We start from the raw sequence: 60948 nt of genomic DNA on the forward strand, positions 1-60948 counted from the left end.
TCTAACGTCAGAGCTAAGCCTATTGGGCCACGCCCACCCACAGCCCCTTCCTCACAAAACCGCCCACCACTTGAACTTCGAACTTTGGTCATCCGCCACTCTTTGCCGGCATACTTTCGTCTGCTCTTCTGTTTTTCTGCTTTTAATGATTTACGCAGACGGTGAATTTAGTGAGTTCCTTCAATACCCTGGGGTTCGGAGCTCTTTGCCGAACTTATTGGCTCTTAAAGTTAATAAAAATACATAGAATAGGAGCTGCGTATGATTGCCCCACTCCATCTATTTAAAGACAACAAACCCTTTTAAAGTTTACATTCCGACGTCCAGGTAGAGGGTATTGCACAAGCTGGAGATTGATTTCCTTTGGCTTCATTTCTTTCCGGTTTTTGTTTGGCTTAGAAGCAAATCTCTTTGGTCAATTGGAGGGCTCGCTTCCTTGGAACATCCCCCGGAACATTCCTGGGCGTGGGCCCTGCTTTGTTCCGTCTCGGAGTCGAGCCCGAGCCCGAACTTGAATTTCATTTTGTGGCTCGCTGATTAATGAATTTGATAAAAAGAGTTCTCCACGGGGCCGAAGGAGACTTCCTAATTAACATGGCTCCTCCCGCCATAATGGACATACGCAGATATATGCATGAATATACATATATATTTAAGTGTATCGGGGACATTTTCATTATGGCTGCGAATGATTTGTGAGCGGCGATAAGCGCACCTTTCTGCAAAGGTTATGGACTTCGCCCGCCCGGCTATTGATTTGAGATGAAGTCGCTTTTTAATTAATTAAGTGGTTAGAGAAGGCAAGTCCTAGCTAGAGTCAGAGTTCAGCCCGGAGTCAAAGGACTCCGGCAAGGAATGGGGATGGGACGGAGCTCCAAATGTGTCTTGTCAGCCAGAAACGAAATGGAAACGGAATCGCCAGCTTAGATAGCTTGGACAAATGCGGGAACAACTCCCAGGCAACTCCTTCTGATCAAGTGGGCCCCAAGGAGTCGTAAACATGGCCAGCACACCGAACGTGTCCTTACACACACACATGCACAGCAGAAGCACACCAACATACGGATCCAGATACAGGCACAGGCACAGGCACAGGCACAGACAGCCAAACAGACACCGTGTACGTGAGGTGTCGCCCATTTTTGAGTTGAGCCAAAAACTTTTTCACGCAGCATAATTTTTGCTCGTCGGTCGCGGGTTTCCCAGCTTTTCCCGCAGGCTGTGGCATGTGCGAAATGTTACACTCTCCTGGGGGCGGAGGGCGGAGGGCGGAAGTCTGGCCAAGGAACCGCAGGACAAAACGCTCTCCACGGACCCGGCCCGATAAAGCTGACTGTGAATAATTCAGGCGGCCGAGACGAGGAGCTTTGATGTGCACTGCGAGTGCATCTGGAGGCGCCAGGACTAGATGGCAAAGTTTTGCGAATTAATTGAATGGGTATGGGGGCTATGGCCCAAAAAGCCATTCAATGAATGTCCCTACATTCATTCTAAAACTCATCTGACGAACGCAAAGAAAAGGCTGTGAATGGCCATTCGGAATGATTGTCAACGATTTGCATATGCTCGGCATCGGAATCCGACACGCACTTACAGTACTCGCATTCGAACATCCATACCCATAATCACACTCGTTCCCAGCTCCCAGTTGGAACGGGACGAGTCGGAATGGACGGCTCTAGTCCTGCATTTTGCACGTGTCTTGGACATAAAATTCGGGCTACAGGCTATTGGATAGAGGATACAGTATACAGGATACAGAGCACAGCAGAACAAAGAATGCCCTCTTACCTTTCCGGGTTTGGGGCTTTGGGAAGCTGATTCAGCGCCCCAGAACGTCTAGATAGATATGGAGCGTCATTTGCAGCAATTGCCAAATGTATCCTTCAGATTCGAATGTATCTTCCGTTCTCGTTTATGGGCCAAGTAATTGTTATGAACTTCATTCCGGTCGTTCGAATGGGAGTGCGTGCCAGAATTACAGAGAGCGCAGTTCCAGCTCCTCAAAGAGGACCCTCGATGACAGAAACGGCCTGTTTTTCGGCAAATTGCTCCGATAATAGTTAACATCTCGTGCCTCCAATTCTAAGCTGTTGCCAGAGAAGTGGAGAGTTCAATTCGGCCATTGCTTCCTGGCTTTAAGTACTTTTTTTCACCATTTGTGCAGCAATTATGCATTATCTCCACTGGTGTTTGGCTGAGTTCCTCCCGGCACCTTCTCCCGCCCTCTCTGGGCGGTAGTCGCAGTCTGGGCGTGGCGTTTTACATGGCAACTTGCTATTTTGTGGTTGACTAATTGCATGTGTGCAAAAGGAGTCCCAGCCCGAAATCAGGGTCTGTCTGGGACGGGCCGAAAGCGGCCAGAGTGGATTTCAGGCATAGTGCCGACACGAGATTTATGCTGCCAGTGATATGCCCAAACAGCAGGCAGGGAGAGCACTGGAAAAAATGCTGGAAGGAGTTTTCTTCGAAAAATCAGCAGCTAAACAACCCCAGTGCCAGGCAGCAGAGAGGAGATCAGGAAAAGTCATCGAAAAGCCTCCTCAAAACCATCAAAAGCTATCGAAGAATTTTCTCTGTATTTTTTCGCTTTGTGGGCTTCGAAAATCCAATGCGCTTCTCAAAAAACCGAGTGCATCATCCCATCCCCTTCTGGCCGGGCTCAGGGATTGCGGCAAGAGGGTGGTAGGAGGCGGGAGCTTGGCACTTCCTGTTCTGGTCCTGGTCCGGGTCCTGGTCCGGTGAGCAGGCATTGCGTATGCGTGATGCTCGGCCCGGGACTATGACTCTACAATATACTTTGCCAGCGCCCGAGTTATGGTTTTTGCGGTTGCATTTTGCAATTTTGCAAATGATAAAGTGATCCTGGTGCAGGGAAGTGGGTGTATGTCAGCGGCAACGGTTCAAGTGGTCACAGCATGGCAACCACCCACCGAAGATGGATGAGCCATTGGCCACAATGCAATGTGGACTAGCCTCCCCTCGCTCGGAGATCGGATGCGAGCTGGCTGGGCCGGGACATGGGATGCTCCCATTCAAATAGTACTTTAAGCCCCATCCCCCCGTTGAAACCCCTCCCGAAAGGAGTTGAGGAAAGCACTATCTTTCGTCGTGATGCATTTCAAGGATTACACAGTTTGGTGTCAATTACAATTAGAAAAAAACAAATAGGTTAGGTATGGGAGTCCTCGTCTACAGACTGCCCTTGATCTTCCGCAGAATGGGGAACTTGTCGCCGCCGGTGCAGCCGCCGCGGAAGTCGTCGAAGCTCAGGTCGACGACGGCGATGCCGCCCAGACCCTCCCGCTTGACGTACTCCGCCTTGATGGCCGCAGTGTCCGGGTCCTCGTAGCCCACCCAGACGCCGTTATCGCCGCTGTCGTCAGCAGAGCGGTAGGCGTAGCTGCCGAAGCGCCGGGTGGGGTCGCCCACCTTGCGGAGCGGGCCGTCAGCGCCCTTAAGGTGCTGGTTAGCGGGGTTGGGCAGCTTGGCGCACACCTCCGGCCAGCTGAGGAGTCCGGGGACCTGGGTCTGGGTGCCGGCTGGGGCCACACCGTCGGCCTCGGCGACGGGCGGCAGTCCTGTCAGTCCAGAGTCTTTGGTGAGCTTCCAGGCGCGTCCGTAGGTAGCCAATCCGACGTTGATCTTGGAGGCGGGGGCCCGGTTCTGGGTCCAGTACTTGACCTGGTAGTTCACGTTTGCCTCGGGGTTCCTCTCATTCAGCTCGTAGATCGGGGCTGGGAAGTCGGCCACCTCGTTGTTCCTCTCCGGGGTCTGGAAGTCGTAGGCGTGCAGGTTCACGTAGTCCAGGTTGTTAATCAGAGCGGGCACGTCGAAGAAGACTGAAACAGAAACCAACAGTATAGTGAGTGGTAGTGGGAGTTTTCCTGGAGAAGGACTTACGCGACGAGTTCACATTGGGCAGGACACTGACTCCCAGAAGGTAGCCGTCGGGACGGAAGGCGTTCTTCAGTTCGCGCACCAGGGCGGTGAACTCCTCCTTGTGCTCCTCGGCCTTCTCGTCAACAATAAAGTTGCCAGTGAAGATCTTCTTGAATCCCTTCCAGAACTTGCCGATGCCGCCGTGCACCTTCTTGGCCTTGTTCTTGGGGAACTGCCAGGCGAGGTCCAGACCGTCGAAGCCGTAAGTCTTCACCAGGGAGTGGGCGCTGTTGATGAAGGGGATCCTGGCATTGCTGCTCTCGAGCAAGGTGAGGTACTTGTTGTTGTCGGGATCCACCACGTCCTTGTCGCCGCCCACGCTAAGCAGGACCTTCAGGGCGGGATACTTGCGCTTCAGGGAGGTCACCTGCCGGAACAGGCTGCTGCCCAGGTCGAGGTCGAGCTTTTCGTTGTTGCTCACCAGCTTGTTGCTGGAGGGGTTGATGCCGGCATAGCCGTAGATGAGGTGAGTGCAGTACTGCAGGGCGGGCTCCAGGTCGGAGAGGATCAGCTTGGAGAGACCTGTTGGCCGTAAGACGCCATTAGATCAGGCCTATAGAAAGTGGCTACTCGAAACCCCATTCAATTAGCGCCTTGAGGTGCCAGTTCTCTAGAATTCTAGAATGAATCACCCACCCAGTCGGCTGTCAGTTTAAATAATCGATCCCCGAAGCCGCGGTGTGTGGGTTTTCCCCTTTCCAGTGCAGTTCGCCAAGTGGTTACACCACTCTGCCTTGATCTTGTGACCCGTTGGAGACCCAATTATCAGCCAGCCAAAAACACAATTTTATGCTTTTAGCATGGGTCTATGAAAAGTGAAAATCATCTAATTGAATTCACTGTCCGCCATTGCCATACCATTTATAGATGTGGCTACGTGTCCCTGCGATAACCCCGGGTCTAACCTATATACAGCTGGTATATGATTTTGTGGGGACTTACCCTCGCGGATGAAGCTGCTGCCGTCGTAGTAGCAGAGCAGGTGATGGGTGTTGGCGGCCGAGATCTGGCCGATGGCCAGAGATCCCAGCAGCAGGGACAGCAGGGCGAAGAACTTCATCGGGCCTGCAAGGGATTCAGAGATAGGCCCAGAATTAGAGACGGCAGAGACAGAGATAAGAAACGGTAGTGCGAACGGGGGGAGTACGAAACTGGGTTACATAATCGTCAAAGTTAGTTTGAGGCTTTGGGTTTGGATGAGGTTAGATTAAAATCAAATTTCTCAAAAACATGTTAAACTGATTCACATGGTAGTTCAGTTATTTTTTTGACCAAGAATCATTTTAAATCTTAAACACACACAGAAAAAAAATTAGTAAAGTACGTGTTTTGAGAAAAGTCTGTTTCGAGCCATAAAGGTGGCTCGAAATTTTCACAGAAACAAAAATACAAAACCAAGTATAGAATGTGTGGACAATAATGAATATTAGTATTGAGGTTCACCACTGACTTGTTGTGCTCGCATTAAGCGAAAAACTGAAACTGAACCGAGGCTGTGAGCCAAACTTAAAGTGAACTCGTTGAGAATACGAGCGGTGCGGAACCTGAGCGAGACTTACTATATGGGCTTGAGAGAGCTTGGAAATGAAAAATGAATTTGGAACGTCGGACTGGGACCCGTGTGGGGAGCGGGATGGGCAGGGGGGCTGGCAAACAAAACCAAAAACAAACATAATCTAAATATGTGTGTTGAAAACAAAACAGTCCAGTCCGGGCCACCGAATCTCGGACTCGAGGGGCCGACTGGGGAAGTGGAAATATTTTAATAACGATCATCAGATAGCGACGCTCACTGAATCGTGAATAGGCTCCAAGCACTCGAAGAAATCAAACACTCAAAGCCAGAACCCTTTCCCTAGACACTTCTCGAAAGCCCGATCCCAATGAGCAATTAATAACAATTTAATGACTCCCAATGATTGTTCCGAATTAGCGAAGTGCTCCTCATCAGGAAATAGGGCCTAGCATAGCTTTTAAGTCGTACTTTAAAATATGAATACATTGTTGTTATCTCCGAAAATCGTCAATTAAGTCGGCCTGCCAGAAATTGCCTCCATTGCCGTAAAACCCGGGCTTTATTTTCGACTTGAGTGTTTGCGATTGTTGTAAAGTGTTTTGCTCCGCGAGCCTGAATGTTTTTGATTTTATTGGTGTTTACGTGTGAGTATGACGGGTGTGATGTCATCACTATCGGGAATTGGCCGGGCAATTATACAATCAGGCCAACGCATCGGGCATTATATAGACGCATATTGCCATTAAGGCGGTCGGCGGAGGTTGGGTTTTTTAATAATTTCGCATCGTTTTTTCGGCTTTGGAGGATAAGTCCCCGCCATAAACACACAGAGCGAAATAAAATCGCAAATTGACAAAGCAAACTGGCCTGGCCTTTGCTCTATTAATTTGTGTAAAAATTGGTTTCAATAAATAAACACTCCGGGTGAGTTTGCATTCGTTTTCGGTCCTCAAATGTTTACTCGGTCGTGGATGGACTGGACTGGTGGATGGGGGGCTTTATCAATTTATGTCAGAGAAGCAGAGCCGGGGAGTCGGAGGTCGAAGCTCGCAGATAGTCGTCTTTGTTAGATTTAATTCGCTGGCGACATCGACGTGTTATCCCCACCTATTTTTCTGTATTTCTCGCTCTGATCCGACGTAGCCAAGGGATTTGGCCTGGGATTTGCACTGGTTTTTGGTTATGGCTTTTTGTGTTTTCGGCTTTCGGCTTTGGGGTTTGGGTTTTGGGTTTTGGGTTGGGCCGGCTAATGGGCTAACAATTCGGATGACTGACTGGCCGAGGGTCACAGCGTGCGGTTTTATTTGCTTGGCACAAAATATTATATTCAATTAAACCCCCGGCGGTGTTTGTTATGATTTGATGAAGTGGCTCGACTGGAAGGCCTTCCTCGGGAAGATTTATCGAACAACTCCGACAGTTTGGATCACAAGAAGACTTCGAGGGCATCAATGCTTCGGCTAGAACCGGCGGCAACTTTCTCTTCCCAGTTATTTGTACATATTTATCATTTAACCCCCAAAGTATGCAACTTTACAAGCTCTGGAATTCGATGCAATATCATACGAGAGGCGTCCAGAACTACAATCCCATATTTTGTTCAATGTTATGTAAAGGAGGCTTAAATCGTTATTTAATATTTGTCCATTCATTAAGCTGGACTACAGGACTGCAGGACGGCAGGACTGCAGAGATCAACCTCAAAAAACGCCCCGTGGAGGCTCATCGGCGGCAGGGCGGGATCAGACAAACAATAATTAAGTAACAAAAATACTGCCTTTTGCAAATAGACACACAAAACAATGCAAAATGATTTAACAATAAAATGAAATCAATGGATGTGGGCGGGTGTGGCGGGGCTTCCATGAATTTTATTTATTTTTATTATTAAACGTGTAATCAGTGAAAAGTAAACAATAAAAATTGTGTATTTCACGCGCTCGCTATTGGAATTTAATTTTTATTTCCGCATGGCCTTTTCTCTGCAAAGTGCAAGTGTGAGGGTCCTGTGTGCGAGAGTCCTGTCTGTGAGAGTCCTGTGTGTGAGTGTGTAATATAAACCAATTAAACACTCGCCCAATGAACAAGCAGCCACCAATCCTGCTTGTTAAGTATGATTTTCAAAATGGTTTCGTTTCGCGTCACAAAAAAGGTGGCAAAAAACGCGTCATAAATAAACTTAATACGTAAATAAAAACTTTATGCGAAAACCGATAATCGAGGTCCAGTGATAAATGAAACATGAGGAATCTGCGACCAGCGAACAGAACAGGCCGCAAAGGAAACCTGATAGCCTGAGCACTCCTGACTTTCAAGGCATTTAAATAAAGCCAACTCAACAAATTCCCTTAATAAATATGACCACATTAATGAAATCAGACGAGCACCCACAGTGTATTTTACAATTACGGCTTCACAACATTCCCTGACACACGATAATCGAACACAACTGAGTTTTCGGATGAGAATTGGCGGAGATATAGCTATGGATATGGGCCATATACGGAAATCCAGCATTATGGAGGGGATCCCCCACAGATAAACGAAAAATTTCAAAAAAAAAATGTTCTTTCGGGGTTTTGATGCAAAATGACTGGAAATCGATCCACAAATCGTTTAAGGCATTCCGCTTATGAATCGGATGAGAATTGGCGGAGATATAGCTATGGATATGGGCCATATACGAAACAAAAATACAAAACCAAGTATAGAATGTGTGGACAATAATGAATATTAGTATTGAGGTTCACCACTGACTTGTTGTGCTCGCATTAAGCGAAAAACTGAAACTGAACCGAGGCTGTGAGCCAAACTTAAAGTGAACTCGTTGAGAATACGAGCGGTGCGGAACCTGAGCGAGACTTACTATATGGGCTTGAGAGAGCTTGGAAATGAAAAATGAATTTGGAACGTCGGACTGGGACCCGTGTGGGGAGCGGGATGGGCAGGGGGGCTGGCAAACAAAACCAAAAACAAACATAATCTAAATATGTGTGTTGAAAACAAAACAGTCCAGTCCGGGCCACCGAATCTCGGACTCGAGGGGCCGACTGGGGAAGTGGAAATATTTTAATAACGATCATCAGATAGCGACGCTCACTGAATCGTGAATAGGCTCCAAGCACTCGAAGAAATCAAACACTCAAAGCCAGAACCCTTTCCCTAGACACTTCTCGAAAGCCCGATCCCAATGAGCAATTAATAACAATTTAATGACTCCCAATGATTGTTCCGAATTAGCGAAGTGCTCCTCATCAGGAAATAGGGCCTAGCATAGCTTTTAAGTCGTACTTTAAAATATGAATACATTGTTGTTATCTCCGAAAATCGTCAATTAAGTCGGCCTGCCAGAAATTGCCTCCATTGCCGTAAAACCCGGGCTTTATTTTCGACTTGAGTGTTTGCGATTGTTGTAAAGTGTTTTGCTCCGCGAGCCTGAATGTTTTTGATTTTATTGGTGTTTACGTGTGAGTATGACGGGTGTGATGTCATCACTATCGGGAATTGGCCGGGCAATTATACAATCAGGCCAACGCATCGGGCATTATATAGACGCATATTGCCATTAAGGCGGTCGGCGGAGGTTGGGTTTTTTAATAATTTCGCATCGTTTTTTCGGCTTTGGAGGATAAGTCCCCGCCATAAACACACAGAGCGAAATAAAATCGCAAATTGACAAAGCAAACTGGCCTGGCCTTTGCTCTATTAATTTGTGTAAAAATTGGTTTCAATAAATAAACACTCCGGGTGAGTTTGCATTCGTTTTCGGTCCTCAAATGTTTACTCGGTCGTGGATGGACTGGACTGGTGGATGGGGGGCTTTATCAATTTATGTCAGAGAAGCAGAGCCGGGGAGTCGGAGGTCGAAGCTCGCAGATAGTCGTCTTTGTTAGATTTAATTCGCTGGCGACATCGACGTGTTATCCCCACCTATTTTTCTGTATTTCTCGCTCTGATCCGACGTAGCCAAGGGATTTGGCCTGGGATTTGCACTGGTTTTTGGTTATGGCTTTTTGTGTTTTCGGCTTTCGGCTTTGGGGTTTGGGTTTTGGGTTTTGGGTTGGGCCGGCTAATGGGCTAACAATTCGGATGACTGACTGGCCGAGGGTCACAGCGTGCGGTTTTATTTGCTTGGCACAAAATATTATATTCAATTAAACCCCCGGCGGTGTTTGTTATGATTTGATGAAGTGGCTCGACTGGAAGGCCTTCCTCGGGAAGATTTATCGAACAACTCCGACAGTTTGGATCACAAGAAGACTTCGAGGGCATCAATGCTTCGGCTAGAACCGGCGGCAACTTTCTCTTCCCAGTTATTTGTACATATTTATCATTTAACCCCCAAAGTATGCAACTTTACAAGCTCTGGAATTCGATGCAATATCATACGAGAGGCGTCCAGAACTACAATCCCATATTTTGTTCAATGTTATGTAAAGGAGGCTTAAATCGTTATTTAATATTTGTCCATTCATTAAGCTGGACTACAGGACTGCAGGACGGCAGGACTGCAGAGATCAACCTCAAAAAACGCCCCGTGGAGGCTCATCGGCGGCAGGGCGGGATCAGACAAACAATAATTAAGTAACAAAAATACTGCCTTTTGCAAATAGACACACAAAACAATGCAAAATGATTTCACAATAAAATGAAATCAATGGATGTGGGCGGGTGTGGCGGGGCTTCCATGAATTTTATTTATTTTTATTATTAAACGTGTAATCAGTGAAAAGTAAACAATAAAAATTGTGTATTTCACGCGCTCGCTATTGGAATTTAATTTTTATTTCCGCATGGCCTTTTCTCTGCAAAGTGCAAGTGTGAGGGTCCTGTGTGCGAGAGTCCTGTCTGTGAGAGTCCTGTGTGTGAGTGTGTAATATAAACCAATTAAACACTCGCCCAATGAACAAGCAGCCACCAATCCTGCTTGTTAAGTATGATTTTCAAAATGGTTTCGTTTCGCGTCACAAAAAAGGTGGCAAAAAACGCGTCATAAATAAACTTAATACGTAAATAAAAACTTTATGCGAAAACCGATAATCGAGGTCCAGTGATAAATGAAACATGAGGAATCTGCGACCAGCGAACAGAACAGGCCGCAAAGGAAACCTGATAGCCTGAGCACTCCTGACTTTCAAGGCATTTAAATAAAGCCAACTCAACAAATTCCCTTAATAAATATGACCACATTAATGAAATCAGACGAGCACCCACAGTGTATTTTACAATTACGGCTTCACAACATTCCCTGACACACGATAATCGAACACAACTGAGTTTTCGGATGAGAATTGGCGGAGATATAGCTATGGATATGGGCCATATACGGAAATCCAGCATTATGGAGGGGATCCCCCACAGATAAACGAAAAATTTCAAAAAAAAAATGTTCTTTCGGGGTTTTGATGCAAAATGACTGGAAATCGATCCACAAATCGTTTAAGGCATTCCGCTTATGAATCGGATGAGAATTGGCGGAGATATAGCTATGGATATGGGCCATATACGGAAATCCAGCATTTTGGAGGGGATCCCCCACAGATAAACGAAAAATTTCGAAAAAAAATTTTCTTTCGGGGTTTTGATGCAAAATGACTGGAAATCGATCCACAAATCGTTTAAGGTATTCCGCTCATGAATCGGATGAGAATTGGCGGAGATATAGCTATGGATATGGGCCATATACGGAAACCCAGCATTTTGGAGGGGATCCCCCACAGATAAACGAAAAATTTCGAAAAAAAATTTTCTTTCGGGGTTTTGATGCAAAATGACTGGAAATCGATCCACAAATCGTTTAAGGTATTCCGCTCATGAATCGGGTGAGAATTGGCGGAGCTATGGTCTTCGGTTGGAGCCATATACCGCGGTTCTCATTTTTGGAAAGCAAAAAATAGTAAAATTTATAAAAAAATGGATTTGAAATTTTACATTCGGGTTTCAATGTAGAGCGATGGAAAATCAACCCAGAATTTTAAGGTATTAAGGTATTCCGCTTAGGATTCGGATGACTATTGGTGGAACTATGACCATAGTTTAAAGCTGTCATGCCATATTTTCGATTTTTAAGAGTCCCCGATTTTTGAAAACATTTTCAATGTTTGGCGAGTCTGAGTTCTGAAAGTACACTTTTAATGCTGCTGTTTTTTTGCGTCGTTAATCGATTAATTAACGTCATGGCCGGGGTCATAATTTCTCTTTTTTTTCTCTAATTAAATGTACAGCATATTTGAAATGTCCGGCTCTGTCATTGAAATTAATCGCTTCGGCCCACACCTCGTCCAGCATACGGCATTGTTGAAACCTTTTTCACAGTATATTTTTTTGCAATACAAGGGGGAACAAAGGTCGCCAGAAATATCGACTTGGAATTCCAGCTGCCTTTGGCTAAGTCATAAATCCAACGAAAGCATAAAAATTGCATATGGAATAAGAATGCGAAAAAAATGGATGGGCAAGGAAAACACACAAAAGTCGCAAATAAAATTACGTGAAACAGTCGCAGGCGAGGATGTCGAAAGCAGTCGGAGTACATGCATATATCTGTACAGATACCGAGTCCAGGATCCAGTATCCAGTATATATCCCGCTTATATATTATATGTATTTTGCATGTCGCCTAACATATATTTGTTTGTATTGCCTGTGCCCGTAAACGTATTTATATGCTGCTTTTTTCTGTGACGTTTTGGGATCATTGCATGGCTGAAAAGCAGGGGCGGCAGGCGGCAGGCGGCAAGCGGGCTGGCAGGACATGGAAGGGGGTCGTGGAAGATGAGCCAGGCATAAAGTCAATGATGCACAAAACTACCAGAAGCTGGAACAGAAGTGGCAACAATGAAAAGGCAGAAACCCTCGCCAGTTGGAAAACCACGAAGCGGAATGGCGTCTAAAGGATTTCCAATTTTAATTTTAAACCTGGTGTGAATACCAGGTACTCGGCTAGGTTTGGGCTCTTTGCTTTTCTCCTCCGACCTGATCTATCGAGTCGAAGGAAAGGGTATATCCCGGCACTCTATAGCCGGCCTTTGTGGACCGAATTCGTTGAAAATTGGAGAAGCATGGAGAGATGTTCTGGCCACGTGCACATTGCGCATACGCCTCGTCGCACAGGGGCGGGCCGGGGGACGGCAGTGAAATTGCTTTACCATACAAGTATATAAATATACACATAAATATCTGAAAAATATTGTTTAATGCAGCATCCCCTGCCATCTCTCCGCCCCGCAGCCTCGTCAGAATAATGGATTAGCCAGAGACCCGAAAAGGGACGCCCCACTGAATGTCAATGTCCCGAAGTCCTTAAGAATATTTTGATCGATGATTGGTGCCTGGCTCACGCACCAAGCAGATTGACTGACTGCCTGCAGCAGAGATTGACTGACTGAGTGACTGACTAACTGACTCACTGACTGACTCAGTCAGTGAGTGTCTGCTAGAGCGGCTAACAGGAGCCAGGAGACCTAACAAATGACGTTGGCAAAACAAAAGATTCCGGCCATATCTCAGGCGCCCTCTGTTAAAGTTTTGTCCAGGAATCGTTGGGAAGTTGGTCTTCCGCCAAAGGAGGGCACGCATAGATAAGCGGCGGGGCAAAAAGTTTTGATTGAAATTAATAATTTCCAATTGGTATTTAAGGTGGCTCTCCCACACTCCCAACTCCTGCCACAACGAACGCCAGAAGTTGTCAATTTTTTCCTAGTCTGTTGACCAGGAATAGAGTCCTTCGAAGCCTCCCTCTCTTGACAGGACAGTGGAAAAAAAATCGGAAAATGAAACAAATAGGCGCAGGGATTAAAATATTCCCAAAGGAAAATATGTCCGTACACTAGTAGGATTAGTCCTGCGAAACAATTTTTAGGTGATTCTGTCAAAGTTTCCTTTAACTTAACAACCGCCATTTCACACATCCTTGGCCACCATTTTCGACTGTCCTGGCAGTCCACAACTGAAGTCAAAGTGTCCTGGCATGCCTCAATTGGTTTTCTGCTTGTGTCCTGGTGTGTCCTTGCGCCGGAATCTTCAGGACGGGCGGGATATACAACAGAAACAAAGCTGGTGGGGTCAGCTGCTAGATGGATGAAAGTTTCCTTTGCTTTTGGCGGGTCCCTGCTCGTGGGTCTGGGGAAGAATCCAGGACATATGGCGTGAGACTCAGTTCAGGCCATCGCAGGATATCGAGCCGTCAATTCTTACTCTCAATTGTCTGTGTGATTATTTTTAGCTATGAAACTTAAATACATTCTGAGGCAAAGTGAAAAGTTTAAGGGTATTTTCCTCGGTGTGGCTTCAGTGTGCCACTCTTGTCGTTGTTTATCGTGACATATTCGGGGGGAGAGGGGGCTGTGGGGGAGTGGAGCCGCCTGCGGATGTACGCCTGTCTTTGGCTGGTTTCCTGTTGCCACTTTGGCCGTTGCAGTTCCATAAGCATCTCCATCTCGATTTCATTTGCCTGCTGCTTAGGGAAGGTGCGGGAAGGGAGGTGGGGGAGTTGTCCTGGAGAGAGGGGCGGCGGGCAGGAGGCACTGGCCATGGTAGGGCATTGAAAATTTCCAATCAAATTCAGCCAGCGTGAAACCAGAAATTCGCCCAAACTCGCTTCACGCTGCAGTTCTCAAGATCCTTGAGGGGCGAGAAAGGGGAGCCACCGCAGGAACACAATTTCCCATCCAGGACCCACAGCAGAACACTTGAAAAAATGCTGCACCGCATTGCCATTTTCATTTCCTCTTGTTCTCCTTGTAATAAACTCTCCAAACTTTTCATTTGGTTCTGCAAGATCCTGAAAATATTTAAGGCCTATAAGGAGTATAGATTTCCTCTTTGGGCCAACGGTGCGTAAGTGCAATCGGGATAGCTGGAGGGAACTCGCTTCTGCGGCATACTCTTTGGTGGATGCATAAGCAAACTTAAACTGAAGCAATAAAATAAATTATAGTTTTAGAGAGAACCATCGCCAAAAAGGAGAAGACCAGCAAGGGACTCCTCCGGCGGGGATGCAATGGAATTGTTTCTCTATTCATGCCCCTTTTTAATTCTATTGCTATTCTGGTTTTTGCCACCCCAAAGTCCTGGCAACGATTTTTCTTCCCCTGCTTCCTTGGCGGAGCCATTACTTTTGCTTTAACTTGCACTTAGCCGCTGACAAAGCAGCTGCAACTGGTTAGGAGTGGCGGGAGGCGAGATCCCAGGGGAGCGACAGGAGCTGGGACACTGCGCATCATTACTCTTGGCATGAGTTGACAACTCCTCCCCAGCTCCACCTCCCCATGCACCTCCAGTGTATTGGCTGCCATTTTTGGCCAGCACCAGAAAAGACAAATATTGCACATGTCACTTCGACGTGAGCGAGTATGATGATATGTCGGCCCAGTGGCAGGAGGCAGGAGGCACTATCAGGCTGCCAAAGGCGATATTGAGAGCTTAAAGCTGGGCCTGACACTCCCAGGCATATTTAAGACAATCTTTTGGGTCAACCCGGACAGATTTGTTTATCAACTGGGGGGCCTGCTAGACTTTCCATTAAAAAGATTTGTTCCTTGGCACAAATCAACCATGATTTACCGATATTGCCGGCTCCTGCTCCGCCACTGCTGCTCTCGCTGGGCTCCTCCCACAGTGACTCCTTCCGATTCCGAATTGACAACTCGGAGACGGCTCGGGCTATGACTTATTCATGTCAACCGCTGACAAACGGCGTGGGCCTGCAGATGAAGCAGCCAGACTGGATTGGTGAAGGTGAAGCCCTCAATCAGGCGCAGATTCACACATATATCTCCGTGGGCTCCACAGGAGATGCCATTTGGCTTTGGCATACTAATGAACTGTCCCACGCACCGAACTGCGGGAGGATCTCCTCTCGCAGTCCCTTGTCCTTGCAGAGTCCCTGATGCTCGTCTCAAGTGCCCATATATCTCGCCGACAACAGTCAGCAGGCAGGAGGCAGCAGGCAGTAGGGCGCTTAAATTACACTAAATCACAGCCAAACAAATTGAATTTTAAGTTGGCCATAGAAAACCCGCAATGCAGCCGCCTTCTGCAAGGGAAATCACTTGAAAAGGAGAAAAATCTGGAAGGCTGGATGGGCTGGGGGTCCTTCAGTCCTGGAAACAAAGAAGAAGCGGTGACCGGTGCGGTGTCGTTGCCAAAATGACGAAGCGTTCCCCTTCCGTAGCTTTCCCCACTCTGTCTCTGTCGCCCTCGACCAGGTGTCTTTCATCTTCATCTTATTGTATTTTTCTCCCAACCACAAAAACCTCCAGGACCTCCCCCAGGAGACATTAGGCTGACAAACAATGCGGCCACCCGGCCACCCAGACCCCCCTTTCAGCATGTTAATGGCCAGATTGATGCTAGCCAGCCAGCACTTGAGATTCCAGCCCAAAAAAGCTGAGGGGGCTGAGTGAGTGGAATTTCAAGAGGGAAAAATCAGTTGGAATCAGAGGGAAATATGCAAAAGCGGAGGGGAAGCTGGGCAGAACACTCGGACCGGAAGCCAAGAAACTCCGCTTTCGACGCCGCTTCAGGTGCTCGAGTGAAATTATGCAACAAATTATGCAAGTCCTTAGCAGGACTCTGGCACACCTGGAATTTGGCAACGGAAATAAAACACACTTCCTCTTATATTACAAACGATTTCAATTTTATTCTATACAATTTTTCAAAAGTTTTTACTTAGCTAGGCTACGGAAAATCTTCTTAGTGGGGAAACACAATTCGCTTAGAAGTAGTAGTGGGGCATGAGTTTAAGGCTTAAGGAAATCGAACCAGTTGCATTATTCGTAATATCGATTCAGTGTATATATGGGCTTGTGTGTTGAGTGCTCTTGTGTCTGTTTGTGTATACCTTGTCGCCAAAAACACAAACGGAGTGATAGGGATACATTTAATTTCGATTAACTGATTTTGTGAAAACGTGATTTTCCTCGCCTCGGCATTTGTCTGTTTCGGTTAAAATATTTAAAAATAATAGTAAATAAAACACCACAGTCATGATTTTTAATGAAAACCAAAGTATACACAAAGAGGTGGAAACCCGTTCCGAACCGGGACCGGAAAAGTTCGAGGAAAAGCGGAGGAAAATTTGCAAAGGCAAAATATTTACAAAAGTGCGAAGAGGAAGCTCGGAAACTCATATTTGAGAGACGTTTGTCGTTTTCTGCTTGTGACGATCATCGTTGTTTTCATGGGTAGGTTCATAAATAAAAATCCTCCATTGAGTTTGTTTTGTTTAATATAATTTTGCTTACAATTTTATGTTTTGTTTAGGTTAAAATTAAACTAATTGTATTTTGTTTAAGAATTGTCTAAAGTATAAAAAAAATGATAGTCCAAAGGGGTTCTTGTTCGATCGATGTGCAAATTGTTCAGTGTCGGTGAGTGTACGAGATGTCGGTGACAGATGTCGATAGAGATAGATATAGCAAGGGTGAGAGAGACAGGGAGAAACGGGAGAAAGTGGGGGGAGAATAGCGTGATCTGCTGCTGCTTTTGACTCCGAGCAAATTGAGAGTGACTTGACTAATTTGGGCGAGGGCGTGACTTGTCGACTGACCCCTGACCTTTCTTAAATCAGCGCCGTTATGAGCTTGGCCTTGAAGTTCACGAACTTCTCGCTGGTGGCGGCCACGCGCTGAAAGAGAGAGGAGGAACAGGTTAGCACAAGGGGCAACATCCAGACATTGGGGTGCCTCGTGGCGACGTCGCACTCCAACGGATGCCTTACCAGTATCAAGTCCTGGACCAGGTTGGCCAGACCGCGGTTGGCCAAGACCACGAGCCGGGTCACGGGCCCGGGAATGCCCTCGGTGTAGCCGTCGGCGTTCCGGGTGGTGTCCCCGTCAGCGTCCGCGTCCCCTCCCAGGCTGGCACTCGCACTGACACCGCCTCCGCCCACCGAGTTGGCCGCCTCATCGCCCTGCTGGGTCTGAACGCTGCCCGAGAAGAGCTGCGAATAGGGACGGGGTGAGCTTGTGGGACAGTGGGGGACCTCTAGTAGGCAGTACTCACCCGCACCACGTCCAGTAGGAAGTTGCCGGAGCCGCCGGCACCCAGGGCATTGCCGCCGGGCGCTCCACCTGCTCCGCCGCTGGAGCCTCCGGCCAGACCCGCTCCACCAAAGCTAAGGAATCTTTTGAACAGATTACTATTTTTTGGGGGCCATTCCGAGTGATTGGATTGTTGTTTTGAGAGTGGAATGTGGTGGTTTGTTGTTTGTAGTTGGTTGAGATTAGTTCGTTGTAGGTTTTGTGGGGGATTGAAAAGGAAAGTGTTGAATAAGTGGATTGCCGAAAGTTCGATTATCAATTTTTCATTTGAGTTGGGGTGGGGCGTTTGAGTTTATGCAAGTAAGGTTTCGTAAGACTTCCCAGTTACTTACCTCTTGTTGCGATCGTCCAGCTCGGCAGTCTCCTCCGCAGAGTCGAGGGTCAGCTCATCGATGGCTGGGGACTTGGACTCCGAGAGCTGCAGGTCGTTGGTGCTGAGGGTGGAGGAGGCCGAGGAGGCCCGGGAGCCGGACAACTCGTTGTTGAAGCTCAGCTGGATGGGCTCATTGGACTTCAGGGGAATGGGGACCTGGGCGACCTCCAGCGAGGAGCCGGAGGATGAAGAGGACGGGGACAGAGAGGCCACGGCGGCGGCGGCTGCTTCCGCCTCCTTCACCTGGCGCGCCACTCGGATCGTCTCCTCCAGTTGCTTGTTGATGGCCGACAGATCGATTTGGGTGTCGCTAGCTCCGTTCTGGGTTTCCAGTTTTCACCGATGTGTTCGTTGGTGAGTTTTGAATCGATTTTGTACCAATTTTGTAAATTTCATGTGGGTTGTTAGGTGTTGGGTGGAGTGTGTGTGGGTGGGGCGAGAAGGTTGGGGGAGTTGGGGAGGATAGTGGAAGGTCGGGTGCAAGGAGCGAGGAGTGGCAGGATAGGAGGGTTCAGAGTTCAGCAAACAGCCCAAGCATAAAAGGCAAAGCGCGGGAGTCGGCGACGTGTTATGTGTTCGGATCAGTGTATTGAGATTCGAGTTGAGTCGCATTCGAATTCATCCAAAAATGTGGGAGGTCCCGACAGAATGTTGGGTTAGGGTGAAAAGGGGTGAGTTATGTACGGTGGAGACATTTAGGGTGGGTTTTATTTTTGAGTTTTGTCGATTGTTGCGTCGATCGATTGGTATTGATTAATTCGATTGGTTTCGATTGGTTTCGATTGATTGATGACGTGCACAAATGCGTTTCGATGTATTTGTGTATACATTTTTGGTCGGTTCGTTTATTTTGATTTTAGGTTTGGGTTTAGGTTTAGGTTTAGGTTTAGGTCAGTTATCGGTGGAGCGTTCGTTGTTTATCGATCAAGTTCGATTCGATTTGATTGATTGGTGGTGAGTTATTTGCATTGCACAAATCGAATCGGGTTTTAATGGAACATGAAAATAAAGAGAAAAATACAAAAATAAGCAAAGAGAAAACAAAGGAGCGAGAGAGCGCACAGGAAGAAGGATAGCTAGGTCTAAGATCCTTATTAGTTCATTATCGGTATTCGGTAAGAACTCTGTAACTAGTCATTGCTTCTTATTTTTGCCTCTTTTTCGGGAAAATGCGAGACTGCGAAATGAGTGCGGAAATGAGTACACCGAATATGCATGAATATTTATTCGAATGCTGCTGAATGGATGAGGTCACAGAGGGAGAGTAGAGAGTTGACATGGGAATGTACAAGTGATTTTTGTGAGTGTAGGTAGGTACTCAATCTGAACCTGCTCGGGAAGAATAGCGGGAAGAGATCTCTATCTCGACCCGAATTTATCTAGAGTTTGAGAATCTGGGGTGGTTCCGCAGTAGTCACAACGGGCGATATATTTGAAAACGTATTATAAAAGTTCTTACATGGCTAGTACAATATATGTGTAAAATACGGTTATCCTCTAAAACACCTACTAACCTAGGTAGGATGATGTGCGCATGAGAAAGTGGAAGGATTTGTACAGGAGGAGTGGCTAATGGGGATTCGGAGCAGAGGAGGAAGAAAGTGGAGAAGGCGGAGAAAGTGAGACAGCGTAGAAAAGAGGGAAAGATAGAGCCGGATAGGGCAGCGGATGGTCGATTTCATAGGGATAGTTCATGTTCTTGGTGTGTGCGTGAGTGTGCTGAAAACCAGTGTGTAACCAGAAAAGTAATTTCAAAACAATCAGTGTGGGTTAACATATCGACTTGATTTAATTTTCCGTAAACTTTGAATTATTTTTGCTTTGGGATTGTGTCGGGGGCCGCTGTTGTTGGTGCATTCTGTGCGAAGAAATTTTGGGGAAAGAGAAACCAATTTTAAAAGCCAATTCGTTCACGGCGTAGCTCGAATATCGGCCCCGAAAAGCCATTTCAATTTGACGATATCACTCGCTTGACGGAAGGACTCAAATTGAGACATCTTTTCGGGCGACACTTCGTTCTGTGGGCTGTGGTATCTCACAGTTGTTGTAGCAAATGAAACGCACATTTCTTATTGACTTGTGCCCTGAGGGACCTAGGTGGACTCGGTGGTCGTGGTGGTCGTGGTGGTGGTGGTAGTGGAGCTCTTCTCCGCCGCGTCGATCTCGTTGTCGTCGTCGGGCTCGAAGGTGGGCAGCTCGATGGTGACGCGGGTGCCGCTGGAGTCGCTGGAGGTGCTGGTGGTGGAGCCGCTCGAGCTCGAGCTCGAGGTCTCGTCGTCGTCGAAGTCGGCGTCGAAGCTGGTCCTGGCCGCGTTAGCGCTGTTGCCCTGAATGGCGGTCCGGAGGACCGTTGGTCCCAGGGTGCGGAGCAGCTTGGAGATTATGCGGTTGGCTTGCTCGTCGATTTGCTACAACAACCACGAATGGGGTGGTGCGAGTTTCGGTTCAGAACGGGCGGTGCAAGGTGTGGATTATTAGTATACTTTTACTCAGTTTTCGGTTAGGTGTTCAATGGGAAGGAGACCTACGAGGTGGGATCGTGAGTGAAGGATGAGTTCTGAAAGGGGAGTTCTACGGTTTGGGGGTGGGGGGTGTAAACCACCTGGGAACCATTTACTGAACCGATGAGGGGGGAGTTTCGATTGGCCCTGATTGTGTTTAAAAATAATGCTAGTGTGTCTCTCTATCTTCTGCAGCATCCATTTGTGACAGTGTCTGTACTGGGATTGTTCTGTTGTGGTGGGTTTGCCTTTTAAATCCTTGGTTCTAGCCTTTTCTGTCCTTTTCCTCGCGTCCTTTTTCACTTTCAATCAAAGACGGGCAATAATTTTGTTATGAGGTTGTTGTCAATGGTCGGGACTTCGGTCGATGCTGAGCTTTCTGTCGCTGTTAGATTGTCTCTGGTTGTGATAAAATAATTGGTAGAATTTAATAAACGATTGATATCAGCAATAATGTTTAACAATAGAGGTTCGTCGATGCTGTTGGTGGGATTCTGGATGGTGGAGTCTCGTGGTGGTTGGGATAGATCGGTGACAGAATCAGTATCAGTAGTGGTGCTGATTGCTGTCGATGGAGTTGTTGCAGATGCGGATGCACTCGTGGTTGATGGCTCCAGGGAGCGCGGAATCAGCTCTAAGAGAGCCTCCACTGGCGAGGAGGTGGTGGTGGTGGGTATGGTGGGGTTGGAGGTGGTGCTAGTGGGATTACTGGAGCTGGTACTTGAGGTGGTAGTTTCTGGAGTTGTTGTCGGTAATGGTGGCGGATTTGCGGAGCTACTGTCACCTTGGTTTGCAGCTTCCGAGGCTTTTGGGGCAAAGGTCGGCAGATCGATCTTGATCCTCGTGCTCTCGTCCACCTCATTGGCCTTCGCGCTGACCGCGCTCCTCGTCGCCGGGGCACTGGGACTGGCACTGCTCGAGGCACTGCCCGAAGACCCGCTGTCGTCGTCATCGTCATCGAAATCGGCGTCGAAGTCGGCATCGAAGCTGGAGGAGGGCGTGGTGGCGCGCCCTCCGGCACCACCAGCCGCAGCCCCACCCCGGTTTCCGGCCAGAACACTGTTCAAGAGGCCCGGTCCGGCCACGCGTATTACCTGGGCTATAATGCGATTGACTATCGAGTCGATTTCCTAGCGAAAGATCAGCGAAATATCAGCAAGTGCTTTTTACTTTGTGTCTGTTTGTTGATTTTTTAATGGATTCTTTGGTGGTTCTGCCGTTTGTAGCTTTTGTGACACCACTCTTTACCTCATGAAATGTTGGATGCGGTTCGTTGTGTAATCTCAATTTGCTACTCGTTAGTTGACTGTTCGTGATGATCTTGGCCAATTCGGAGCGGTATTCTTGTATTTTTTACTGAAAACTTAACGCTGTAATGCTGTAATCGATGACGGAGTCTGTGTTGTGTGTGGTTTTGCAGGTTCGACATATCAGGGGGTTGTTCAGTGGGTGGGTGGGGTATGCTCATTACAGGGAGGTGCTAGGGTGCGTGCTAGTTCTGGGAGTTCGATAGAAGAGACATGGAACATGAGGGACACGGGGTTTTCCGGGACACCGATTTTGGTAGAAGCCAATTTGGTTGGGAAAGAAGCCTTAGGGTAGGGGGATTGTATTTCTCGATTAGCGCTCCTTGGCGAACTCCCCATCTGGCTCAAATCTGGTGAGGTCCTCGGGAAGGCTATCGTAGTCCTTGGAACCGGTGTCCATTGCGGTGCTGGGCCCGCTCTCGTCGGAGTCTGGGGCCGGGTTCCTCGGATGAATACCCCGGTCGAAGGCCGGATTCAGGACCGTGCCGAGGACAACGGGTCCCACGCTTTGCAAAACATTATTCACTATCCGATTGATCTGCGTATTGATCTCCTATGTGCGATATATGCAAGGTTCAATACTCTTTTCTAGAAACGGTTTTTCAGTTGGGGGACCTAGCCTCAAGGAGAGAGACCTAGCTAAGAGGGTCCAGGTGACTGGTTATTGCTCGTGTGGAGATATCAGGGGCTCTGGATGGTTTATGGCAAAAGAACATGTATGGGAAGTTTCTGGTGGGAGACCTACCTTGGTGATGTCGGGGAACAGCTCCCGCAGCAGTCCAATCGTCCTCTTGTTCCGATCGGCAATCATCTGCTCCTGGTCTTTGGCGCCCAGGGTGAGGACGTCGATTTCCTGGAAGAGAAATGGGCAAATTAGTCGCCACGAAATGAATATAATACAAGCTCTGGCTTATTATTAATGCTTAAACAACTGTATACGTCTGTTGCATAATCTGGCCAGGCCAAAGAAAAACATTAAGTAAAACAAAGGTGCCCACAAATTGACAAAACTTTCACTTTAGACAATGAGTAGCCCCTGGCTGCGGCTCGCCCTCCGGCTCTTTCGTCCGACGCCACTGTCATTTCAATGGTAATCAAGTTCCAAGTGTAAATTGTAATTTTGCAGTTGTATTTTTCGTGGCTACTTTTGGTTTCAGCCAAGTGCAGTGGGTGGGTTGGTGGGTTGTTGGGCTGGTGGGCTGGCTGGCTGGCTGGCTGGCAGTTGGTGGTTCAATTTGCTGTCCGCCAAGAGGCCAGAGAGGGCTTAGAAATGACTTGGCAAAAAGTTGTTAACGCTAATGGGCAGTTGCTCCCTACAGCGACGGCCGAAACAACATCGGCCCGCCTTCTAAGCTGCAAAACTATTTCACAATAAATTTTTAAATTGCATTAAAATTGCATTTAGTGGGTGGCTGGGCTGCGAGTGGGCGGGGGCAACAATCAACGGCACGAGTCGCCAACTAGCAGGGAGCAGCAAAAAATGTATAAAGGCCACCAGGTGCCTGGGATTCTGAGAAGCACAATCTAATAATATGGCATAAACACTCTAACAATTGCAAAAGTTTCCGACGTCCTCAGACAAAGGGCAATAGTGCGACAGTATCGGTCGACAGGAGAGATATCCTGCCAGGATATTTACTCGAGTTTCTCTTTCTGTTTCCCTGGGCTCATTAAACGGCAAGGGAGTATGGATTGGAGCCCGCACCTCCTTAAATATTCCTCTGCCGCCTTATGGGTTGTTCTATGGGTATTTGAATGCCCCGGGGGCGGGTGCTTTGCAGTGCTTAATTGACTCAAAAGTCGGTGCGGAAGTTGACTTTTACTCGCGGGCGGAAGTCAGCACAGGCGGCAGCAGTGAAAAGCATAATGATCATCACGACGGCTGCTGATGAGGAGCATAATATAAACTTTTGCTAGTTTGGCCAACAAACTGTTGCCAACTCGGTTGAGCCCTTTACCTCTGGCGCCCCCTCGAGTGTTCATCATATTTTAAGCTGTCTGTCAGTGTCAGTTTAGTGCGACAATTGTTTTGATATGGCGCAGAGAGGGGTGAGTGGAGTGGAGAGGGCCTGGGCCTCGGGCTCGGGCCCGGGCCCGGGCCTGGGCCAGAGACTGCTTATGGCAAAAGTTACGTTTTATGGGATATCTTAATGAAATTTAAATGAGTTCCAGCACAGAAGCTTAGAAGCTGCCTCGTGGAAAACGTCATCAAGGCGATCGCTGTGAATTTTAAACAGCCTTCTCAGAACTCTACATAGTTTTCTGTTTTTGTGCTTAGTGCCAAGGCGGAAGTAGGGGCACCCCGCATGTAGAATCGGCCGATAATCGATTGGCATAAATCATCGGACTGGAGCTCCCACTGGTCACGCATAAATGCATATATTTACATGGCCGTGAACAAGTTCTTGCTGTTTCGAAGCAGAAACGATGGTTCCATCTCATCACAAAAGACCAGAGGTCATTGAGACATTTTAAGCAGCCCGAAAACACGGGGGAGTAACAACAAAAGCCCCTCGAAGTGCAAGTATCGACTTCATTAATGTATTACATCTTTTTGGGCCATGTTTTGACCCAGTTTCGCTTTCGGCCAAGCCACATTGGGAAACAAAAAAACAAGCCCATAGATGTGTGCGAGTTTTGGCTTTGATTGTATCATCTCGGGGAGGTGTTAAAAATCTTGTTTTGTAAATATCGTCTTTTTGGACAACATAATATCGGCTCAAAAATGTCAGCTTGGTATTTAAATGGGTTTGAATACTTTGGAGCCGAGCCAGTTGCCGAGAAACATGCTAATTTGTGGCCACATTAAAGTAAATTGTTTCCCGCCTCCCACACCTTTTAACCTCGCTGTCGTGGCTCGGAAAAAATCATCTTCACCCCTTTTAATTGCCGAATACGGAGTCTTTGGTGCCAATTTGGTGCCCAAAGTGAAAGCCGCGGAGTAGAGTGCGGCCGACCAGTCTTGGTAACAAATGAAGTAACAAATTAGCACAAGGGGCCTGTAGCCAGGGTGCTAATTGGTCGACAGTACGATGATCGAATGGGACTTTGCATTTCGGACTCTGGGGAGTATTTGGGGAAAAAATGGGGAACTGGGGAACCGACTGTCTGCTGGCAATTAAGTAATTAAATAATAGATTCGAGAGGGTTGCTCAACAGAGTCCGGTTATTGGCCGGCCAACACAGCCCCACTGGTTACTGACTACTGCCTAGTGGCTGATGATGAAAAGCGTAAAGCGAAAAGCCAAAATCCCAACAGTTAAGGAAACAGGTAGCCAGTGTGCCAACTTCCTTGGAACTGGTTCAGGCCAAGAGGCTGAGTGGCCGAGCGGCTGAGTGGCTCAGAGACTGAGTCTCGCCCCGACTGCAGATCAGAGATCCAGTCACGCTAGTTCGGCGGGCCCAGAGACCCCAAAACCCGCATTTGACCAATACAGATACCAATGCAAGCTAAAAGCCAAAAGTAAAAGGAAGTTTCCGTCAAGCTGTTGGCCAGGCCAACGGGTTTTGAGCCCCGCCAAGTCGGAGCACTCGAACGTGGTCGAAAGGGCTGTTCGGGTGGAGGTTACCTCCAGCACTCACCTTGCCATTGGCCAGGGGGATCTGCAGGACGTCCAGCTCCTGGTTTCCGGCCGGACTGGGGAGGGGCACTGCGCTGATGGTGACCAGGCACAGGACGCTGGCCAGGACCAGCGCCAGGAGTTGCTCTCTGCTCAGTTGCCTCATGGTGTCTGTGCTCTTTTAGTTCTGAAACGAGATGGATGACGGGTTAGGTTAGTGTTGTGGAGGGTATAATGCACAAAGACATAAATCGGAGCAAGCCACCCATTGGCCTCTCGTGCTTGGTTATTCAAAACACCGTAGTTCAACGCCTAAATATTTTAATCCATAAATTCGGAGACCTTCGGCTGCGGCCATAATTTGTTTGGCTTATTGATTCACTGGCCAGTCGTTTTGGCCAAGGTTCGTCTACGGCTCTAACGATAACTGTCAATGGCAGCCAACGGCTTTGGCCTGCAAGTCGCTAGTCGCTTGTCTTTTGTCGCTCGTCGCTTGTTTCTGGTCAAGTTTAAATGCTGAGTATTTCTTGGGCAACGCGGCGTATGAGTAATTTGTGACCACAAAGCATCAGCCCATTCATCAGGCCCCGAGGGGCGAGACAAAAGAAAACACGGCTATTAGAATTATGCAACTTTTCACTTTTTATATTCGCCGTTGTCGCTGGCTGCGAATACTTTGCCTGAATTTTTAGTGGATGCGTTTTGTTTCGTGCTGCTTCTCGGGCTGTAGCTTCCAAAAGCTCCGCTTTTGTTTAAAGAAATTAAAGGCCGGGTGGGAGGACGGGGCGGAAGCAGTGACGCTGACGCTACAGGTGCGACAGGCGGGGAGGGTGCGAAAAGCAAAACAAGATCCGTGAAGTCGCTCAGCAGCACACCCGAAGGAAAGCTCTAATTGGAGAAACAGCGCACTGAGCAAGAACGGCGGGAGAGTTCGTTTTGGCCTCAACTACGGCTACAGGTTGTGGAGCTCATTATTATCTGCGTCTCTATTTGCCTTTTAATCAGGAAACCAGGCAACTGCCAATTAAAAGCGCTAAGATTCTATTAGACTTTGATGTGTGGGGCGAAGGTGAGTGTCAGAGGGCCCGGAGTGTCATCGTTTGGAAGTCAAGCAGCCGGAGCTCCCAAGCCGCGCGATTAGTCATGGGTGTGGATTCCAAATTCTGGATTCTTTCCTCCTCCCTTTCTTCTGGGAAGAAGGGCTGACTGCCCTTCTTCTGCTGTCTGGGAAGAAAGGGCAACACGCGACAGCGTTGGCCATCGAAGTGGCCTAAGTAGGGCGGCCGAGAGCCGAAGACTCGACAGAGAGAGGTGTGCAGACGGAGAAAGAGATGGGGAAAGAGAAGGTAGAAAGAGAGGGAGCACCGGACTGGCAACAAGCAGTCAGGCTGTTATGTCATCTTCCAGCTTTGCTTTGGCTTTTACTTTCAGGTGAGCTGCCCTCTCGCTCCCCGCCGTTCGCGCCTCCTGCCCGGACCCGATGATCCATTTGCTTCTATCAGTTGTCCCGGGTGATCGGCGATTAATTATCGACAGTGCAAACGTGACTTGACAGATTCGGGGAGTTTCTTTGTGGTTTGCAGACGGAACTGAGACTGAGACTGAGACTGAGACTGAGGCCCGCTCGTTACATTTGTAGTTACACTGCATTATTACAAGCACGGTACGAAATCATAAAACGAAAATCAACTTCTGGCATTGAGTGCATGTCGCAATTAAAAGGAAAAAACAAAAAACAAAAAGCAAAAGCCAAAACAACGGCAGTAATCAAGGCTTGAGTGGGATTTTTGGGACATTTCGAAACGGCAGGCCCAAAAAGCGCGCTCTTAACTGGGCCAAGAGTGCCGTGACAGTCCACTTGTTTCCTCTCCGATCAGATCCCAGAATAGCCGGCTGGAGGACTCCCCACTTCCCAGACTTCTTTCGGACAGCCCTTTCGGACAGCCCAGCACGAACATCACAGATACAGAAACAGAAAAAAAATCAACAAATAATACGCAGATACAGATACAAACGATCTCTCGAAACGCAACTTGCAAATTGGCAATCAAAACGATTTTGTGCAATAATTGGGTAATGCAAGAAAATGAATGTTCAAAGTGGGAAATTGAGCCAATATCGAATAGAGTTCAGCACACGCGTCGTATTTTGGTTTCGTTTTTTAGTTTTTGGTTTTCGGTATTCGGTATTCGGTTTTCGGATTTCGGTTTTCAGTTTTCAGTTTCTTGATCTTTCTTTCACAAAACTTGATGAATATTTTCGATTAGCACAGCAAAAAATATAGCAAAAAAATGATGGCATTTCAGAAAAGAATTCTTCGGGGCGTCAGTTTCTTGGGCCAGATACTGTGGTTCTGGACTTGGCGGCTCGAGTCCTCGCGAGGGGCTCCTGGGAGCCTAATCTTAGTCTTTTCCAGGCACTTGACGGGAATACATACGCGTTAGTTAACAAAGGCGTCAGCTTATTGGTTCGGATTCAGTTTGGGGTTTGGTTTGGAGTTTAGTTGGTTTGGCTGCTAAAAACAACAACAGAGATACACAGCCCAAACAAAACAAAGTGTATTTCGGATGGGATCGAATGGGATCGTGTGGGACTGGAGCTGACTTGGCTGACTTGGCTGCTCTCAGCGGTGTCTGGGCTGTTGGGCCTGCACTTGATTACTAACGTGATTTTATCACACACAAGCCACTAAAGCTCGAGACAAAGCGCGCGTCCGCCGCTGGCTTCGGCGGTCGGCGTTGGCAGCGGCGCTGGCGCTGGTGTTGCCGCTGTCGCTGCTCAACTCCGTCGGCGCCCAGCTCGACACCCGCCCCCTGCCCCGCCCCCGGCTCAGCCTCTCGCCGACTGCGGGCTGCAAGCCAGCTCGAAACGAAATCGAAAGTGAGCCAAGTCGAGCTTGAATCTCGAGTCGTTTCGAGCGGGCCTTTTGAGTGGATTTCGGATTCAGGCTGCTATTTTACGCTACTGGCTTTTCGGCTCCTCGGCTCTGCAGCTCTCTGCCTTTGCCTTTGCCTTTGTTGTATTTCATTTCTTTAGTGTTTTTTGCCAACACGATTACGCGAAAAGTTTCCGCTTCGTGACTGCTAACTGAAGTCTGCCAGCCATCAGCTGGATGCAAAATGCGAATGCAAAAGTGGCCAAGATGCCAGCGGGTCGTGTCCAGGATTAGAGCCTGTTTTATTATTATTTCTCGCCATTTTGTTATTTGTTACTTGTTACTGGATACTTGTAGGCGGCTTACACAACACCTTCCAGCTGCGCATCGTTATGCCTGCAATTTTTGTAGATATTCAAAAAAAATCCCATTTCGCTGCTGAGGCATTTGGGAAATCCGCCTCCGAGAGTAGGTCACACATTGCGGCGATGGGGAATGGAATACCTAACATACTCATCTCGGATCAGATCGGATCGGCTTGGCGATGTTCGAATTAATTCAGCCACGAATCGATTTACCTTCCGATTGTTCCTTCTGATACTAGCCACGAATTTTAAGCCCAAGGTTCGGCACCACGAATTTCCGTCTTGTCATGCTGGCCATGCACTTTGTTCAAAACCACTCGATGATAATCATAAGCAGAAAACCTTCGGATGGACACAAAAGCGGCAAAGCACCAAAGCGTCGAAGCTCCAAAGCATGCTGCCAAACAGAAACCCAAATAGCCGAAAACTGACCAACCGCAAGGCACTCTCGTCGAACTGTGGTTAGCGACGGTTATGATTTGTTCTTGAATGATCGATCATGAACTCAGAGGTGCGAGTTGGTGCGAGCCACCAGCGAAGATGGAGCCCCAGGCTGACCTTCCCCAGACGGCAGGCAGCAGGTCTCGGTGAATGGAATGGTGGGCTAGGCCCTCGGCCTAGAGTCGGAAAGGGCCCGGAAAATGGGCTAACCGTTTTGTAAGCCATGTGAACCGGAAGATGCACTCGCCCCTGCTCAATGTCAGTTCATCGGAGCGCTTCGATTTGATTATTGGCCCAATACCGCTCTTTCGTATCATTTCTGGCACTGCCTCTGCCTCTGAATCGCTCCACTACTTGTTGTTGTTTCGATTATTGATTGGGTTGTCGACTGCGCCTTACCTTCGGCGGCGTGCTGTCGCCGATCCGCTGAGTAAACGCACACTCGCACTATGTATCTGAAGGATAACCGGTGGCCGGTTGCCGGTGGCCAGTTGGGAGCAGATCTGCTGCCCTGGGCCAGGTTAACGGCCAACGGTCGAGCAGAAAACGGCAGAAACAGAAACGGCAGCAGAAACGGCGGACAGACATGCATGGCGAGCTGCACGTTACTCATACGCCCCGTAGTACCAGCTACCTGGCAGATTGGGTATCTCGCTATTGCAAAAGCCAAAGCACGAAAACCAACTCGAAAATCAGTCAGCAAGTCTGCTAAGAAACTCACTAAAAGTTGCATGCGTTCGAAATCAGTTTAAGGTGAATTAGATTTTGACAAACACACAGACAGATACGACGGCTTTTTGCATATGGAAAAAAACACGGCTAAGCCACCAGATAGCTACAAAACAAGGTAGATAGGTCGGAGCTATGAGCTCGACTATCTGATACCCGATACTCCCCTGCAACTTCTCTTAGAGTCTTCCCTCTAGTCTAAATCTTGTGTACCTCGCGCAGAAGGACTGGGGGAGTGGACAGACGAAGGGACCGGCTAGGTGGATCGCAACTTCTGCTGAGACTAGTCAAGAATATACTTGGCTCATGGGCGGTACAGTATACCCCTGTACTCAGCGAGTACCAGGTATAAAAACAGCAAGAAAAAGATAAATAAAATTATGAAATTTGTCTCTGCCGTTTGGATCGTCTGATTTTGCATAAGCTGGTTTTGGATTTTATTGAGTTTCTTTAAAAGGGATTGCTTTAAAAGATTGTCTCAGATACAATTGCTTAAAAGCAGGCAATCCTGATCCCTGCATATCCCTATCCCCTGGTTCGAATCTGATTCGTCAGATGCATCAATTAATGCCGGCCCCAGTCGAGCCGGATCCGGTGGGGGGTTGCCGACTGCATGGCTGAATGATTGAATGACTGAGTGACGGAGCGACTGTCACTCCACTTTGCCGTGTGCCCAATGGGGCAATTAAATGTAAAGACATCGACCAAGTGCCGGGGCTGAAGTGGCTGAGCTGTCCTTTGGCTTGATGGAAGGCCATAGACAATAACAAGGTTTTTTCCACCAGAGTGCGACGTGGCGAGAGAAAAAGCAACACCAAAAGCCATAAACAGATAGAAAAATTCAGAAATTACAGATTCAGATGGCTGACACAAAAAGCTGGTAGCTTGTTAATTATCGGACACCGTGTATTAATAAAATCGAATGGAGTTCGCGGCTGGCCGCATGAATATGTTTTTTTGAGTGCAACCCGCTTTTTTCAGCCGATATCGAATTAATTGCCAGCCAGGCAACTGCCAGGCGGCAGTCCGGTGGACTGGATTCGCTCATTTACGAGCTCCAGACTCCGTCGAATTACTCAAGATGCTGGGCATGGGATCGCGGCCCACAGGTGGCCCCTTTCGGGCCGTACTCTGGCCCGATTGAAATCCGTTCACGGCACGTCTTGTCTCACTAAACCAAAATATCAGAGCCGTGCATAAATTAAAGATTGTGCCACAGCGACTTCGTTTCCTGTCCCCGGCTCAGTGACTAATTGCAAACAATTACTTGTAATAAGCACGCGTAGTGTTCAAATGTTCGAATGTTCAAAAGCCCGAAATGTTCGAATGTTCGAGTGTTCAAGTGTTCGAGTGTTCGAGTCCGGAGACAAATTGACAAAAACTGCAGCCGACAACTTGATTTGTGGCGTGAAAAGGAAGCTGTCAAGTCACGAGTTGCAGATTTGAATGGGTTCAAGGTGCACCGGGGATTCTCTTATTAAACATTTAACAAGATTCAATATACTCATTGTTGTACAACAGTTCATAATAATTTGTTAGTGGGCCGAAGCCAATCATTGAAAATCAGTCACAGCTATTAGGCGGGCTTTTTCTATTCAAATTCGTCGCGATTGTATTCTTATTCCTGTTGCTGGTCGGCGATAAAAAGTGAATAATGAGATGGTAATCGCTTGGTGGATGACTTCACGGGCCGGCTTACAGAAATCATAATGCATTTGAGCCAAGTTTACATGTCGCCAGCTCTGAGGCCGTCATTTCCAGCGGATTGGCAAACCGAACGTGATCGCCGACATCGAAGAAACATGGGAAATTACTAAAAATAGAGCAGTGTTTGGTTTTTTTCGGATTATGATTTTGTCTGGATGTCAGACCCCGCGGCAGCTGCTGCCCAGATATTGGCCACCTGGTCGCCTTTCGAGGGGATCTTACGAAACCGAATCAAACTTGATAGACTACTGATACAGGATACATGTAGAAGCTACTGGTAACTGAAGTAGGACTTGGTCAAGTTTGGCGTCCAACGGCTTCAGAGCCGGGCTCACGGACCTATTAGGAGCAATTATACAACGAATCCAGATCGAATCGGCGCCTGGGGCGTTTGGTCAAGGAAAAAGCAAATTGCAGCAACTACTGGTTCATTAATAAAGGAATTTGTTTGTTTTGCAACCGACTGCGAAAATCCGTCACTTTTACGAGCCTGCCGTGATCACATTCTATTTAGAGACAGGCCGAGATCGAAATTAAAATCATAAACTCTGGGAGTAATAAAAGAACTAAAGTCCAAATCAAAACGCTGCTTGAAAACACTATTAGCTATTTTTTATATTTTTCATAAGTTGTATGTCTGCGAGTTGCCAAGCAGCGAAACGAAGTCAAACGATTTGGCAAGGGTATTATTTATTGCACAAACATATGTGTTAATAAAAAACACACACACCGACAAGGCGAGCCAGTGGTTCGGGTTTCGACTTAAATGTCTTTGGAATCACCGCGATTATTTCGGATACTGGCACTCACTTATTGCCGCAGATCGTAACTCTCGGCTCTCGGCGGGAGTACAGATTGCGCGGCAATGTCAAGTACTGATGGCTCATTAGCGGCCGAATGGCGCTGCCGTTTCCGCTTCCGGCTTACTCCGCCGCAGATCCGAGCCACAAGTCATCGCCGGGATGACGACAATTAAAACGGCTTCAATGGCGGCCGAAATGTGGCGAGGTGAGAACCCCTACTCGCCGATTGAAGCATTGGCAGGCAGCTTCCGAATGGACTTCAAGCCGAAGCCCGTCTCCCCAGCTCAGGGCCTGGCTTATTTTATGCCCCGACAAGTGCCCTATCAGAAGCAAATCATCGCCCCATGAATGCCAAGAAGTGTATCAGATAAAGGGGCATTTGGGGCGTTTAATAGTTTCATAATTGCGTAGCACATGAGCTTGGATAAGTGGGCATGCACTGAGAAAAACCCCCTTGGGCTTCTTCCAAGGCAACCCTCACGCGTAATCGCAGTCTTGCAAATAGTGAAATTGCTGGGCTTTCTCGGGATTGTTTAATAATTTATATTTTAATTGGCGAGAGCTCTTAAATTAAGAGTCTTAACTCATTTCTCTGCTGTGTGCTTTGGCGGGCCCGAGCGCGGCCCAAAGTTTAGGGCACGCTTCAACAGTTGGAATTGCGCTCAAACGCTTATGTCATACCGCCAGCAGCCCGCCCGCCCCACCGAACTTGCGCACTTGAAAGGTTAAACGAGCGTGACAAGCCGCCGACTTGGACTACCAGAGTGCCTGAGCGCCTGGGTATCCGAGCATCCGAGCTTGTGGCTGCCTGACTCACCCCCCGATCTCCATCTGGGCTGCCATTCACGTAATCTCCCCGGGTTAGTGCCCCTGAAGATCACCGCGTTGCGTTTCCATTTGTCTAATGGCCAAATGGCAAGTAACAGTCGCTTTTGATACCCTCCTGGCGTTTATGTAAGCCGAAACCCTCCGAAACCCTCTGCGTTTATGTAAGCTAGAGCTTTATTAATTATGATACCTGAGAAGCCCGTCTTGATGATCGAGAATCCGGCCGGGCGACGGCCTCTGGATATTCTAGTTCGGGGGCTACAGCTTTTTTTTTTTATTAGCCAGGCAAAGGTCGTCCCATTACGAGTGGTTCGTACTTATCAGAGCAAGACCCGTCCTAATGACAAACGACAATTACCGGGCATTATCGTACATTTTATTTGACGGAATTAAGTAATTGAGTTGCCCAGAAGTAGTCCCAGGGCCCGACGGGCCAAGACTTACTCGAATTGATTTATCTTAATGCGAATTGCAACATTATATGGTAGCAGCGTTTTCCTAACGAGGTTCGCCCACAAAATGACAAATTATTGGCTGCCATTGATTGGCAGAGGAGCTGTGTGCGAAAGTGGAAAAAGTGACCAACATACTGAGCTCTGAGCTCTGGTGGACGTCACATATTGCACAATAGTCGTTTAAGGAGGCGTGGGCGAGTGGGCGAGTGGGCGGACCCAAGGGACACGCCCCTCCCAGCCAAGTGAAGCGGGACTCTGCGGCGATCTTATATATGCTGGCAGGGGCGCATTCCCGGGATCAGTTACCTCTCAATCGGCGGCCAATGGAAAACCTACGAGTGCAGCACCTGCTGGTCCTCGGCCTGATACTCGGGACTCCAGGATGCCTGGAAGCTAAGCCGCGAAAGCTCCATAGAGGAGGCATGGAGCTGCAGTCGCACTATTTGAAGGCCATCGCGGCGCACAGGCGGCTGGAGCGGGTCCTGGAGAAGGAGGAGCTCCTGGCGGTCATGGCCATCGGATTGCTGAACGGAGCTCGCCAGGCAGAGGCCCAGATGGAGCAGCACCTTGCCGACGGCGTCCGGGAGCTGCTCGAGAAAATGAACTTCACGGAAAGTAGCCGGATCGTCTCCCACATCGACGCCATCGAGCACCAGATGGCCCGGGACAGAAGGGCCCTGGACATACTCACGCGGGCGGTGGACGTCCTCGCCCAAAAAAAGGACGAGCAGGAGTTCCTGGGTCAGCTGCGGGACATGGCCCAGCAGCAGAGGGAGGAGGAGCTGCTCCAGCAGGAGCTGTCCGCCGACGTCACGGACCAGCCCCACCTGGGCGAGCGATTGGGCAGACTACGGAGGAACATCCTCAAACAGGTGCCGCAGATGAAGCTAGACCTGGACGTGAAGATAGAGAAGGCTCTGAAGCACTTCCTGGACGAAGCTCCAGAAGACGGGGTCTTGGCCAAGGCCAAGGGAAAGATGACCCGAAAACGGCAGGCAAACAGGCTGGATCAGGATTCCAGGAGGGAGCAGGATCAGCAGCAGGAGCCATCGGAACGCCAGGAAATCCCAGAGGAGATGAGAATCATAAAATCAATCTTGTCAGAGGTGGCTATTCTCGAAAATTTGTTTGCAATCTTTGGTCGCCAGAGTTGAGAATTTCAGGCTCATGAATTGCGCTTCCAGGACGACTTCCGGGAGAATCTGGTGGACCAGCAGGAGCAGCAGCAGAAGCAGATCCAGGTCCAGGAGAGACGGCCCAAGCCCGAGGACGCCCTGGAAACGGACATGCCAGTGAGTTTCGGAATCCACTTTCTAATGTGACTAACCTGTCTTGTGTTGCGATTTAAAAAACCAATCCTGACTTGGAAATCCTTAATGTGTAACGGTCTCCAGACCAAAAGTCCCAATATTACAGTGAAGCCTAGGATAATGATCAGGCCGGAAAAGCAGGAGGAGGCACCCGGCGGTGCAGGATCCTCTGAGCTGGAGAACGAGGACGAGGAGGAAGCCGACACAGCCGGAGGAGGTGGCGGTGGAGGGCTAGTGGGGATCATAGGAGGCCTGAGCGGTGTGAGTAATGATTCCTGAGAATATCTTAGACTCATTGACTGAAACGTATACATTGGGCTCTCCCAGGGCGAAGGTGGATCAGATGTGGGAGCCCTCATTGGTGCTCTTACTGGCGTGGTGTCCACTCTGTTTGGGGTAAGGTTATGGACGGTCCTCCCAAGCCCAGTAACACATCTTTCAATTGCCCTTTTGTAGCCTGGAGGCCTTGATGTGGAGGGTCTGATCAAAACTTCCACTTCCCTGATAGCTGGACTTCTCGCAGGAAACAAGAACTTTGGTCTCGTCCTGGGACAGTACGTAGGCACGGCTCTGGACGGACTCTCAGGAGGAGGAGGAGCTGTACGTTAATAAAAATTGGATTTGGAGATACAAAGGAGACTTACACCCTCGATTTTTTCAGATTAACAACGGCCAGTTTTTGGGAAACTTCCTGGGAACTGTGATAGCCGCTCTGAGCGCAGTATTTATCCAATCGATTTATAAACCGTTCTACTAATCCCACTAGACTAGAAATACTGGAACCCTTTATTCTACAAACGACTTCAGTTTTGAACTTTCTTCCCGTCCTAGGATCCCGAAGAGGAGGGACCCCCGCAGCCCCTGACCTTCACCAAGAACTTCATCACCAGCTTCCTGGAGGCGAAGTTCACTCCCATCTCCGACGACGTTTCCGAGGAGCGGCATGGCAGTGAGGAGTTGCCACGCCCTCGCAAGAAAAAGGAGGGTGGCGGGTGGGCGGCCACGGCGGCGAGTCACTTCGACTCGGGGGGGTTCGTGAAACAGGTGGCCTCCCACCTGGTGAGCAACGCCCTGGGCCTCCTCCTGAACGCCGGCCTGGGGGCCTCGGGAGGAGCGTCGAGCGCCTCCAAGGGGATCTTCGCCAGCAGCAGCAGTGCCCACCATGGCGGAGGAGTTGCGGAGCACCACCACCGCTCCTGGAGCGCCCAGGACCAGGGAGTCCACTACGAAGACGAGCCGTTCTAGCCACTTAGCTCTTAGCAGTTACTTTTTTTTTTTTTTTTGTTTGCTTACTTAAGTTTTTCAATAAAATAAAATGTGGAAAAGCCCATGACGTAAAGACACTAACAGCCGGCCACTTAGGCAGCTAAGAAAGCGTTAAAGGGGAGCCTCTTGGCCAAATGGCGTAACCACTTTGATGGAGATTAGAGACTGTCCAGTGGCTGCACATTTGAATGGGGAAGCAGCTGGCATTAAGATCCCAATTGAAGCGGAGTTGTCTACTTGGTAGTGGCTTTCAATGTGCATTCCTCCCCAATTACACGGCCCATCCAACTATAGCCCTAGAAACTGACAAAGTACACCCAGAATTTAATGAACACTGTATTGTAATACGTTTCCCCACATCTTGGGGCAGCGTTTTGGTTCCGCGTTTCTCGGAAACTTGCCCAACTACTCACTGGAGCGGGTACGGTGTCACTTTCACTGATTGCACGTTCCATTAAAATGCTTTTACCTCTTTCTTTTGCCAGACTGCCAGGTGGCTTCTCTCCTCTCTCTCTCTCCGGCTGGGCTGGCAGTTGGCCAAGAGAAAGAGCAGCTCTGCCTCTCTCTCCGCTCTTTCTCTGATTTTGGCCAAGTTTCGGCCACTCAGCCCCTTCTTTCGACGGCGTTTAGTAATGCGTACATCTTTCACAAGACCGAGTGACGTTTTGCGGGCCGTTTAGTTGACGTGTTTTCGATTTGAAAAACCCCTGTTTTGAGTGTTTCGATATTTTTGTTCAATTTTTTTTGTGGTTTTCGGACTTCGAGTGTGGTGCTGTGCGGCCTTTATTTGCCATTTGCCTTTTTAAATTGTTAATGAACTCGTCAATTTGGTAGCTCAAGAGTCAGCTCCGTTCCCAGTGCGGCATAGAAAGTGAGTAAATACATATACGGACCAGAAGTGGGGGCCAAATGGGAGAGGGGGATCGAACATCCCGGCCGGCAGTGCCTGCAAACAAAAGACTTAGGCAACGAACTTGCTAACTGGGCTAAGCCTCAACGCGAAACTCTGGCCATAGGTCAGGTCTGGGGGGGGGCCCGCGTTGGCGTGCTAATTGCCCGATAAATAAGCTAACAAAGTCCAAATGGAGTTTCGATTTCCATGATTCACGCAGAAGTTGTGTCGATTTATCATTAGTGATTATTATGTAATTGCGGACAATTAGGCAAACACTGGCAATTACTAAGCGTACAGGTGCCAGAACCACAACGCTGACAGCCAAGCCAATCAATCAATCAGGCGCCTGTGAGTTCTTCACACTGCGGCTATTGGTAACGAATTGTTGACCCCTAGAGCCGGAGACCAACCTGCTCCGGCTGCTAACCTGGCCGAAGAAACCGGTAACAGTCTCAAGGTCGATGGCTCAATGGCTTTCGGCCCAGCAAAGTCCAAGAGCCATGAGCTGTGTGCCGTGAGCCGCGAGCTCTGGCCCATAAACTATAAAATCGGCGATAAGAAACCCAAACTCAACCAAAATCAAAACAAAATTAAATAAAAAGCAAGACGATGAAAAAGCGAAAGTAATCGCCATGAAAGTGGAGCAGCTGGAGCAGCGAGCTTTAATTTTTTCGAATTTTCGAAGGCAATCGGTGAGGGGGCGTCGCGATAATGATAAAAACCCACTGATTTATGCGCCGGTTTAGGTGTCATATCCAACTCGGTCAGTAAGTTTATTGACCAGACGAGTTTGTAACAATGCACCAGATTTCCGATCGAGAAGTTATGCAAATCGATGGGGCCAACTTCGATTGGGCCATTAAACTATCTATTAGTCTATTAGACAATGCACTCCCTTATCTCGCCTCTATTATGACCATCGAAAAGATGAAAGCGAAACCACAGACCGTTTACAAGTCTATTAATGTTTTCACACCGCCTCCAGTGCAATCGTATTTTGGTCATAGTTCCTAAGCAAACATTGCTCAAGCCTCCGAACGCGATTTTCAATTTACGGATCATTTAACAGCTCTGAGTTCTGCACGCCAATTAAGCCAGAAATGATTAAGCTTAAATGCCATTCAAGATATTAATGAGCATTCACCAAATTATACTATTATTATTGGGCGACCTTCGGCCGCTAGACTTAAATAAAATTGGTCTCGAGCTTAGTAGACCAGAGTGCCCAAAAATTCCACAGAAGCTTGCGCGGAATGCTCTTTAGAGAAGGCGGACAATCTCGCAATGATCATCTCGAAAATACACTTTATGAAGTGGAAAGCTAACATAAAATATTGTTTGGAGTGCACGTTCTGTAATGAATCAGAATCATGCCAGCAAATCGCTTTGGCCTGGTCGAGAACAAAGTCAGAAGTGCAAGTGAACGGTCATTTGGCTACGCCTTTTCCAATTATACTCGCTCCGGCGATTGGGCACAAAATCCGAAAACCAAAAACAAGACTCGAGACACAAGACCTCTTGATGTGAAGGACTGGCCCGAGCGGGCTTAAGCGGGCTAAATAATAAGCCATTTCAATTGCTTATTACTGGGCTGTAAAGCGAGCCATTAGGTTTGCCAACTCCGTCTAATGGCTCGCTTTATTGAGCCGTTTCGATTGGAAGTGTCATCTGTTGCAAACCCGACAGGATCCATTCTGCATACCAACAGGTAGTACTAACTGGTGGCTGGGCCATTAAAGTCTTGCGACAGAGCCCTCTCCGGGCGCACTTTCAATTGGCCGTCTAACGAACTCAAAAGCCTCAAAATTAAAGAGTCTATGGAAAATGTTTGTGGCCGACTGCCGTTTATTTTCCAAGTTGTTAGGCGGGCTTGCAAAGTACCTGTACCTGCTTTTTGTTAACTGAATTGTGCCTGCGTGCACTTAGCCCAGTCATCGTCGCCAGAACAGCGATGTTCGGTGACATTAATGCCGAGACATGGCCAAAAAAAGCTGCTAGCTGGCTATCTGTCTGGCTGACTGACTGCATGGCCGACTGTCTGGCTGTACGATGTGCATAATGACCGCCGTTTCCCAACCTCCGTACTCGGATTGGGCAACTGCCACATTACGCCCCGACATACCGGGGAAGGGTACAACTATACAACTATAACGATTTGCAAAGAACAAATGGCCACCGGTTAGTACGGATTTAATGCGTCTGGCCCACAAATGACATTTGACATTTTGGCCAAAACTGAAACTTAAACTGAAACTGAGACTGAGACTAAGTCGAGCCGAAACTGGAATTGCGATGAAGATCGGCTGGAATGAAAACATGAAGGCAAACAAAGTGGGGTCAGATCGGATGGGCAGGTATTTGCGGCGCTTATGGGGTCTTGGCCGGATCACAACGGCTAATGTTATGGCAACTTGGCCAAGATTGGCTCAACTAAAGTCCGCGACAAAGTGCAAGTCTCCGGCCCGTCGCATGTCCGTCATAAAAATTATGACACGCGCTGTGGCTCCGGTGGAGTAATTGATAGATTGACTGGAGTAGTGACTGGCTGATTGAAGGAGGGGCGGAGTGACGAGGCGCCACTGCCACAAGCTACGAGCTGCCAAGCTGCAACTGCCGGAGATTTAATTGCAGTCCGTGGATAATTTTCCGACTGCAAATTGCGCTGCCAGATTGGCGAGAACAGAGAGCTGTGTGCAGAATGATAGCCCCTCCTCTGATCTGCAATATCAGATTGCATTTGTTTACCAGAAGGCTGGGTATGAGACTCCCTCAGACACCTGCCAACAACAAAACATAAAAACCGAAAGTGGCCGAAACCGAAATTAAGTCAATCCGGCCAGAAACCGAAACCGAAACGGAAAAAGTAAGAGGTGGCTTCTGCAGGTTCTGCAAGATCGAGGACAAATGTCAAGATGGACCGGAGACTCCAGATGGCAAGTGGCGATCGGCGTTCAGCGATCAGCGATCAGCGATCTCCCCATCTCCTCTCTGACCTTGTGACCCACAAAACTTAGCTTATAGCTTTTGGGTTTGGACGTTAAAGGTGCGAAGGTTCGTTCGGGTTTTGCGGTTTCGCTGCTGATATCTTTTAAAAGTTTTTTATTTGCTATTTCAACGGATGCGCGCATTAATTTTGCTTTATATGGAGCCCTCTGTCCGCAATACGTTGCATAAAAACCAAAATTAAACCGAAAACACGAGAAATAAAAAGCAAGCAGTGGGGCAAGGTGCCCCTTTGTGTCAATTAAGGATTATGTTTCAGTTCCATTTCGGGTAATTGCTCAACCTGGTATCTGCCTAAATGACTAAATGTAGGGGACTTACATGGGTCATACGTATTCTAGACCAAAGTCTCACTTTTCCCCTCGAACCCCCCACAACTACAGGCAGCTTTCAGGATTAGGACATTTCATATAGATCCACAATGGGATCGATCTATAGGGTATATACAGATCGACTTCAGGCCTTTCGCTTCGGAGCTTTAAAAATCGGTGAAACCAGTGACCTTGAGCCAGAGTGTTGATTGGCCAGTCGGCTGATAAGCCGCCGCGAAAACGGGTTAATTGGCAGGCGCAAGGGGCTAATTAGAAAGGTTCCCCCGATGCAGATCCAGATCCGGATCCGGAGCCTGATCTAGCTGAAACCCCACTGACATCTGCACTTGAATGCGCCATAAAAAGCGCGTGAAACGCTTCTTGACAGCATTACTTCATTAACTCTTCATAATTAATTCAGCAGAAAATAGTAGATGGCCTGACACCTGCTAATAGATCCCAATCAAGTCGAATCAAAGAGATCTCTAATGGCCTGAAAACATAGTTCGGACAATTAAATTCTTGAAATTGACTTAATCAAACACTCGGATTTGACTAAAATTGGCGCCGATTTGTAGAGTCGAGTCGAATTCTAAGCCCCCCTAGCCGTCGCATGGAATAATTATGCACCTATGTAGTCCATATGTGCAATAGTAGATCGAATCGGATCGGATCAGATCGCAGTATAATGCCGAATCCAGTTATTACGTTTCGTTTGAATCCGATACGCGCACTTTGACTCCAATTTATCGGATCGAATCAGATCGGCTTGGATCGTTTTGGATCTGGCGGTCCGAAGGCGAACTACTTGATTGAATTTTCTTAGTTTCGTTTTCTAGGGGGGGCTGTGATAAGACCGGCCTTTAAAACCACAATAGCCTATAATACATTCGTAGAAGCGTAAGACCCCAAGACCGGAGCACTTCTCAAAGCATCAGACTTAAAAGGAACAGGACATTTTCTTTATAATAGTTTTAAAGACCCACTAAAGATCCCTCCTAAAAAATCAGAAGGAGTTTTGTATATTTATGCTTGCTTCTTGAGCGATCTCCCCCCTGAATATTGACCTGCGATTCTAGTTTTGTTTTCTTGGTTTTTGTTCTCCTTCAAGACGGCATTTCATGTAGAGCCCGTATGGGGCCCGTAAATACGTATAATTTATGGTGATTATTAATCGTAAAAAGCGTATTAACTTGCGGGTTTACATAGGCATTTCGATTATAGTTGCTAAGCTGGCTTATGACAAATCCAATTCTAAGCATACGCCTCAATGTTTGGGTCAAGGCCCCTAATAATTTTGCATTTAAGTTGAATTCGTTGAAGGTGTTCTTGGTTTTTGCTCTAAAACTTTTTGCTCTAAGTGCATAGATCATAATTGCGGTCTATCGATGGTGTCCCTGAAACGTCCTCTTCTTTCCATAGTTTATGGCTATAGACTTTGCAAACCTAATCCATGAATATGTATCCTCTTTTATCCCAATAAACCACAAGTATGATCTACCAACTTCCACTTTAAATAATTAAAACAAAAAATTAAAAAACATATGTACTATTTTCAGTATACATTGACGATAGTCCTTGCCCTACCCCTGCTTGAGTTCCCAAAACGAAATGTATGCATATGTGTCCTTTTAATTGATTCATCCAAGTCCTTAAACCCCAATTACTGTTGAATTAATTCCCCTTTCAATGGCTTAGACATCCAAGTCGAGTTAAACACAACTCCTAACCTTATGTAACCTCGCCAAGATGAGACGCCGCCGAAGAAATGATTGAGAACGCACATTGCGCATACGCAGCGTATGACCGACTTGTGGACCTGAAGTGTTTGGCTGCGTCAGTGGTGTGTTTGGTGTGCCGCGCGAGTGTGTGTGGCTTAATTGAAAGCCAAAGAGTCAAAATTAAAAGCGCATTGCAGAAACAGCACCAACAATAGTGGCTGAAAAGGCAGCCCGCAGTAGCCGCCCAGCCACCTAACGTCTCGGCTTTGCACTTTATTGAGCGCTTTCCGTTCCAATTTTGGCTCAAAACGTGTTCGCCGTCGACGCAGCCGTCGGCGTCGCGCTCATCGCGCTGCCCGCAGCTCGCAGCCGCAGTCGCAGTCGGCGCCGTCATCGGGCCACAATCAAACTGAATTTTTGGCCAGGGATTGCGTTGGAGCGGCCGCATGGCTGGGTATTTTTCGATGGTTGGCTGGAATGGCTGGATTGCTCAGTGATTCGGTGGCTTACTGGCTGTTTGGCTTTTTGGCTTTCTGGCGCCTTGAGTGACGTCAACGGTGGTGCTGGCAGCGACTGAGACCGACGCCGAGGCAGAGGCTGAGGCAGAGGCAGAGGCCGAGGCAGCGCTGTGCGCCTGCGCCGTGGGCAGTGTAACCGATTTTTTGGCCACTGCTAAATCATTGAAGTAACTTTCGTCTGCAGTCATTTGCTTAAAGTTAGTGAACGTGCTAGTATCGCGTATCTGGCGGACAAACCTCGACCAGCGTTGATCAATACTCAGCTTTTGTTTTTTGTTGTTTGTTTTTTGTTTGGCGAGCTTTACTTTTCTGGTGTGTAGAAGGCCCCAGATGAGCCCATGGCTCAGACCTCTGTTCCGAAGATGATAACCCAACCTCTCCTCTTCCTGTCACTTTCCAGAAGAGCAGAGATGCAGTTCCCCGTGCACCGAGTGTTGCTGTCGATGGCCCTGTTATCGGTGTCGCTGTCGCTGACGGCCGCCGCCCCCGCGCCCCAGCAGCAGGCGCTGTCGGAAATCGAGAGCTTCCAGGACGCCAGCGAAGCGGAGCTGAATCCCCTGAACGGCGAGGTAAATACCACATACATCCCTGAATCTAGGAAGTCCCACTCGCCTGAAAGAGACGGCGTGCTCCGGGCTCCGAGTAGCGAGACAGAGAGGGAGTCGGGTGAGGGGGCACTTATTGTCTTCTGGCGTGAAAGTGAATTTTGCGCACGTTGCTGCATTGTTGTTGTGCAAGCCGATAATTTGGGGCTCAGCGGCTTGGCGGCTCAGCTGAGCCAGCGCCAGAGGCAGAGCTCGGTCTTGGCGGTGCATTGAACCACCGTCTGGTGATGGAAAATATGCAAATGGCCACCAATGGCCACTGGAATTGTGTATGTGGGTAAAGCCAAGCAGCCCCAGCCGCAGACGCAGACCGATTTTGAATTCGTCGGCCATAGGTTCGGACCGAACGACCTTGATGGCGCAAAAAGACAAAAACAAAACAAACTTGTTAACGACCTACGATAACATTTCAAAACCATTTCAAGAGCCAGCCCACAGAAGAGGAAAAAAACCGAGCAGGGGCGGGGAGAAAGAGAGAGGCGAGGCGGCTGTAGACCCGTCTTGTTCGCGGCTCATCACTTCTTCTTATTCGCACGGATTGTGAAAGACGGACGCTCCCCGCTGACCCGGCCCGGTCGGTGGTGCTGACGGGTTTCGAGTCTGGGTGGAAAGTTGGCAGCGAAATAGGAAGAAGTGGGGATTGCAGGCCATTAGCCATTAGCTTCACAAATCAATAATCGGCCAAGTCGATTCCGAGATTCTCCTCAAGGATCCGCTCCCAGGGCTACAAGGCAACAGCTTCCAGAAATCTCCAGCAGCTGGGCCGGCCCTCTAGCCCCACACCCTCAGCCCCTTCGCGGCTTAACACCTGCTCAGATTTCAACAACTGACCTGATTTCCGCCGACATATAAATCATAGCTCACGCTTGCTGTTCGCACTTCGAGGGGCTTCAAGCGAGGAGCGGGGCTGGCTTTTTAGTTTTGTTTAACTAATAAATGGCCCGGCCAAAACGCTTAGTGCGGGCTCAGTTCCAAACATAATTTTGCCTTTTTCGAATTGGGAAATCGTGGGGCTCTCGAGTGGGAGAATGGCAGAACAATGAGCCGAAATTGCCAAATTACCCTCGACTAAATGAGTCGCATAATTTTTTAAGATCTCCGAGCTAGACTGACAGATAGTATCTGGGGGCTGGGGCTAGTGGCGGTGGCTGTTTTTATTTATTGTCCGTAATGACTTGTACCTTGGAGTAAGCGAGCTGTCCTAAGTTGTGGCTGACTCTTTGGGTAAACGCTCCTCCGCAATAACACATAATTTGAGAACTTGTAAGCTTCATTTACCCCACTAATACCCCGCCCAGAGTATGGGTATTTCTGGCCCCCAGTTACCCAAGAATGTCAGTGGGGCTGATGTCACAGTGGCCCCCAAAAGCGACTAAGTACTGGTGGAGCGGAGCCGTACTAATGGCCGGCCCACTGCAATTAACGAGTGCACTAAAATCCGGATCCGATTGGTTATGCGAACGGATTAGAAATTAGCGGATTTCGCCTCCGAATCGGTGTGCATACATATCGCATTAATTTCGACTCTCCGGCCGACTTGACTCTGGCCAGATGACGAGGTGAATTTTAAGTGCTGCCCCCTGAAAGTGCCAGATACCACATAACAGATACTAGGTACAGTCAAGACACAAAAGAGCAATCGCCTTAGAATGAGCGAAGGTCCCCGACTGCCGACTGGCCAGTGATTTAATTACGAGTATGCGGTTTTCTTGAAGCAGGCCCCTGTCCGGAATTGGGTCAAGTCTAACTGGCCCCAAGTGTCGAGTACTTTGTTTGTTTCTTGCCTCTTTGGCTTCGGTCTGAACCCAAAGAAACCTCAAATAGATCACCACCAGACGAGACATTTCGAGGCTTGTTCTGACTGCGCGCGCCCCTAGTCCTTTGTGGTGTTGGTCCTTACAAGGTATCCCTTTTCTATTGCCCCGCTTTTCCAGGAGGTGTTGGGCGACCAAGAGCGAACCAAACGGAAGCTGCCCGACGCCACATTCGAGGCCAAAAACGCCGTCCTAGGCTTTGTCTTCGGCGTGAGTATTTGAACTTCTATAAGCCACCTCCTCTGACAGGATTATAACTCAAAAAAATGATTTTGAAACCCGTAGAAGATCGACAACTTCCTGGACACCAAGACCCGGGTGATCGAGCAACTGGACCGCGCCAACATTGAGAAGAACAAGCAGTGGGACATCAAGTCGCCGGTGCCCATCAAGGACTTCCAGACCCTGATCACCGCCGTCGTCTCGCCCAAGATCCGCTCGATCGGAAACATCGCCAACGACCTGACCACCGGAGTCCTGACCACCATCACCGCCTTCAGCGGCTCGTCCTCCGGCAACGGCAACCCGAACGCCGGCCTGGGCAACGTGGTGTCCAAGTTCCTCAGCTTCTCTGGCCCCATCCTGCAGGGCTCCTCCGGCGGAGTGAACGGCATCGCCGGAGTGACGACACCGGCCCCAGACTCCGACGAGGCAGGCTACTAAGCTCCATCAGAGCTGCTGCTCTTTGTTGACCTCTGAAGCACCCACACCCCATCCCCAGAGTGTTTTTTTACCTTTCCAGTGCCTAGACTTCCACTTCCTTCCGATTTTAGCCCTCTTGTAGTTAAGTTTCATGTTTGTAAATATTCGGCATATAGAAATGTACATATAAACGACCAATTCACGACCTACACAAAGCTAATAAAAGCGAAAATTACGAAAACATCTCACTACACAACTGCCTTTTTCCTGTCTGGGTTTTGCGGGAGATCTATTGGAACTTAAGATTGCAAAGGTCAAAGTTGGAGGCCAGAGAACTGACGCTTTTTTTTGTTTTTTGATTCTATTTGCCAGAGGCGGCGCCGTGCGGGGGGCAAGGACTTGAGCGACGCGGCGGAGATCGGCGAGGACGCCTCCTTGGAGCTTCCTGGCGAGCTGCTGAACAAGTCCTTCCAGACGGTCACCAACATATCGAAGGCCATATCCCGTCTGATGCTAGTAAGTGCTTGGCTCCAGAGAGTCCCAGGGGAATCTAATGAGTTTCAATTTTTACTTCAGAACTCCGCTCGCCGCTATTCCCGGTTCGTGCTCTTCTTCAAGCCCGTTTTCGGGGACGCCCTGGTTGTGAAAGGCTCCGAAGACCCCACCACTACCACCACCACTACCACCACCACTACCACCACCACTCCCAGGACCACCTCCACCACCACCGAAGCGGACAAGGTCAACGAAATCTAAGCCAAACTGCCAAAAGGCAGACTCCATAGAATTTATTGTTTTTTTGTTGCATTACATTCAATTTATTTAACGTAAGTGACTTCAAGTCGTTATCCTAATCATGACCCACTGCGGGGACGCACCAGCATTCGGACAAACTTCAGGGAGCCCTTGGGTCCGTCCAGGAATCCCCTCCACAGGATGCCCTTAAAGCCGTCGACGTCCCGCTCCAAAAGACGCTGGTACAGCCCGAACGGGTTGCTGAAACAAAGGCATTTAATCGATTGATTTTGCAAAACTATCGGGTTAGGAAATATTTTGTTGCTAAGCTTGTTATGTACCTACTACGATTAACTATATTTATACTCCTGTTATCGGTAATATCGATCAAGTTTGGTCTAATCGGTGTCGAGTCGACTTATCGCTTAATGGAAAATAAACTTATTAAACGCTGAGTGGCATATCTGATGATTTGCGACTAACTTCATCGATATTATCGAAGTGCTCTACTCCCCTGGGTACTCACCTGAGATTGCAGCTGGCGCCGTACCAGAAGGCCCCCGATTGGGCCGCCGCGCAGTTCGACTCGCTCTCGTCATTGTCCCGGTCCTGAGTGCTGAACTTTTTTCCAGTGTGCTGGCGCAGGGCATCGGCGGCGTCGCCCTGGTACTTGCCCAGGACATTCAACCTGTACTGCTCCGACTCGCTGCCGATGCTGAAGTGATCGTAGTGGGCGTAGCGCAGCTCCTGTTTCCTGTTCTGGAGCTGCACGAGGAGCTCGTAGTTGTCGCTGCTGGTGATCTGGTGGAGCTTTTCCAAGCCGATGAAGAACTCGGTGGTGAGCTGGCCGAAGCCGATCTTGTAGTCGCCCCAGTTTCGGTTGAAGTCCTCGGTGCCGTCTTTCCGGTTCACCACCACCGTCCAGCCCCCACCCCGCTCCTTCTGGTCGCAGAAGACGAAGAAGGGCTCCACGTTGGCGCGAGGTCGGATACGGGTTACTCCATGCTGCTGCTTCACGCAGTTCGCCGGCGTGGCAGGTACCCCACCCCCGGCGACCACTGCTCCTCCTTCGCCCAGGAGCTGCGGCTCGAGGCTCAAGCTGTTGCCGGGAGAGGATTAGTCTACAAGAGCTGGAATAACTACCAAAGCCACACCACTCACAATCGGGAGCCCAAAAGGTTGGGCGTGCTCGCTGAGAGGGCCACCGACGGGGAGGCTCCCAGTCTCCGCAGGTCCACTAGCTGCTCCTGGAGGCCGCCGATCTTCTGCTTGAACTCGTCGATCTCTCTGGCCAAGGACTGGATGCGGGTCGTCAGGGCGCTGACGGAATCGGCAGGGCAGCTACTGGAGGTCTGTGACGGATTCAAATTGGATTAGAAACACTCCAACCTACAATTATCGGGCAATTAACTCGCTAACTGGGAGAAAAGGTTAGTCCCCGTCACGAATTCTCGATAACTGTTTATACAAAAAGATTCCAAGTTCTTCCAGGTATTCCCCGATGCACCTACCACGTTTTCCAGCGAAGGAGGCACTACCAGGCCGCCACCCAGGTTCACTGGCGTGGTGGAGAGGCAGGCCATGGCCATCACCAGGGCGTCCAGCTGCACCATCTGCGACATTTTTCACGACGTGACCAGTGGTCAGTATCTAGACGTCCGGCTAACTAAGCTTCTGTGGAATAATCTAACCGATCGCAGGCACAATGCAATTAGAAATGCGACTGCGACTGCAATGCGAAACTCAAACCAAAGGTCACTCGACTATTGCAAAACGGGTATGCTAAGCAGAGCGAGATGAGCAACGGGAGCAGTGACGAGGAATAGGAGCTCTAAAGGCAAAACACAAATACTGGCACCAGGATATCTTGCAAGGAAAAGGATAGACCACTGAACGAAGACGGAGAAGCCTAAAAAAATACGAATTTAATGGTGTGCCTCACATATACAGACTAGTCTCGACTCCAAAGTTGTCAGACGCGTTATAAAGCCGATTAATTGGAATTCAGTGATCGAGTGACTCGGCCAGCATCTCCAATAAAATACTAGTCGCTTCCAGATCGGCGTGTTTACCAACCAACTGAGTCAGTTACCGCACTGCTGTCGTCGCTAAAACAGGGTCTCACATCGACACACCGTACTGTATACTAGGTGTCACAACTAGTGAACACAAAGCCTTTGAGATAATGGCGCTGGAGGCGATTGTCACGGCCCTGGCCTGCCTCAGCGCCTCCCCAAATTCGTCGGAGAGCAGCCACCATTCCATGATAATGAAGAACTCCGTGGAGCCAATGGCTTTAGTGAGTAGACAGAACTTTGAAATCGGACTGCGACTAATAGCTCCTTTCAGGATAGCTGTCCTGGGAGCACCTTGGGAGCTTTGGCTCTTCGGTAAGTGCGTTAATATACCACTCATACTTCTATAGTACAGCATCTACATCTTCTCATTTAGGATTCAGTTTATGACGGATGAGCTGCAGTCACTCAGAACGGAACTCAACGAACTGCAGCAGTTGATCGACGAATACAAAAGACGCGCCCAAGAAGCTCCTCTCGGAACCAGAATGTAACCAATGACTTTTATACAATTCACAATCGAATAACTCCCATCTCCCACCTCGATTAGCCTGCAACCTTCCTCGCCTTTGATACTCAACACCGTGCCGGACAAAACGCCGAAGAACTGCTTCGGCCAAAGCCACGGACAGGTTCGGATACGAATCGGCCACAACAAGGAACCCTTCTTCGTCAGCTGCGACCAAAAAATTCGCTACGGAAACGGGGAAGGAGGCTGGCTGGTGGTGGCCTACAGGTTCGACGGCAGCGAGGAATTTAACCGCGACTGGCAGAACTACAAAGCCGGCTTCGGGGTCCTCAACGGGGAGTTCTTCATCGGCCTTGACAAGCTCCATAGGCTGACGAACGGCGAAGAGCAGGAGTTGCTGGTGGTGATGCGGAACAAGAACAGGGAGGAGCGGTTCGCCATCTACGACCACTTCAGCATCGGCAGCGAGGCAGAGAAGTACCTGCTCTACGTTCTGGGAGCCTACAGCGGCGACGCTGGCGACTCGCTGCGCTACCACGCCGGCAAGAAGTTTACCACCTACGACCAGGACAACGACGACAACGGGCAGAACTGCGCCAGAACCCACGCGGGAGCCTGGTGGTACGGCCGCGAGTGCTTCGAAAGGTACAGACCGCAATCAACATCATATTCAGATAGAAATAATCATACTTTATATACTTCTGTGCAGCAACCTCTTCGGGACCTTCCAGACCAAGTACGGGGCAGAGATCGACTACTTCAAGGGCATCCTGTGGAAGACCTTCCTGCCAGGACCCAAGGGCTCCCTAGCCTACGTCCGGATGCTGATTCGACCCCGCAAGAAGCCCTGATTGTCGGCCGAGAGGAGCTGGCATCTTTGACTCCCCAGAAGACTAATTAGCTTTCCTAAAAATAAACAGCGACTACTAGACGCTTCCCAGAGGCTTTTCGCACCGCCCTGCTTGGCTGACTGCAAACTGGTTCAGTCATCTATCTACTATATATCGATGTACAATACCGGGAAATAATGCCGCTAATTAAGAAGTTTTATTTGCATACAAAGGTAGACGGAGGTTTCGCGGGGGAGTCTTTCCAAGAAGCACAAATTTTTTCCCGAAAATAAGCCCCTAGAATAACTTAGCTATGAGTGTAATGGAAAATGTGTATGTAATTATTGGCACTTTCTCTGTACATTTGAAAAGTATGGGGTAAGTTCCCACTGACTCCCCGCCTGCCCCAATCCTGCCCAGAAACATTTTCGCAAGCATCGTGGCACTCGAGTGCGAATGTGAAAGCGGGGGAGGGGAAATAAGCTCCCGTGCAATTGTGTTCCAAGTTCTATAAATAACGAGAGGCTCCACCAGGTATGCTGAATACAATATGCTCTAATTATGCTGACTAGTTATGTTTTGAAAATTCAAATTTAACCGCCAAGCGCCCGAGCGAAGAATTTTTCCCTGAGTAGAGTGACCGTTTCGGGAACCTCGCTCTCCTTCTCTCCACTCACTCAACTCACCACGATCGGACACAATTGTGTTTCTTGCAACAAGTTGCATTCCGTGCGGTTTGATGGCAGCCATTTTGGGGCATGTCGAACATGTTGCCGCCCGAGCGGAGAGTTTTCCCCTGAGTAGAGTGCCCGCTTCGTGATCCTCGCTCTCTTTCTCTCAGCTCACCACGATCGAACACAATTGTGTTGGTTGCAACAAGTTGCATACCGTGCGGCTTGGTGGCAGCCATTTTGTGGCATGGCGAACATGTTGCTGCCCTCGCGTCCCTTCGAAGTTCGAACGCAGATCTCGCCCGGATCAAAAGTTTTTCTTCAATTGGTGCTATTATTTTAGTATTTAATTAGTTTAGTCGCCAATCTGGCCGAATTCCTTGAAATGAGTTCCACTTTGTGGTTGTTTGGCTTGGAAAACGCGAGTGCAATCAGACAGACACTTGTGCGAATGGAAGTGCGTGGGCGGCGTCGGCCCCTGTCCGCCCTCCGTCAGCGGGCCGGAGGAGCCCCAGTGCACCTCATAGTGCCTCACACACAGGGACGTGTGCGTCCAACAGCGATGGAAGTACAGTAGGCACGTAAGTGGCAACGTTTGTTTTCTGTCCTGTTTTTGCTATTGTTGTCTGCGGGGGATGCATCTCAAAGATCGCTGATGGGAAATAGGCTTCCTAGGGGATAAAATCGAGGGAAGCATAAGAGGTATCAGTATGGGACTGCAGGCCCCAAATGATGGCTACAGGAGCAGGACCCTGGGCGGCGAAGAGTATCGGGGCCGAGTGAACTGCCTGACACTCTAAGTACCGTGTTCTGGCTCATTGGGAACATGATTGTTAATAAATTTGCTAGATTCCCGCCCACCGCCTCTGGCCAACTTTCGGGAGGACGGTCGCAAAATATTAAACAAAGCGTACGCGAGGGGTAGGGGGATTGGGAGGGGGAGTGGGAGTGGGAGTGGGAATTCAGAACTCGCAGAACTCTCAACTGACAATGAAATGTTGGCCGTGAGTTCCGGAGCTACTTCATCAACTACTTCCACTTTTTGGCCTTTGTTTCGATTGTGTATTGTTTTTGTGTTGCGCCCCATCCCTGCCACCCCCCTGGCGCCCCCCGCCCGCTCTCGTTTTTATTTCGCCTGTTTATTTCATGTTTGTGCTATATTTGTACTCTGTGTTCTTGAGTGTTTTGAATTTTCATAAAACTTTTGCTCGTTTGCCGCTAATAAATTATTTTCAGAGAAAAGTTGGCTCCTGGCGCCTGGCTTTGCAGCTCTAAGCTGTTCGCAGAAGGGACATTTCTCTGGCTCCCTCTTTCTCTTTCTGTTTCTCTTCCCTTCGCTATCGCTGTCCCTTTCTCCCTCTCGTGCTCCATCTCTTTCCTTGGGGCTGTCTCCGTCGCCAGTCCCCCGCCTCCTGCCGCCAGCCCTCTGGAGAGAGACTTCGATACCGATTTCACAAACTGCATATTGTCCTGGAATGTGTCCTGGGCGGAGCGAACGGCAAAAGGACCCAGGACATTACAGACCCGCTTGCTCGTCCCGTCCCTGTTTTTTATTGGCACCACTCCGGACCTGTCTGTGTTCTGTTTTGTTCATAAATAATTTGCACCACAACTCAATTTCTTGGGCGTAAATCACTGTGTGGTCACTGGCTCCTCGCTCCTCGCCCCACTCCCCACTCCCCGCCCACATTGTTTCATTCTCTCCTCGAATTATTTCCCGACTTGATTCGGCTTTATTCCCACGTTGTTTTCTTGCCGGCCAGTTGCCGCACAATGCCTTGCTTATTCCTCGGCCGGAGCAACTTTGCCCCGTCCCCGTCCCACGGGAGGCAGCAGCTCCCGGCTCATTGACGGAGGGACAGCAGGACGCCGGACAGCAGGACAGCCGGACAGTCGGACTGGCGGACTCTGACTTTGTAGTCTTATGTGTTAAATCAACAAAAGTTGCCGCAAACTTTTCAATTGGCTTGACAAATATAAAGGAATCCACAACGCCGCGTATTGGGGCGCCCGGACAGGACGAGTAATGGACAGAAGGGACCTGGGGCCCTGCGACAGCCACCCTGCGACAGCTCCTCCCATATAACAAGTCTCCGCCAAAAAGCACTCACAGTCTTTCGCTGAGTGTATGCAACAAGGCCGTAGCTGCTACGCATTCCGCACATGAAGTTGCAATAAAAATAACATTACACTAAATTCTGATACTCCGTGGCCCAGAAGGCGGGGGCGGCGAAGGAGGGCTCCCGCACCCACCCCCGCCCCCGGACTGCCAGCAATAAATTGCAATTCCAAGTCACTTAAATTGCAACAAATAACAGGCGGCAGCCCGACAGCCCGACAGACCGACAGCGGAAGAACTCAAGCCGAGGGCGGCTGGGAGGCGCCCTTAACCCTCGCTGGCCCCCAAATGTCAACGTGTTAAGGGCTGGCAGTGGGGAGCCGGGTCCTGGCCCACCTGGATTTTCGGCACCAGAGCTGCAGGGGAATTAAAGCCTGGAATTAGCCAATTTGTAGCGGGATGTTGTCTTCCCTTTAATGCGGACTATTTATCCTTCTGCTGCCACTCGGCCGGGGCACTTGCAACTGCCACTGAAGCTGCAACAAAAGTGTCAGCGCTGAGGAATGGCGGAGATTTATCGTGGGGCGTGGGGGCGTGGGGAGGGCGCTTATTGCCTCTCCCAACACAATGCCTTTATGAGCAGGACTCTGATTTATTTATATTAAAAATTACGCCATCCGCGGGCCGCTCCTCGCTCTGCGGCACTTATCCGATGGCACATCGCCGGGAAGTTTCGTCCAAATGTGCATTTGCTTTTAGCGCGGACTAGCGGACATTAAAAATGCATTTACGGGCGCCATTTGCGGGGTCACAGGTCAATCGAGGCGCCCAAAGCTGGCGGGGGGCGGGCCGAATGGGAGTATCGAATGGGAGACACTACAAAAAACAGAAACTGAATCGAACCGAACCGAAGCACAAACTTTCTTTGTCATCCCGACGCGGATGCTGCCTTCAATTAGCCGGCGGATCAACTAGAACTGACCCTCCGGGCCACGACAAAGCCCCGCCCCGCCCCTGGCAACCTTTGACCCCGGCTCTCCGAAAGTGGCCTCTTAATTAAACCAAAATGTTCACAGCCGCTTGGGCAATTCAGTTAGTTTCAATCTTCCCGTCCACCTGGCCTGGACCGACCGGACTAGCCCGGCCCGGCCCGGCCCGACCTGGCCAACAACGGAGATTCAAGTACCATATATAACTCATAACGACTCGGCTGGAAACAAACAGAAAAAACCGAAAACAGCCGGAATAGTAGAAAAAAGCAAACAGAAGCCGGAAAAAATTGCAGTCGCACCCGAAAAAGCCGCAAAAAAAGAAAATGCAACTTTATGCGTGAAAAAAGGGGTCGGAGCAGGGCGGGGGGCGGTGTTTGGACTCCAATTTTTGCGCTGAAAGAGGGCAAAAAGCTAAACAATGACAGCTGCAGATGACGCCGGGCGAGGGGACTTCGCTGGCATTTACTTACGGTCGAACGCACTTCATCTGGAAACCATAAAATTGAAAAATTCTGCAGCGAACATGGCATGGCGAGCCACCGAGGGGCGAGGGGTTGGGTTAAGTCAGAGAAGTTTGGGGCTGGGGCAGAGGGCCCTGGCTACGGGTTTGGCTTTTAAACCGCACAAAAGTCATTTGAGCGCCGTCGTTAACATGTCACACACACATATGCACTGACTAGAACCCCACACCGGCAGCCACCGCCCACCAGTTCGCCCCTCCACACATCCGCCCATCCAGCCCCAGGCATCCCGTCCAGCAAACAATGCAGTGGTCCTAGAGATGGCAGTCCCAGATAGCTGAAAGTCGCACCAGAAATGCGAAGGGAGGAGCTGTACTCTCCGAACTGGTGGATCGTATCAGGAAGAATGGTTCTGGACGGGAGTAGACTTGAAGCCCGAGCTCCCTCAGACTTGGGCGCCCATCTCCAGCGGGTTCCGGCCATGAGCAGCACGGCCTCGTGGCCATCACCGTCAGTATTAGCAGGACCCTTTCCTTCAGCCGGCAGTGCTCCTTCTGCTGCGAGTCCTTCCTCCTGCCAAAAGGCAACCGCAAAATGCGCGGGCCACATGTCCGTTTGGTTCGCTTTTCATTTGGCGATCATCCCCTTAACCCTCATCCCCTCGCCCTTCACCCTTCACCCTTCAGCCTTAACCCACTCATGCCGCCCACATATGACTTTGTTCATTTCGTTTGTTTTACAATAACAACAACGGCGGGGGGCGGCGTGGGCGGTAATGGCAAAAAAACGGGCTCATAATTAAAATGTTTGGAAAAGCACAAAACGCAAGCGGGCTGGGAGAGAATAAGCGGCTGCCAAATGGGAAACGAAAGAAGGAAACGCTTGCCGGCCGAATGAAATGTTAACAAAAAATGTTAATGGCAGTCATTTCTCCGCATAGCCCCCCAAGCCGCTCCAGCTCCTCCTCAAGCCTTTATTCTTCGGCCATAACTTTTGTTCGGTCCTCAGTTGAGGTTTGTCCGCCACAGGCGGGATTGAACTCGGGGGCGGGCAGCAGGGCGTATGGGCGATAAGCCCCAGCCCCCAAACCGCAGGTCTCCGACTTTTTGGGCTTCGGCTCCCCGCTACAGAGGCTTAAAGGCCGCCTAGAACTGCCTTCTTGCGAAACTAATCAATTAAGTACTCTTTAAATATTTCAGAGCAGTGTCTGCCGTGTGGTGTATACTGTATACAGTAGAACCCCGCTCTTTAAGCCGCTTTGGCCCTTCCTCACACATGGCATGGCATGGCATGGCTATGGCTATGGCTCTTGGCCCAGACCGCAGAAAAAAACAATTGCATGTTCTATTTCGCCCGGATTTTCTCGCAAATTGTTGTTCGCGCTGGCCCGGCAGTCGCTTTGTGAGACTTCGCATTCGCCGGCTATGCGAGCGCGTAATTAATTTCCCGCTGCTATTATTCGCATTGAAATCACAGAAACAACAGCGAGTACAACAAAAACTAGCCGCGACAATGCGAGTCGGTGGCATTTTTAATTACTTGCATGGGAATTAATTATGAAAATGGGGGAGGGTGCCTGGCCACGAATGTGGGGTGGGGTGGGGCTAACCAAGGAGGTGAAATTGCTAAGCGGTGGCCGGCACAAAGGACTCCAAGGAGAGGACGCCTGGAGGTGGAAGGGCGGACGCGACACAGTTGACGCGGAACCACACAAGAATTCCTCCAATGGGAGTGGCGGGCAAGAGCCTGCGATTGCTGGACTTCTGCATAACCAATAATACTCAGATTTGGCCACATTCCCGGCTAATTGTTTGGCGGAAAACAAATCCGGAGGCCGAACTCCGAACGCCCAACGCCCCACGCCGAAAGCCAGTGAGAACAAATCGAGAGCTTTCACTTCACTCATTAGCATATCAATTAAACGCAACACGCACATCGAAATGGGCAACGACGTGGCTCGGAGACCGGCCCGGATCAGGACTAACTTTTCTTTGATGAAACTTTATCCTGCCACACACACGACTACACCAAACCACCCCCACCCCACCCCACACACATGCGTGTCGTTAAGGCCAAGACTGGTTGTATACAGTTTGACTTTTATTATTTTAGTTGAACTTCTTTCGCTCTCAGCGCCTCAGCAGGGCGGGAGAGGGGTGTCGGGAAGGGTGGGCCAAGGGTGCGGAGGCAAGACACGTCAGGAGGGTGCGTGGAATTGGGGTGGACCTGCTCACTCGCTCGCAGCCTCACGGAGGAGCTCCGCTTTGTTGTTTTCAAAAATCAAAAGATTAGCATCCAGCTGGATGGAGCTGACCAAGAAACACTCACGCCAATGTATAGATTCAGGACACGGCAAGGACATTCGAAGGACCATTCGAAGCTGCCCAGCTTCCTCTATTCAACTTCATCCCCCAGGATCCACCCCAAAGTCCATGTGTGAGCCTGGACGGGGCCTGTCTTATGGGCTTTCTGGTGCGGGCCGAGTCCTGTCGTAGGCCCTGCCTTTATTGGTGTCCTGTCGCCAGCTGCCAGGCCAACTTAATGCCTGTCCATCCGACGGAGCTGTCGGAGCTGCCCCATCTCGGGGCAAGCTCAAGGCCCCCGTGCATCCGGCCGGCCGTTTGGCTGTTTTGTTCGTCCATCGGCCACTAATTCATCAAATTTAGCTCAAAACTGAAGATTAATGACTTACGTGTCGCATATTACGAAACTTGGTGACTTGATGAAATTTATTATTGTGAGTTGCCAGTAGAAGGCAGTGGGCAGTGGGAAGTGGGCAGTCAGTAGTGGGCACTCGCCCCCACCCCGTAGAGGGGCGCACTTTAATCGTGGAGCAGTCGTAAAGCCTAGTTTACGGCCTGTCCTGGACGCGATTGTTGCAACTCCTTGGGCCCCGGCCCGCCAGAAGGTAATTAGTTTCGGAAGCAATCAGCCCGGACACTCGCCCGGATTCCCGGTTATTGGATTAAATTGCACGGCCTCTAGATTAGTTCGTCACTGATATTGCGAACGGGAGGGCACTACTGCCGCCTAAAAATAAGACACTATAAGGTTATTGGTGATACATCAGGCATACAAGCATACAAGAGTTACAAAGCGAACAAAAGTTGAAATACTTTTGTGGCTTTCGTCACTAATCGTCGTAGCGACTGTACTTCTAGCCCTCTCCTTTTAACTCCACCATTTAAGTCAAGTTTGGGGTTGTAAGCTTCCCAATTAAACTTCAAAGATGCAAGGCACATTTACTGCATGTCCTTCTGGCTTGAAAAGGCGAGAACTCTTTAATGGCTCTCGTCACTAATCCGGCGTGCTAAAAATGCCGCAAAAATAACTTCAGAGTGACTATCTTCTGGCTGTCGCCCCTTAACTCCGTCATTTGAATATGTCCTGGCTTGAGAGACGTTAGTTTACCACACAAATATTTCACTTGTCTGACAATGTCCCAATAAAAAATGCAATGCTGTGGGGAGGGACTGGGGGAACTCAACCTGTCAGAGACTGCTGGTCAGTGCCGGTGGCAGGATTCAGGATGCAGGATGCCCCCAATGACAAGTGAGCTTGGAAAGTGGTCGGCCGTCGGAACAGCAACAGAATGTCCGGCGCTGCATCCTGCATCTTGAGGAAGCTTTTTCACTGCTGTCACCGGGCTGATGCTGACCTTTCCCGCTCCCCACTCCCCACTCCCCGCTCGCAGCCCCCATTCCCCAGGAGGAGGACAGGATACAGTGCACTCCTGATCATATTTTATTATGCAACGCCAGGGTCGCTAGTGGCTAGTTGTTGCGATATTAATGATGAATTCGCCGGGGAGAGACCGTTCCCAGACAAGCTATTTCCGGGCAAGGTAGGGCACGAAGATGCCCCACAGATTGGAAGCTCAGCTCCTGTTAAAGTCCTTTAATAGCTTACGAGTTAGTGCTCCTCGACCCAGACGGTGGGAATTTAATTTCATAAAACTCCATAGACCATCGCCGCGGGAAGAGCGTGATTCTGAATATTATATATTCCTGGAGGAGGCAGCCACAAGTTTCAACTTAAATAAGATACTAAAACGATGTCCCACACTTTTTTTACCCTAATAATGCGGCAATCTGCCCGACGCCGGCTCATGAAATTAGGCATGAATGTCCGGCGAAAAGGACGAGGGCAGGGGGAACCGGAGGCCACAGGTCGGCCTCAGCCTAATGTCAGGTGATTTGTTAGACTCCCTTCCTTCCTGCAGTCCTGCCGTCCAACCGTCCTGCTATCCTGCTATCCTGCTGTCCTGCCGCCCTTCTGGCCTTCTATCCTCCCGTTTTGGCCTTTGTTCAAGGAGCTTGTTTAGCCGGGTGCTACTAAGGCATTCACCTGAAAAATTCCACAATTCTGGGGACACGACCCCAATTGCCATCTCTCCGGGCTTTCCTTTTTGAGGGAGGTGGGAAGGCGCAGAGGAAGAGCGTCCTCACACCTTTAATTCCAACAGCCAACATCCTACATCCTTCCAGACAAATTTGCATGCCATTTGTCGTGAATTTTATTCAAGATTTATTTAAATTTTGGGCCGCGTGCGAACTTTGGCCGCATCATTTTCACATCTTTTGAAGGTCCCACCCCCTCCCCTCTAGGCCAGCGCTCCTCCGGGCCCCTTGGGCCTCCCCGGTCCTCGCAGCCCTCCCAGTTGTTTTGTTTTACGGCGTTGATATGATAATTTGCTTACTCGCCTGCTCTAACCGTTCTGTTGTTCTCTGCTCGTTTGGGCCGCTCTTGTTTCTGGGCTAATGCTGCGGTCTTTTGTGGCCAACAAGGTGGCTCGCGGTGGAGGGGGAGCAGGCGATTCAGCTGGCACTTAAAATCGTAAGATGAGGACATTCAACGGGCTTCGAAGGACAATTTTTGAAAATATGCACGACGAGAGTTAAGGATTTTGAAGCAATATTTCAAATAACAAGTGGAGCTACTCGTTTCGCCAGGTGCGTTTCGGGGGCATGCCTCGATTTCAAGGGGGTCCATCATAAATTTTTGAAAAAAATCTAAAAAAAATTCGACCTCTAGATTTTGATGCAGATTTAAAGAGAATCGTTCCACAATTCCATAACTGCATCCCTTTTGGGGATCGGATAAATATTTCCCAAGATATGGCCTTCGCAAGGGGCCATGTGTGCATTTCGGGGGGCATGCCTCGATTTTAAGGGGGTTCATCATAAATTTTTGAAAAAAATCTCAAAAAAATTCGACCTCTAGATTTTGATGCAGATTTAAAGAGAATCATTCCACAATTCCATAACTGCATCCCTTTTAGGGATCGGCTAAATATTTCCCAAGATATGGCCTTCGCAAGGGGCCATATGTGCATTTCGGGGGCATGCCTCGATTTTCAAGGGGGTCCATCATAAATTTTTGAAAAAAATCTAAAAAAAATTCGACCACTAGATTTTGATGCAGATTTAAAGAGAATCGTTCCACAATTCCATAACTGCATCCCTTTTAGGGATCGGATAAATATTTCCCAAGATATGGCCTTCGCAAGGGGCCATATGTGCATTTCGGGGGCATGCCTCGATTTTAAGGGGGTTCATCATAAATTTTTGAAAAAAATCTAAAAAAAATTCGACCTCTAGATTTTGATGCAGATTTAAAGAGAATCATTCCACAATTCCATAACTGCATCCCATCTAGGGATCGGATAAATATTTCCCAAGATATGGCCTTCGCAAGGGGCCATATGTGCATTTCGGGGGGCATGCCTCGATTTTCAGGGGGGTCCATCATAAATTTTTGAAAAAAATCTAAAAAAAATTCGACCTCTAGATTTTGATGCAGATTTAAAGAGAATCGTTCCACAATTCCATAACTGCATCCCTTTTAGGGATCGGATAAATATTTCCCAAGATATGGCCTTCGCAAGGGGCCATATGTGCATTTCGGGGGCATGCCTCGATTTTAAGGGGGTTCATCATAAATTTTTGAAAAAAATCTAAAAAAAATTCGACCTCTAGATTTTGATGCAGATTTAAAGAGAATCATTCCACAATTCCATAACTGCATCCCATCTAGGGATCGGATAAATATTTCCCAAGATATGGCCTTCGCAAGGGGCCATATGTGCATTTCGGGGGGCATGCCTCGATTTTCAGGGGGGTCTATCATAAATTTTTGAAAAAAATCTAAAAAAAATTCGACCTCTAGATTTTGATGCAGATTTAAAGAGAATCGTTCCACAATTCCATAACTGCATCCCTTTTAGGGATCGGATAAATATTTCCCAAGATATGGCCTTCGCAAGGGGCCATATGTGCATTTCGGGGGCATGCCTCGATTTTAAGGGGGTTCATCATAAATTTTTGAAAAAAATCTAAAAAAAATTCGACCTCTAGATTTTGATGCAGATTTAAAGAGAATCATTCCACAATTCCATAACTGCATCCCATCTAGGGATCGGATAAATATTTCCCAAGATATGGCCTTCGCAAGGGGCCATATGTGCATTTCGGGGGGCATGCCTCGATTTTCAGGGGGGTCCATCATAAATTTTTGAAAAAAATCTAAAAAAAATTCGACCTCTAGATTTTGATGCAGATTTAAAGAGAATCATTCCACAATTCCATAACTGCATCCCTTTTAGGGATCGGATAAATATTTCCCAAGATATGGCCTTCGCAAGGGGCCATAAGACCATCAAGGGGGTCCATCACGAATTTGAGAAGAGAACTGTGTACGTCCTTCAGATCGGGTGCAATTTGGAGGAGCTCTTATAGGCGGAAGGGTGATCCAATTCGGTATGGTTGAAAATCACGCGGTTCTTTAAATATTACCAATATAGCAATATATATAGTTATAATATAGCCGTGCCAACACCAATCCTGACCATGTGCTTGAACTTTTCAGGTAGTACTGCGACGCCACAAAAGCAAACCCATCGCCAGAGCAGGGAAAGCATGATCTCCCTGCGGAAAGGCCGCTACGGGAGGAGCCGGCAGCCAGCTGCGGGATGAACAGCAAACAGCTTATTTTGCATGTGAGTAATGTGCGTTAAATTATTTGAGTGTTGGCCAAATCTCCGGGAGTGTATGTGGGTGTGCGTAATTAATGTGCTCCTTTGTCTGGCTTCCCAGGATACCCCTCTGCCTGTCCCTCTGCCCC

At 48.9% G+C, this 60948-nt stretch overlaps 6 protein-coding genes across 22 annotated transcripts; 3 read left to right on the forward strand and 3 right to left on the reverse strand.

Annotated features, from left to right (window-relative positions):
* Nucleotides 1-3100: 3100 nt before the first annotated feature.
* LOC6501923 (chitinase-like protein Idgf4) lies at nt 3101-8234 on the reverse strand. Of its 4 annotated transcripts, none has more exons than XM_032452288.2 (4): nt 8216-8234; nt 4885-5007; nt 3904-4464; nt 3101-3842 (listed from the first exon to the last, which is right to left on the reverse strand). In XM_032452288.2, exons 2-4 carry the CDS (start codon nt 5000-5002, stop codon nt 3193-3195), a joined length of 1329 nt encoding a protein of 442 aa, XP_032308179.1. In that variant the 5' UTR covers nt 5003-5007; nt 8216-8234; the 3' UTR covers nt 3101-3192. The 4 variants fall into 4 exon arrangements, with proteins under 4 accessions (XP_032308179.1, XP_001966699.3, XP_044573187.1 ...); XM_001966663.4 differs by lacking the exon at nt 8216-8234 and adding an exon at nt 5393-5527; XM_044717252.1 differs by lacking the exon at nt 8216-8234 and adding an exon at nt 5386-5408.
* A 7844-nt stretch (nt 8235-16078) lies between these two features.
* LOC6501922 lies at nt 16079-27931 on the reverse strand. 10 transcript variants are annotated; one of them, XM_032452243.2, is made up of 7 exons: nt 27684-27926; nt 25269-25433; nt 22432-22539; nt 17838-18199; nt 17468-17588; nt 17184-17405; nt 16079-17090 (listed from the first exon to the last, which is right to left on the reverse strand). In XM_032452243.2, the coding sequence occupies exons 2-7, from the start codon at nt 25410-25412 to the stop codon at nt 17025-17027; spliced, it is 1023 nt and encodes a 340-aa protein (XP_032308134.1). In that variant the 5' UTR covers nt 25413-25433; nt 27684-27926; the 3' UTR covers nt 16079-17024. The 10 variants fall into 10 exon arrangements, 7 of the variants coding, with proteins under 7 accessions (XP_032308134.1, XP_032308133.1, XP_032308137.1 ...); XM_032452242.2 differs by having other exon boundaries at nt 17468-17603; XM_032452246.2 differs by lacking the exons at nt 16079-17090; nt 17184-17405; nt 17468-17588; nt 17838-18199 and adding exons at nt 19272-19736; nt 19943-20286.
* Nucleotides 27932-31121: 3190 nt separating this feature from the next.
* On the forward strand, nt 31122-36098 carry LOC6501903. Of its 2 annotated transcripts, none has more exons than XM_001966661.4 (7): nt 31122-34555; nt 34613-34741; nt 34844-35020; nt 35087-35155; nt 35216-35359; nt 35421-35480; nt 35591-36098. In XM_001966661.4, the coding sequence occupies exons 1-7, from the start codon at nt 33722-33724 to the stop codon at nt 36002-36004; spliced, it is 1827 nt and encodes a 608-aa protein (XP_001966697.3). In that variant the 5' UTR covers nt 31122-33721; the 3' UTR covers nt 36005-36098. The 2 variants fall into 2 exon arrangements, with proteins under 2 accessions (XP_001966697.3, XP_032308324.1); XM_032452433.2 differs by having other exon boundaries at nt 34634-34741.
* Nucleotides 36099-36656: 558 nt separating this feature from the next.
* Nucleotides 36657-46290, forward strand: LOC6501904 (protein unzipped). Of its 4 annotated transcripts, none has more exons than XM_032452316.2 (4): nt 36657-36896; nt 42874-43042; nt 45013-45102; nt 45178-45785. In XM_032452316.2, exons 2-4 carry the CDS (start codon nt 42884-42886, stop codon nt 45553-45555), a joined length of 627 nt encoding a protein of 208 aa, XP_032308207.1. In that variant the 5' UTR covers nt 36657-36896; nt 42874-42883; the 3' UTR covers nt 45556-45785. The 4 variants fall into 4 exon arrangements, with proteins under 4 accessions (XP_032308207.1, XP_001966696.1, XP_032308208.1 ...); XM_001966660.4 differs by lacking the exon at nt 36657-36896 and adding an exon at nt 42428-42785 and having other exon boundaries at nt 42877-43042; XM_032452317.2 differs by lacking the exons at nt 36657-36896; nt 45013-45102; nt 45178-45785 and adding exons at nt 42591-42785; nt 45907-46050; nt 46111-46290.
* On the reverse strand, nt 46286-48001 carry LOC6501921 (fibrinogen-like protein A). The gene is made up of 4 exons (XM_001966658.4): nt 47781-48001; nt 47431-47621; nt 46796-47368; nt 46286-46530 (listed from the first exon to the last, which is right to left on the reverse strand). Exons 1-4 carry the CDS (start codon nt 47889-47891, stop codon nt 46389-46391), a joined length of 1017 nt encoding a protein of 338 aa, XP_001966694.1. The 5' UTR covers nt 47892-48001; the 3' UTR covers nt 46286-46388.
* A 143-nt stretch (nt 48002-48144) lies between these two features.
* On the forward strand, nt 48145-49744 carry LOC6501905 (microfibril-associated glycoprotein 4). Its single transcript, XM_001966657.4, has 5 exons — nt 48145-48568; nt 48619-48659; nt 48721-48834; nt 48895-49458; nt 49523-49744. Exons 1-5 carry the CDS (start codon nt 48455-48457, stop codon nt 49662-49664), a joined length of 975 nt encoding a protein of 324 aa, XP_001966693.1. The 5' UTR covers nt 48145-48454; the 3' UTR covers nt 49665-49744.
* Nucleotides 49745-60948: the final 11204 nt, after the last annotated feature.

Source organism: Drosophila ananassae, chromosome XR (assembly GCF_017639315.1).
Source record: "Drosophila ananassae strain 14024-0371.13 chromosome XR, ASM1763931v2, whole genome shotgun sequence".
NCBI lineage: Eukaryota > Metazoa > Arthropoda > Insecta > Diptera > Drosophilidae > Drosophila > Drosophila ananassae.

Excerpts from the sequence above, each read along its gene's own strand:
- LOC6501923 (XM_044717252.1), bottom strand. The coding sequence starts at position 5,407 with ATGCGAGCACAACAAGTCAGTG. Across the intron at positions 4,465-4,884 it reads CAGCAGCTTCATCCGCGAGG|GTCTCTCCAAGCTGATCCTC; the intron begins GTAAGTCCCCAC and ends TACGGCCAACAG. Across the intron at positions 3,843-3,903 it reads GCCCAATGTGAACTCGTCGC|TCTTCTTCGACGTGCCCGCT; the intron begins GTAAGTCCTTCT and ends TTTCTGTTTCAG.
- LOC6501922 (XM_032452242.2), bottom strand. The coding sequence starts at position 25,412 with ATGAGGCAACTGAGCAGAGAGCAACTCCTGGCGCTGGTCCTGGCCAGC. Across the intron at positions 17,406-17,467 it reads TCCTACTGGACGTGGTGCGG|CTCTTCTCGGGCAGCGTTCA; the intron begins GTGAGTACTGCC and ends CCCTATTCGCAG. Across the intron at positions 17,091-17,183 it reads TGGTCCAGGACTTGATACTG|CGCGTGGCCGCCACCAGCGA; the intron begins GTAAGGCATCCG and ends TCTCTCTTTCAG.
- LOC6501903 (XM_001966661.4), top strand. The coding sequence starts at position 33,722 with ATGCTGGCAGGGGCGCATTCCCGGGATCAGTTACCTCTCAATCGGCGG. Across the intron at positions 35,021-35,086 it reads TCATAGGAGGCCTGAGCGGT|GGCGAAGGTGGATCAGATGT; the intron begins GTGAGTAATGAT and ends GGGCTCTCCCAG. Across the intron at positions 35,360-35,420 it reads TCTCAGGAGGAGGAGGAGCT|ATTAACAACGGCCAGTTTTT; the intron begins GTACGTTAATAA and ends CGATTTTTTCAG.
- LOC6501904 (XM_032452316.2), top strand. The coding sequence starts at position 42,884 with ATGCAGTTCCCCGTGCACCGAGTGTTGCTGTCGATGGCCCTGTTATCG. Across the intron at positions 43,043-45,012 it reads TGAATCCCCTGAACGGCGAG|GAGGTGTTGGGCGACCAAGA; the intron begins GTAAATACCACA and ends CCGCTTTTCCAG. Across the intron at positions 45,103-45,177 it reads TCCTAGGCTTTGTCTTCGGC|AAGATCGACAACTTCCTGGA; the intron begins GTGAGTATTTGA and ends TGAAACCCGTAG.
- LOC6501921 (XM_001966658.4), bottom strand. The coding sequence starts at position 47,891 with ATGTCGCAGATGGTGCAGCTGGACGCCCTGGTGATGGCCATGGCCTGC. Across the intron at positions 47,369-47,430 it reads AACCTTTTGGGCTCCCGATT|CTTGAGCCTCGAGCCGCAGC; the intron begins GTGAGTGGTGTG and ends TCCCGGCAACAG. Across the intron at positions 46,531-46,795 it reads GGCGCCAGCTGCAATCTCAG|CAACCCGTTCGGGCTGTACC; the intron begins GTGAGTACCCAG and ends CCTTTGTTTCAG.
- LOC6501905 (XM_001966657.4), top strand. The coding sequence starts at position 48,455 with ATGGCGCTGGAGGCGATTGTCACGGCCCTGGCCTGCCTCAGCGCCTCC. Across the intron at positions 48,569-48,618 it reads CCGTGGAGCCAATGGCTTTA|GATAGCTGTCCTGGGAGCAC; the intron begins GTGAGTAGACAG and ends AGCTCCTTTCAG. Across the intron at positions 49,459-49,522 it reads GGCCGCGAGTGCTTCGAAAG|CAACCTCTTCGGGACCTTCC; the intron begins GTACAGACCGCA and ends ACTTCTGTGCAG.